At 39.0% G+C, this 72,089-nt stretch overlaps 4 protein-coding genes across 5 annotated transcripts in view; all 4 read left to right on the forward strand.

Moving 5' to 3' along the window:
* The first annotated feature begins 7,431 nt into the window (after positions 1–7,431).
* Positions 7,432–27,527, forward strand: pip4k2cb (phosphatidylinositol-5-phosphate 4-kinase, type II, gamma b). 2 transcript variants are annotated; one of them, XM_079857638.1, is made up of 10 exons: positions 7,439–7,720; positions 7,957–8,054; positions 9,101–9,197; positions 17,392–17,541; positions 19,704–19,850; positions 20,028–20,066; positions 20,333–20,446; positions 23,041–23,305; positions 24,894–24,997; positions 25,118–27,527. In XM_079857638.1, the coding sequence occupies exons 1-10, from the start codon at positions 7,574–7,576 to the stop codon at positions 25,199–25,201; spliced, it is 1,245 nt and encodes a 414-aa protein (XP_079713764.1). In that variant the 5' UTR covers positions 7,439–7,573; the 3' UTR covers positions 25,202–27,527. The 2 variants fall into 2 exon arrangements, with proteins under 2 accessions (XP_079713763.1, XP_079713764.1); XM_079857637.1 differs by lacking the exon at positions 17,392–17,541 and having other exon boundaries at positions 7,432–7,720.
* A 1,576-nt stretch (positions 27,528–29,103) lies between these two features.
* ube2v1 (ubiquitin-conjugating enzyme E2 variant 1) lies at positions 29,104–39,650 on the forward strand. Its single transcript, XM_079858111.1, has 4 exons — positions 29,104–29,362; positions 31,959–32,107; positions 35,128–35,253; positions 38,413–39,650. Exons 1-4 carry the CDS (start codon positions 29,341–29,343, stop codon positions 38,557–38,559), a joined length of 444 nt encoding a protein of 147 aa, XP_079714237.1. The 5' UTR covers positions 29,104–29,340; the 3' UTR covers positions 38,560–39,650.
* A 17,804-nt stretch (positions 39,651–57,454) lies between these two features.
* On the forward strand, positions 57,455–62,020 carry b3galt6 (UDP-Gal:betaGal beta 1,3-galactosyltransferase polypeptide 6). The gene is made up of 2 exons (XM_079858185.1): positions 57,455–57,766; positions 60,378–62,020. Exon 2 carries the CDS (start codon positions 60,385–60,387, stop codon positions 61,387–61,389), a length of 1,005 nt encoding a protein of 334 aa, XP_079714311.1. The 5' UTR covers positions 57,455–57,766; positions 60,378–60,384; the 3' UTR covers positions 61,390–62,020.
* An 8,716-nt stretch (positions 62,021–70,736) lies between these two features.
* The window catches only part of tmem167b (transmembrane protein 167B), a 4,245-nt gene continuing 2,892 nt past the window's right edge, over positions 70,737–72,089 (forward strand). The window contains exon 1 of the mRNA XM_079858186.1: positions 70,737–70,864. Coding sequence (XP_079714312.1) covers positions 70,855–70,864 — 10 coding nt within the window. The 5' untranslated portion in view covers positions 70,737–70,854. The remainder of the gene's footprint in view (positions 70,865–72,089) is intronic.

The following is a 72,089-nucleotide window of genomic DNA, read 5'->3' on the forward strand; positions in this document are numbered from 1 at the left end:
GTGATTTTAAATAATGTATATAAATGTTGCTCAAGATATTGTAACACTTTATTTTAATCAACAAAATGTTGAACACAATGCAACTCAGAACATGAAATGATTAACATGCAAGACAAAATTAACACTACCTTTAGACTGCAAGCAAATGTGGTCAAACTTTTCTTATATGTGTTTTTTCTGAACAGTCATGTTGACATTTATGCTGAGTTTTACATCCCTCATTCATCACTGTTCTGCGCTGCTGGGAGTCACTCCAAATATGTAACATATCGGTAGTTTTTCTGTGAATATTGAAGATAGTTGGGACGGTAGTCACGGGAGGGACTGTGAGGTGTTGGAACTTATAATTTTGGGTAACAGATACAAGCACAACTTGAGCGACTGTATTGTAAATAAATATAAAAAATGCTCTCTTTCTCCTTACTCTCGCCCTCATTATTGCCCGCTCATGAATTTGCTAGCTTTCACTGCACATCACCTTACATGTACAGTAAATGAACATGTAAACACTGACTTTAATACCCCAGCACTAGACATGGGGATGGAGTGGATTTTTCATTGGTCCAAAGGTTATTCTTATGAACAAACTCCCCTTTCATCCATACTGACTCTCACCCCGAGGTTCAGGTCAGGGCAACAATAAAACTCCTAAAGACCTCCAAATGAAGCTTGGTGATTTTCTGACCATAGCAACAGCAATAGCTGGAACAAAAAATGATAAATCTCCACACACTATATTATACAAAATCAACACAATATTTGCAAATTTACTATAAAGAAAAAAAAATACGAAAATATCGACAAATGAAGAGTTCAGATGCAAAGTGCCATCTGAAATTTTCTTCTAGAATGATCATTTTTATCAAGCTCGTATATTTCAGTTCAGTAATTTCACTTAAATGACAATTAATAGGTCATTTTCATTGCCATTTAAGTGAAATTACTGAACTTAAATATACGAGCTTGATAAAATTATCATTCTAGAAGAAAATTTCAGATGGCACTTTGTATCTGAACTCTTCAAATATTGACATAAGTATTCAACAGTACTTAGTTGAAGCAAATTTGGCACAGATTACAACCTCAAATATTTTGTGATGCAACAGACCTGGATTTTTCTGCCATCCTTCTCTGCAGATCATCTCAAGCTCTGTCTGTCACGGTTCATGAATGCATTGTTTCCTGCTTGTCTCGTGTTTATGTTGTTACATGTGTGTGGGTGTGTGTGAGTGGGCGTGACCGGCAATCATGATTATCTATCAACGAACAGCTGATCTCACTCACGGCGCCAGCTGCAGTTTATCCACTCATCTTTAAATACTCACCCATTTCTCATCTCCTTTGTCAGATCGTTGTTTGAGGTCCTCCGTGCTGCATGTCTGTTTCCGTTCCTGTTCCTGTTTAGCGTTTTCGAGTCTCGTGCTTCAGTGTTCCCGTTCAGTGTTTCCCTGTGGATTACTTCATCGTGTGGACTTCTCTCCGTCACTCACCAGCACACTCAACTCACCGTCTCTTCTGTCCAGCACTGACCATCGAAGTCCCTGCGCCACATGCCATCAGCCGGAGCTCTTATTTCTTTATTAACTTTCTCAATAAAGAGTTTACTTGCAATTGCTCCCTGTCTTTCATCATGACAGAACGATCTGACCCATCGATGGAAGCAGCGAGTAACCCATCTTCATCACTGGAGGAAATTCTCAACAGTAGCGTCCGTCGAATGGATTCTCAGGAGAAGAACCTCAACGACACGGGTCGCGCAGTACAGGCTTTGGTGGCGCAGGTGTCCGAGCTCACCCAGCAATTCCAACTACTGCGAGCTCCCACTGCGCCGCCCACGCTAGCCGTTCCCCCCACACCACCAGAGAGCCCCTCCCAGTCGGAGCCCCGCCTACCAGTTCCAGAGTCATATTCCGGTGAACCCAGTTACTGCAGAGCTTTTCTAACACGATGCTCCATGCATTTTTCTCTCCAACCTAGGACCTTCAACAGCGAACGAGCCAAGGTCACGTTTGTCTTGACGCTGCTGACTGGGAGGGCGGCACTATGGGGGACGGCGGTGTGGGAGAACCAAGATCCATGCTGCGCCTCGTTCCAGACACTCGCCGCTGAGATGAAACAAGTATTTGATCGAGCCGTCGCCGGGAGAGAGGCGGCCAGAATACTTGCGGATCTGAGACAAGGAGAGAGATCGGTTTCTGACTTTTCTATCGAATTCAGAACTTTAGCGGCTTAGTGCCAATGGAACGAGGAGGCGCCGTGGGACATGTTCCTGCATGGGTTGGCTGACCGCGTCCAGTGAGAGATCTACGCCCTGGATCTTCCGACATCCCTTAACGGACTGATTGAGTTGGCTCTGAGAGTAGATGCACGACTGTCCCGAGTTGAGCGACGGGCCCTGCCCAGTCGTACTCCTGGAGGAGAGGAGGGTCCACGAGCCAGCGGCGGGGACGCGGTCAGCCCCGTCTACGATCACGAGCCCATGCAGGTAGGGCGAGCTCGGCTTTCCCGGGAGGAGAAGGAAAGGCGGAGATCCCAGGGCCTTTGCCTCTACTGCGGTGGAGCAGGCCACTACGCTTACAACTCTCCAGTAAAAGGCAAAGCCCGATAGTAAGTATGAGGCTACTATCAGGTGGGATCTCCGCCAAGAAGACCTCATCCACATCTACGCTCCTCCCGGTAAGACTGAGACGGTCAGTACTCACCCACGACTGTCAGGCACTTTTGGACTCCGGGGGTGAAGGTAATTTCCTGGACCACTCACTAGCGCACAAACTTCATATTCCCCTCAAACCACTCACACACAAGATTGCTGTACACGCCCTCAACGGTCAAGAGCTTCCTACCATTTCGCTCACCACTGAAGATATCACCCTCATCACGTCAGGCAACCACTCCGAGATCATCTCCTTTTATATACTGGACTCTCCTCTTGCACCCATAGTTCTTGGACACCCCTGGCTCATCCGTCACAATCCTAAAGTGGACTGGCAACTGAGATCTGTTTTGGCCTGGAGCAATAAATGTCATGAGTCTTGTCTTGTGTCTGCCTGTCCGTTTGTTTCTGTGTCTGTGTTTCAGGAGGAAGCAGTGGATTTGTCTAACGTGCCCGCGGAGTACCTCGATCTGAAGGAAGTGTTCAGTAAGTCAAGTGCTGCTTCTCTTCCTCCGCATCGTCCCTATGACTGTGCCATAGATTTACTGCCAGGTAAGTCTCCGCCTAAGGGCAAGTTATATTCACTTTCTGCTCCAGAAAGGGAGGCTATGGAGAAATATATTTCTGATTCTCTAGCAACGGGGTTCATTCCTTCCTCTTCTCCAGCGGGGGCGGGGTTCTTTTTTGTGGGGAAGAAGGACGGATCTCTGCGACCTTGTATTGATTACCGGGGACTGAACAGCATCACGATAAAGAATACTTATCCTTTGCCGTTGATGTCTTCAGCCTTCGAGAGGTTGCAGGGAGTGTCGATCTTCACGAAATTGGATTTACGTAATGCTTATCATTTAATCCGCATTAGGGAGGAGGATGAATGGAAGACGCTTTTAACACCCCCAGGGGGCACTTTGAATATTTGGTCATGCCGTTCGGTTTGTCCAACTCCCCAGCGGCTTTCCAGGCACTCGTCAATGACGTGCTGCGAGATATGGTCGATCAGTTCATATATGTCTACCTGGATGACATATTGATTTTTTCCTCTTCTCTCCAGGAACATGTGCAGCACGTCCGACGAGTGCTTCAGAGGTTGCTAGAGAATGGGCTTTTTGTCAAGGCAGAGAAATGCGCTTTTCATGCACAGTCTGTTCCTTTTCTGGGGTACATCGTTTCGACTGAGGGAATGCGTATGGATCCTGAGAAGGTTAAGGCTGTGGTAGATTGCCCAAGTCCAGATTCCCTTAAGGCCCTACAGAGGTTTCTGGGATTCGCCAACTTCTACCGGCGTTTTATTCGCAACTTCAGCCAACTAGCCGCACCTCTGACCGCCTTGACCTCCCCCAGAACTACGTTCAGGTGGTCAGACACAGCCGAGGCTGTGTTTGCCAAACTGAAAGGTTGCTTTGTTTCAGCCCCCATTTTAATTGCCCCTGATCTATCACGTCAGTTCGTGGTGGAGGTCGATGCATCAGAGGTGGGGGTAGGTGCAGTTCTATCCCAACGTTCTCCCTCAGACGACAAGATGCACCCTTGCGCGTTTTTGTCTCATCGGTTATCTCCTGCTGAACGTAATTATGACATTGGTAACAGAGAGTTGTTGGCAGTCATTTAGCATTGGAGGAATGGCGCCACTGGTTAGAAGGCTCGGGGGTACCTTTTATCGTCTGGACTGATCACAAGAATCTGGAATACATTAGAACCGCCAAAAGATTGAACTCCAGGCAGGCTCGGTGGGCACTTTTTTTCGGTCGTTTTGATTTTACTCTCTCGTACCACCCGGGTTCCAAAAACATCAAACCCGATTCTTTATCGCGCATTTTTGACCGTTCCGAACGCCCGTCTACTCCCGAGTGCATTTTACCTGAGACCCTATTTGTCTCCACACTCACATGGGAGGTCGAATCGAAGGTCAAGACGGCCTTAGAAGGGGTAACGCCTCCGCCCAGTTGCCCACCGAATCGGTTATTTGTGCCGGAGGGATTACGATCCGACGTCATTCAGTGGGGGCATTGTTCCAATGTGGCTTGTCATCCAGGAGTCAATCGCACTAAATTTCTGGTCAAGCAACGATTCTGGTTGCCACTTATGGTTCGAGACATTCACAGTTTTGTTTTGGCTTGCTCAGTTTGTGCCACTGGTAAGACTTCCAATCAACCCCCAGATGGGTTACTTCAACCGCTGCCTGTCCCTTTGAGACCCTGGTCCCATATTGCGCTAGATTTTATTACCGCCCTCCCGCCCTCTCAGGGCAACGCAGTAGTTTTTCTCGAAGGTAGTCGATTGTCGAGTTCACGCGCATAGGTTTAGTACGTACGATCATGCGCCCGAACTCGACAATCGACTACTGTGGACTTCAACCGAAAACAGGATGTAAATACAGGTATGTGCGCTGGCTGAAATAACATCATTTTTATTCATATCTTGCACATCTACTGCAGTCAGATTCACTCACATGGCTGGGCACTTGTAATGACACATCAAGGATGTTAAGAGGCTAAAAGCAGGTTTAAAACTTACTCCATTTAAGTCAACAGGGTGCAAATTTTAAAAAGAGGATAACACGGTGTAGGCAACACCGATTTTTGACGTTGTTCTCTGTACTGACAGCACTCCAAATTTAACAAAAAATGAGCTCAATGTTAAAATTGACCGGAGTTCTCCTTTAAACACACCTTCCTGTCATTTTTACAGGTCACACAGGTCGAGAGCTGTCGTTCCAAACACACACCTTTGCGATTCTTTTTGCAAATGTTTGTAAGAACTATGGTTTTGGGAAACACCGACTCGTTGAACTGTGCTGATAACGATGGAACTTGCGACCATAGTTGGCTAATGATGATGTTGGGAAACACACCCCTGGTCAGTAAGCTTCTTTAGGAGGTCTGTCCTTTCCTGACGTCTGGCGTACAGCTGCTTCTTGAGTTCATGCTGGCAGAGGAAAAAATGGCTAGACGGTGCTCTAAGCGATGTCATGCGTTTTTTAGGCCAAAACATTTTTGTCACATACAGCAAACATCTCCTCACTATCCGCTGGCTGCCTGTCCCCTGAACACAGTGTAAAAAACCACAGTCTCTGTAGACAGCCCAGGCTCCACAAGCGGTAAGAAAAACAAACTGGCCCAGCCTGGACCACGAAACATGACAAACAGTGTTCCAGCCAATAACCGACAAGAATGATTTGGGTGTGGGGGGTGGGGGGTTAGTGCGCGTGCACATGAAGGGGGGAGGGGGGAGTGGGGAGTGAAGGAGAGAGAAGCATGTAGAGGGAAGTTAGCTAGAGGAGAGATGTCCTAGACAACGACAACGACTAACGTTAGAATTATTTTCTCTTGAATTTTGATATGGCCGACACACGACCAAAGAGACGATGTTCCGATGAACAAATAGCAAAGAAGAGGGGAAAAGGAGAAGGAACGCGCAAAGTCCCGGGGAGGGGACGGGATGAGGAGGAGGGAGGGTCGAGCTAGCCTCCGTTTTGTTTGACAATACCTAGAACGTCAATATCGCTTAAAGCACCTTTAAGTAGTCACCTTTCGCCCCGCTAGCAACTGCCCTGACTCACTTTACCCAGTATACAATAAACTTAGTATATACACAATCCACTCACGTAAAGTGATAATATATACTGTATATACTATAAAGCAAATCTCAACTGCTTGATTGTTTATATCATCACAAAATGCCAACTATATTATCGCCCAGCTCTAGGGCCAGATTTACTAACAGCTTACACCAGCGCAAACCCTCTTTTGGCGTTAAAAACGACTGTCAGGATTTACTAAAGACACGCAGTGAAAAAATATAACTGAAAAGGTTTAGGGTTATTTTTGCGGTTGACCTTATTGCATAAGCATTTGTAGGAGTTTCCCTGTCAGATGCTAAATTTATGGGAGGAGAGTATATAAAGGAATCATGCAAGGTGATTTATTAAGGTTTGTGCAATTTCATTTACTGGTATTTGCGCCATTATTTTATGCCCAAAAAAGTACATCTTAAACTAATTTGCGCTGCTCTTGGTAGATTGCGTTGGTCATTATGGAAATGTGCGCATCGTCAATAGATCACGCTCTGAACTTTCCACTCCCATCTGCATTTTTTTTTTATTGCACTCTCACTCTATATAGCCCCTTTCACACAGAGATTCCGGAAAATACACGGATAAAGTGACCCGGGATTTGACCCGGGTTCGTTTGATTTTGGTTCATTCACACTGCCAGTGATTTTCCGGAATCAGAGAGTGCGTTCACACACAACCCGTAAAAATCCCGTAAAGACACGTGACATCGATGTGACTTGTAATGTCTCAGCAGCTTCTTAAGTTTGCTTATGAGCTGCGATTTCTCTCTCGAGAAACCACGCTTGTGCATTTTTTTTTCTCTGATTCGATCATAAACTTGCGCATTACGTACCGTTTCACAGCTGGCGAACGATCCCGGCTTCAGCGTCTACAGAAAGTTTAAGATGTAAAAAGGCATAATAGGACCCCTTTAAATGTGTTGTTAAGCTAAACTCGGTCACTGCAGCAATGGCGAGCACACATTTGACTGTGTCAACACAACTAACCACCTCACCTCAGCACACACACATGCACAACAATGCATCTATTTTGCTCTTTCACCACTGAACTTATCAGAAAAGCTCTTATTAAAAAATTGCTAGACTTGGGAGGAGCTTTCATTTACAAGAAAAACTACACGCCTCCGACAGAAATGCTGATCAGGCATGTGACTGTTTTGGATCAAGTTATAACAAGTTTAATTCTCTCAAGCTATTTTGGAGCAAGTCAGCGGAGTAGTTTATCCTCTACTGTATAGGTTCATTGCAATTGTTAATGTCTCCAGGCATTTCAAGACATTCATCATCACAAGTGAGGAGGCAAGTTGTTGTTTTGGTCTAAGATTACCTGGGTTCATTTCTGCAATTATGTCTTCCCCTGGTAAAACAGGGGCTATTTCAAGAAGACTTTCACGAACAAAAAGCAAGAAAAAACATTTTGTGCATCAAAAAGTGGAGATATTCTGGGCCAGCGACCCCGTCCTGACTGTGTTTATGTGGGGCATCAATCACACGGTATGTTACTACTGAACTTTATTCTGAACCTTAAAAAACTATCTATTTAGTTTCCTGTAACGCCTAAATATTATATGTTGCCCTATTGCTAAAGTATGATGTATATATATTTTTTTTTTTTTGTTATGTGCTTGGGAGAATGGCTGTCATTAATGCATATAAAAAACAACATAAAACAATAAAAAAAATGTCAGTCTTCCTTTAACTTTTAACCTTCCTGCATTTAACCTTTACAGATAAATGACCTGTTTCAAGTGCCTATGCCAGTAATGCTACTTCCAGATGACTTCAAAGCCAACATAAAAATGAAAGTCAACAACCATTTATTCAACAAGTATGGTCTATCGAACACACTGTGCAACAAATACTTTCTGAACAATAAAACTCAAAAGAAAGATTTTTTGACTGACAGATGAAAGCCAATGTCAATTTTAGTACATTTGAATATTTGTACTTTATACAGTTTGAGAAGACATGATAAGGTACATGTATACCGTATATAAACATAAATATACATGTACAAATAAAGTGCTAATTTTCACCTCCTATCTAGACAATTCTATTTAACTTAAATTCCACTTCTTTTCAAAGAGATACAAGTGATACAAATATTGATATCTAGAAATACTTGTTCTCATTGTCACAGTTTTAGACTATTTTGTGCACAATGAACTGCACAAAGCTTTTGTAAAACTCATAATCCGCTGTGGTATGGAGACAGGGTTGTTTTTTGGTGTTGGTGGGGGTTTCTGGCAAACAGTCCAGACTTGTGACCTCAGTGAAATGCAACCTTAGACACAGTTCTTATGATTAAATGCAATCACCACAACTGTCAAGCAAAAACAAAACAAGAAAAAAATATTGTTTATTCGTACACAAATGCATGCACTCAAAGTATTTGCAATTATTTTTGATCTTGACAGTAATGTGAGTGTGTGGATTCTGCATTAAATATAACTTTAATTAGAATATTAAATGTGATAGAGTAATGAAATAATATAGCAATTATTATTATTATTATTACAGAGCAGAATGATCATTATCAAGTCTTTTTTATTTGTAGCAAATTTCTTTTCTTTTTTTAATCTACTAAAAGTTTAGGTAGTGAAGAGGAAAAACCTTAAAAGGAAGTCTGGAGGAGCTCTCCGACTCTAGCATTACAATTAATGCACATGATAAATATGATCCAGTTTTGTGTAATAAATCAATTAAGTTTTTAGTGTGTTAGTAAAGCAACGCTTGAGCTGTAAGGATAATGGTAAAATATATATTCATTAGTATTTCCTTGTTGTAGCTTTAGTTATTTAAGGAAAGAGAGTTTATTAAAGGTGCTCTTACACTGTTAAAATCCACAATGTTTATTTATGTTTAAATATTTAGGGAAAACCTCCCTGGACATTTTAAGTTTAAGGAGTACTGCCCACTTGTGTTCCGGAATCTGAGAGAGAGATTTGGAGTTGAACATCAAGATTATCAGGTATGAAACTTCTGTATAGTTTAAGACTGGAAGCATAAAAGGCTGAAAGCTCCCTGTGTCATTTATTGTAGAATAGTTCTCAACTGTACATTAAAAAGTTACATATCAGTCACAATCATGGTTAAACGTCACAACTGTTCCAGACAATATTTTGCGGCGAGCCTCTCGTTTTCATTATTTGCATAGATCAGGTCAGGCCTATTTGACGGAAGAGCACATGTGCTCAACTTCATTTGAATGGTGGCCATCATTTGCTTTTATGTTTGCATGAGGCTCTTGCCAATGTAGAATTCAGCATATGTGTGCTTTAAACCTTTAAAATATGCCAGTTCTTTACATGACAGTAGAGTTTTATGTCATGATGCACTTCGAGCACCTAGTGGCCCACATGGATCCTACAATTTGCCCATAGGTCATATTTTATAAATAGCCTCTATTTCAATCCTTAAGTCTTAAAGCTGCTCAAAGCGATGTTGGGTGACGTCACTTCTTGTTGACGTTCAAAGTATTGTCAAACAAAACAGAGGCTAGCTTGACCCCCCCCCCCCCCCCCCTCCCTCTCGTGCTTCCTGAAACAGTCATGAACCATTTAGAAAAACCAAGCTGGATTTACACACCTGTCCAGCAAAAACAGAGCCACCTGAATGTCGGATTGGAAGCGCTTCTGCCGGCGGAGTTCTCGCCACCTTTTGAACGCTTTTCCGATGTAAATTCGTGACTTTGCGCGTTCCTTCTCCTTTTCCCTATTCTTTGTTATTTGTTCATCAGAATGTCATCTTTTTAGTCGTGTGTCGGCCATATCAAAATTCTCAAGAATATACATTTTTAACGTAGTCGTTGTCGTTGTCTAGGACATCTCTCCTCTAGCTAACTTCCCTCTTCATGCTTCTCTCTCCTCCACTCCCCCCTTCATGTGCACGGGCACTAAGTTGAGTCAGGAGTTCTTTCTGTGTGAAGTTTGCATGTTCTCCTCTTGTCTGCATTCATGGTTTTTCTCTGGATGCGCTGGTTTCCCGCACAATCCAAAAACATGCAGCATTGATGATTTGTGTGTGAGGCCTGTGATGGACTGGAGTCCAGGGTGTTCCCCCGCCTGTGGCCCGAGACACTGGGATAGGTTCCTGCGACCTTATGGATGAAGTTATATAGGTAACCTCAGTGTTACGATTTCCTGATTGGTCTAGGGGAGGAAAGCAACAGTAGAAATGGATGTGCAACAGCATGAGGCCACCCCGTCTCCAGACCCAGAATTGTTTCCCAACAACCCAAATAACATTTCATGAAAGAAAGTAGTTTTTATTTACAAATTAAGCAAAAGAAAAAGAGGGGTATCAGATTCAGAAGGGGGTATTGCCAAAACAACAAACATAATCAGTCTAACTCCTTATTAACCAAACTACTTAAACTAAAAGAAAAGAAAACGAGACTACAGCAAAATATGCTAACTCCCTTGCTAACATGAACAGGAGAAAAGGTCAAGTTCAAAATAAAAGGCACCCACCTCCCTACTTACCCCACAAATAAAGAAATAAAATGATTAACTAGCAAACTTCAAGTAGCCTAAACCAAGAGAAAAAAAAATGAATAATCATTTAAGTTAACACTCACTTCTGCCTTTTAAGTCTCAATCATAGAGTGTGATCAAAAGAGACTAAGGAGAGAAAACTCTAATTCAATAAGTAGAACACAAATGAGGTAAAGATACACAACACCACCAACTACTTGCTTCAACACAACATCAAGTCTGGGGTTGAAGATGAGACCTTACAGCTGTTGCACACAGTCAAGCCACCAACACAGCTCTTCTTCTTCTTCTTCTTCTTTGGGTTTTGATGGCAACTTGCATCCTTGATGTTGCATTACTGCCATTTTCTGGCTCTAGTTATTTCCCATTTACTTCAGTCATCATATTCTTGTCATTAGTCCCGTTTTAGTCAGAAAGCAAATCAAATATTTCATTCCTCTTTCACTCCTACTGCAGTCCATTATACTCTTTACTCCATGTCTATTAGTCCTATTTTTTCCATGTCATTTATCATATCTATCCTCTGTAACTCATATGTTGAACCATTAATAAGCACATGTTCTAGTCTCAGGTATTTGGCACTTATCACAAAACCCAGTTGGATGTTTCCCCATTATTTGAAGAGTGTTATTTAATTTATTATGCCCTATTCTTAATCTGGTTACAATAGTCTCTTCTCCCCCTGTTTCCTCTCTTATTTTCCACAGTGTCAACTCTTTTTAATTGAGTATAAATGTCTTCCTTTTAATTCTTGGTCCCACCTTTGTTCCCCACACATACCTTTACCTTTAGGTATAGTTTCTATTGCTGCTAATAATATTCCTTGTTTTACTTCATTTTTCAATAACTCTATATCTATATAGTTATCAACTTTACTTAAATATTTATCACTTTCTGCTTGAAACTTTTCCCAATCAGCTTTTTCAAACACCCAATTTCCCCAACTTCCATCTATTTGTTCCACTACAGAGATATTGACTTTACATATAACCAGATAATGTTCACTCCCTATTGTCCCATCTGTATGTACTCTCCAATCACAAATTGATGCCAAATTATTTGATACCAAGGTAAGATCAAGCACTGATTCCTTTCCTGTCCTAATATCAATCTGTGTCTTATTTCCGTCATTTGGACACACTAAATCGCTTTCTTCCAGTAGCTCTTCTAATTTCTTCCAGTAGCTCTTCTAAAACTCATTATTATGAGTTTTTTCACATCCCCACAATTTGCTGTGTGCATTAAAATCCCCACACCATACAACACTGTTCTCACCCTGTCCCCCTATTTCTATAAGTTTGTTCATTTCAAGCTTTTTACATAGTCATTTATAATTGATCATTTTGATTTTCCTCCCCAAATCTCTATTCCCACATATTCTTGCTCACTTGCCAATCTTATAACTCTATAAGGAATTCCCTGCGTAACAAATGTAACACACCCTCCATCTCCATCATCTTTCCTGTAGTGTCTAATTATATATCCATTTAAAACAAATCTCCACTGTGTAAGAAAAGGCAATGAAGGAGTTGGAAAAACAGATTTAAAGGGTTAGTTCACCCAATAAAGAAAATTCTGTCAGTAAATACTCACCCTCATGTTGTTCCAACCCCGTAAGACTTTCGTTCATCTTCGGAACATAAATGAAGATATTTTTTATTAAATCTGAGCGCTGTCTCACTCCTCCATAGGCTTCTCTGTTATTGAAACTTGCCGGCCCAGAAAGTTAGCAAAGACAATGTTTAAAATAGTCCAAGTGACTACAGTGGCTCAGCCATAAGTTTATCAAGCAACAAGAATACTTTTTGTGCACAAAAAAAACTAACAAAAATAATGAATGTATTCAACTATTCATTTTCTTCTGTGTGGGCCTCTGACGAGAGTTCACGTAGTGTAACAGCGCAGCGCAACGTCAGAACGTAGGCTCACTGCAGCATCACACGCATCACACACATGACCAGCGTTGGCCAATAGTGAGCCTACGTTCTGATGTTGCGCTGCGCTGTTACACTCGCTATGGAGAGCCCCACAGATTCCCTATGCAATGAGCAAATGTAGCGTTCATCATCTCCCTTCTCCCCAGGTGTGCTTTAAAATGGGCCACCACCTCAAAGCATGTTATTCCCTGATCATTTCGCCATCCATAGAAGTGTTAACCATAACTTTAACTTTAACAACAGATAAATACACTTTCTGAGCCTCTGGTTTGTGAGGAAAGGGACACTACCAGACAGACTATGTTCTGAGTCTCCATCCAGAAGACAAATATTCATTTCAAGGTACATTCATCTGCATGTTCCAGATGGTTAGGACCCTCTCCGTGCTCCAGGATATCAGCATCCCATTTGTGTTCAAGGCTTGAAAGGGAATCCGGCTCCTTTTCCGACTGCATTGTTACCCAGCACAACCCAGGACCCCGGAACTACCATGTGTCATGTACCATGTGTGCCATCCTCAGGAAAAGAGGACAGGAGGCTATCTAGCTCCTCAAGGATATTGCCTAGTTTACCTGGTGAATGATAAATGACAATAAAATGAAATTTGGCAGTGTTAATAACAGTAATGGCAGACCTTTAGTCAAAGCCAAAAGGTTTTCACTAGCTGGCAAAGGCTGGGATGAAGTCTTTTCACAGATATGAATTTCATTAAGAACATAACTGTGAAAGTTGCAGTATCATTTTTACTGCGAGCAGCACATATTTTTTCAGCGTCCATGTTATCAAATAAGAGTCTCACCACAGAGGATTGTGCCCTTCGCAGAGTGTGAAAATCAGGCATTTATCTTAGTCTTTTAACAGGGTTGCTTGACTGTGGGGGTGGACTTCACATCCATCTACTATCCAAACTGGTTGTCCTAGGGTTTTGGTGATGTTGGATCATGTCCCAAAGTCTCAGGCCTGGCCATCCATCTCTTATCCAAGCTCTCTTGGACTTAACATACCTGGTGGTTTTGAGCAAGGATGATCAAATGAACGATTGTGTGTAGATTAGTTTTAACCCTTTAAGGTACTACTCAACCGTTTGGTAGACCCCACTTTAAGTCACTATATTTAATTGAAAAATGCATCAAGCTTAACTCAACCTGAATGAGTCATCTCTATTGTTTGGTGTAGTTGTGCAATGCTAAAAAAAATCCACTAGATGGCGCTGTGTCTGTGAGCAGCATGCCTTTTTATTGTTCCTTCAAACAGCATGTGACACAGCAAAAATTTACTCATCCTTTGATGACGCATATCGGCGGGACTTTTAAAGGTAAAACTATTTTGTTGACATATTATCGTTTCAGAGGAGATGTTAAACAGAATTATGTAACTTAATTAAACAAAAATAAGTCTTATAAGGGTCAAATAATTTTTTCAAAAAATGCTCTACCAAACGGTTGAGTAGTCCTTTTAGGGTAGAGAAGCTAGCTAATGTTGGTAAAATTATCTAATGTTGGTAAAATTAGCTAATGTTGGTAAAATTAGCTATTTACAATGAACAAAAGGGTTAGTGTTGGTAAAATGATACATTTAATATTATTAAATTACATATTTGATGAGAAATATTTGATCAATATAGTATCTCAAGATAGTATCTCATGGGCTCAAGATACTATCTCGTGGGCTCAAGAAAGTAACTCGTGGCCTCAAGATAGTAACTTGTGGGCTCAAGGTAGTAACTCGTGGCCTCAAGATAGTATCTCGTGGCCTCAAGATAGTAACTCGTGGGCTCAAGGTAGTAACTCGTGGGCTCAAGGTAGTAACTCGTGGCCTCAAGGTAGTAACTCGTGGCCTCAAGGTAGTAACTCGTGGCCTCAAGGTAGTAACTCGTGGCCTCAAGATACTAACTCGTAGTCTCAAGATAGTAACTCGTGTCCTCAAGATAGTAACTCGTGGGCTCAAGGTAGTAACTCGTGGCCTCAAGATACTATCTTGTGGCCTCAAGATAGTAACTCGTGGCCTCAAGATACTAACTCGTGGCCTCGAGATAGTAATTTGTGGCCTCGAGATAGTAATTTGTGGCCTCGAAATACTAATTAGTGGCCTCGAAATACTATCTCGTGGCCTCAAGATAGCAACTCGTGGCCTCAAGATAGCAACTCGTGGCCTCGAGATAGTAATTTGTGGCCTCGAGATAGTAATTTGTGGCCTCGAGATACTAATTTGTGGCCTCGAGATACTAATTCGTGGCCTCGAGATACTATCTCGTGGCCTCAAGATAGCAACTCGTGGCCTCAAGATAGCAACTTGTGGCCTCAAGATAGTAACTCGTGGCCTCAAGATAGTAACTCGTGGGCTCAAGGTAGTAACTCGTGGCCTCAAGATACTATCTCGTGGCCTCAAGATAGTAACTCGTGGGCTCAAGGTAGTAACTCGTGGGCTCAAGGTAGTAACTCGTGGCCTCAAGGTAGTAACTCGTGGCCTCAAGGTAGTAACTCGTGGCCTCAAGGTAGTAACTCGTGGCCTCAAGATACTAACTCGTAGTCTCAAGATAGTAACTCGTGTCCTCAAGATAGTAACTCGTGGGCTCAAGGTAGTAACTCGTGGCCTCAAGATACTATCTTGTGGCCTCAAGATAGTAACTCGTGGCCTCAAGATAGTAACTCGTGGGCTCAAGGTAGTAACTCGTGGCCTCAAGATACTATCTCGTGGCCTCAAGATAGTAACTCGTGGGCTCAAGGTAGTAACTCGTGGGCTCAAGGTAGTAACTCGTGGCCTCAAGGTAGTAACTCGTGGCCTCAAGGTAGTAACTCGTGGCCTCAAGGTAGTAACTCGTGGCCTCAAGATACTAACTCGTAGTCTCAAGATAGTAACTCGTGTCCTCAAGATAGTAACTCGTGGGCTCAAGGTAGTAACTCGTGGCCTCAAGATACTATCTTGTGGCCTCAAGATAGTAACTCGTGGCCTCAAGATACTAACTCGTGGCCTCGAGATAGTAATTTGTGGCCTCGAAATACTAATTCGTGGCCTCGAAATACTATCTCGTGGCCTCAAGATAGCAACTCGTGGCCTCAAGATAGCAACTCGTGGCCTCGAGATAGTAATTTGTGGCCTCGAGATAGTAATTTGTGGCCTCGAGATACTAATTTGTGGCCTCGAGATACTAATTTGTGGCCTCGAGATACTAATTCGTGGCCTCGAGATACTATCTCGTGGCCTCAAGATAGCAACTCGTGGCCTCAAGATAGCAACTTGTGGCCTCAAGATAGTAACTCGTGGCCTCAAGATAGTAACTCGTGGGCTCAAGGTAGTAACTCGTGGCCTCAAGATACTATCTTGTGGCCTCAAGATAGTAACTCGTGGCCTCAAGATACTAACTCGTGGCCTCGAGATAGTAATTTGTGGCCTCGAGATAGTAATTTGTGGCCTCGAGATACTAATTCGTGGCCTCGAGATACTATCTCGTGGCCTCAAGATAGCAACTCGTGGCCTCAAGATAGCAACTCGTGGCCTCGAGATAGTAATTTGTGGCCTCGAGATAGTAATTTGTGGCCTCGAGATACTAATTCGTGGCCTCAAGATACTAACTCGTGGCTTCAAGATACTAATTCGTGGCCTCAAGATACTAACTCGTGGCCTCAAGATACTAACTCGTGGCCTCAAGATACTATCTCGTGGCCTCAAGATAGCAACTCGTGGCCTCAAGATAGTAACTCGTGGCCTCAAGATAGTAACTCGTGGCCCTCAAGATAGTATTTCGTGGGCATGGCCTCAAGATAGTAACTCATGGCCTCAAGATAGTAACTTGTGGCCTCAAGATACTATCTTGTGGCCACAAGATAGCAACTCGTGGCCTCAAGATAGTAACTTGTGGTCTCAAGATAGTAACAAAATCTTGAGGCCACGAGTTACTATCCTGAGGCCACAAGATAGTTATAATAATTTTTTTTTGACAAAGTGGGACTTGGGGGGGCTCCGTACTAATCAAATCTTGGTTGAACTTTTGCACCAGCACACACACACACACGCACACACACACACACACACACACACACACACACACACACACACACACACACACACACACACACACACACACACACACACACACACACACACTCTTGATGTGTTTGGAGCCATCAATAGCAACCATCAGATTTTTTATTGGTCAAGAAATTGCACTTAATATGACTTGTTCTGAATGTTGTTCTTTTACTATGAACAGACATCTCAACCGTTTGGTAGAGCACTGTATCTAAAATACTGTAGGATCTAATTTTAAAAAAAATATTGATTGTTGTTATTGTTATCATAATTGAATAAAAAATGCAAAGAAATAATTTTTCCTTTGCTTTTTTCATGGTGCGTACCTTAAAGGGTTAAGACAATCATTTTAGAAAGTAAATCTGAGGTTCAAGTATATGTCATGGTTTGTGTTCTAAAAACTGCATGAATTCATGCTTATCTTTATAATAGCCCTTTTACTGGATTCTGCTTCCAGTATGGACTTTGAAATGCCATATAAAACACACACACACACACACACCCCTTGTTAACTCCCACTTACCCTACCTGTTTCCCTTTATCAGTTCTCATCTGCCCCGTTTCCCCCTCCCAGACCATTACCACATGATTTTGTATGGAATGACTTTGATATGTTATAGTAACTCTTTAGGTCACACCTGCTGGTAAGAGAGATTTAAAGTGGAATTTCCCAACATTTCCAAATTTCCATGTGTCCTTTTAGGTTTCTCTAACGCGTAGTCCTCCAGTTAAGGAATGCAAGAGTCAGGAAGCGGGATTGTTGCTGACATCATATGACTGCACATTAATTGTCAAGCAAATCTCCAGTGAGGAGGTGGAGGACATGCACAACATCCTTTCAGAATACCACCAGGTATAGAGCACTGTTTCATAAGTCAAGTTGTTCAATAACACGTACATTTAACCTTTGTAAAATGTAGTCTCCTGATTACACTTAAAGGATTAGTTCATTCAAACAAGGAAATTCTGCCATTATCTACCATATACAGTACTATGATACACTGAAAAGATCTAGTGAAAGAACTATTGGTTCACAAATTGGATATTGTTGCTTCTATCATGAGCTATCATGAACATCACAGAAAGCTAGCACAGATATCAAGTTAAATTTTAGTCTGTTCCTCACATACCCCTTTTCCACCAAGGCAGTGCTGGTGTCGGTTCGGAGTCGGTGCCTACTCGCGAACCAGTTCTTTGTGTTTCGACAGCCAAAGAACCGGTTCTCGGCCAGGAAAATTGGTTCCAAAGCGGCACCAACTCTTTGCTGGACTAGAACCGTTGTTTTACCACGTCATGCTTACGTCGGGGGCTGGGGGCGGGGTTATTGTCGAACTTCTTCTCGAATGTAACCTCCGTCTATAGTAATCCAGACGAACAGCACAAATGTGTTCTAAACGTCTTCTTCTGACCTCAATATAGGATCGCAAAGCCAGGAGAAACATTTGGAGAATGTAGTCCGCCATTGTAATTGTTATGCTTGAAGTTGGCGCAAGCGTTTCTGGGAAAGCTAAGACGTATGGCAACGTACACAGTGACGTAATGACGTCGTTTGCTGGGCTCTCTAGTCAGTGGAAAAACAAACAGGTTCTGAGAAGGTTCGCAAGTTGAACCAACATTGAACCAGCACCAGTTCCGAACCAGTTCTTTTTTGGTGGAAAAGGGGTAACAAAATGCTATCATATGGCTTCAGAAGACGTGCAGAAGTCTTTTATGGTGCTTGTTTCTCCGACGCACAAGGGGAAGTCATCTGGTCCACACTTATGTCTTCAATGCTCTGTATAGTTGTTCAGTTTTCTACTTGTTTGTTCCTATTCCTAATGCCGGCCCAGTCCAAGTGGGTTGGCTGGTCTTGGCTTTCTGTGAGGGGGAGGGAGTTCAACTGCCTCTCAACTGCTATCAGTTTTCTTCCATAAATCTAGTCCATATTTACATTTAGAAATTTAGTATACAATTTTATCAAGGCTGACTTCCTAATGAGGAACATAAGGAATTTCACTGCAGTCAACAATATCTGTACTATACAATGCCATGTTTATTACAAGGCGATATTAGGAAACAGATAGCATATTTGTATTTATATTGGAAGTACTGTAAGTGCCTTTGTTTAAGGTTGTGGAGTGATTAAGTGCTTGCGGATGAGTTGCTTGTTGAAATATGTGATGGTCTCAGCAGATCGAGTGAATGTTGGTAGCTCATTTCTTCAAAGAGGGGAAGGTTTTGGAGAGTGACTTTGAATCTCATTGTGGAGGAACAACAAGGTGCTGCTTGTTTATTGAATGCAACTGTTGTATTCCAGTGCCTGTCCTGATTCTGCCAGCTATTGGCAGTAATATCAGGAGAGGTCTTTGACTGATTGAAGACCAGATGCATTCTGGATAATATGTAGATGCTTTGTTGCACTGGCGGCTGGTAGGCTTCCCTGCTGAAAAATCCAGCATGTTGGTCCAGGCTGGTTTATGTTGGTTAGAGCTGGTTAGTGCTGGTCAAGCTGGTGGACTAGCATAGTCATGCTGTTCTCAAGCAATCTGAGCTGGTTTGCTGGTCCACCAGCTCTCCTGCTTACTTTGAATTATAAAATGACTTGCACTCTAACTGGTCTTAGCTGGTTTGAGATGGTCTCGCCTGGCCAAGCTGGTCTAGATGCGTAAACCAAGCAACTGCTATTGAGATGTGTTTGGATGGATAGATTTTCCTAGACAAACCAAGCATAAACTAGGCTTTATGTCTATTTTACTATTACCACAGAGGTAAACACTCACTTATATGTGTTTAGTCATTGATTTATTATTTAAAAGATGAGAACAAGTCTCTGTAACATTTGACTGCAATGCTATTTGAGTAAAATATAATAAATATAATATAGTAAAAAATAGTTTTAAAGATGTTTGTGCTGGTTTCATTGAGATGTAGCTTGATTGTTCAACTGACAAGCAACACTCACCTGGACCTAGAAAGGCTAGTTCTTTTTATTCCCTTTTCTATCAAACTAAAACATCTGCTTTTCTTTCCCCTCAGCACATTGTAACGTGCCATGGTAGCACACTACTTCCCCAATTCCTCGGCATGTACCGTGTCACTGTGGACAATGAAGACACGTATATTTTAGTCATGAGGAACATGTTCAGCCACCGACTAACTGTCCACAGAAAATATGACCTCAAGGTAGATAAATTTCATTCTTTAATCATTGTTTACGATTTCATGAATTTGTTATTGAGCCATAATGGTGAGGAACTAATGTTACAACTCGAGTTTAGTATGGTATTCAAAACAATAAGTGCAAAATAAGTAAAAGAAAAATGGAAAGATCTAAATTATCAGGAATATTTCATATTATAGGGCTCGTTGGTTTCTCGAGAAGCAAGTGATAAAGAAAAGGTAAGAGATGCAACCATGTTGAGTTTGTCCAAAACATTTACATTTATGAATCTTAAACATTTCTTCAAATTAAAGATTTGTATTGGTTATTTTTAGAATTGCTTTAGAACAGGTTCCTAAATCCTAAACATTTTCACTATATCTTTTCTTGTTTTCATTCTGATACAAAGGCATTCTTGTATGCTGTTCTTGAAAGATGTTTCAGTTTCTCAAAACTGAAAATTTGTTCTTGAAAATAAATGCTTAAAAGTAATTTGAAAACACAGGGAAAAGAGCTGCCTACCTTCAAGGATGTAGATTTCAGAAACAACATGCAGCGAGTCTACATCAGTGAAGAAGAGAAAGAAAAGCTATTGGATAAACTGAACAGGGATGTAGAGGTGAGACGATTTAATGACGAAATATTAGGGTCAAATGTAATTTGATTGATTGGTTGATTGATTTTACCCACTGCGAAATCGAGAAGTTTTCTTGGACCCAAACAACCTGGTTTTACTGAAACTAAGGCCCTGTTTGCACCTGGTATTAAGATGCGTTTTGGTCGATCGGATCACAAGTGGACGGCACTAAATACGAGACACCCCTCGCTGCAGCCTGTAGCACGATGACGTAGCTGGATGATCCAATACGTACTGGATGGAGGTGTGTTTGGGTTATAATTCGCATGCGCTGGTCTTAAGTGACGTGCTCAATATTGTATTGAGTTGATGGTCTAACCTGTGTAGTAGTAGTAGCCTAATGATAAATAGTAATATGTAATTATTGATGAATAAGCAATTATTTACATAAATGTGATGCTTTCCTAGTTTCTCTCTACATACATGCAAAATAGTTCATTTTACAACATTTTAAATCACATGATTTTAAACCTAAATGTGATGGATTTAATGCGTGTATATACAGAACATTTTAAAATAAAGCCATTTTATTTTATTCAGGTCATATTTGCTGTTGAGTGGAAGTCAAGTAATTGTCTCTACCTAGAGGTAGGCCTACAATACAATACGGTAAACAACTTAAAATACACATTCAAGGGAAAATGCAAAAATAATAACAGCATCAAGAAACTAAATCTTGTCAGAAAAAAAAGTGCTTAATGATATTTTGCCTGGTAAAAGTTCCTTCTTTAATGGCTATACTAATTTTTCCCCAGTGATCTGTACATAAGGTTCCTCTTGCCCCCCGTCCCTTAAAATACGGAATCGTCCCGTATCAAATCAATAAGGGACGGGATTTGTCCCGTATTTTTTATTAAGCCCACACATAGTTGAATAAAAACATAAGGATTTTGCAGTATGGATAATACTAATAGCAAATATAAAGAAATCAATTTCACAATAAGTAGTAGAGAAACTGATTGCATGATTGCATTTTAGCGTCTTTGCTTCTATAGCGACGGAGTCGACGGAGTTTTATGTACGTACATCATGCCATATGAATTTAAAAACCCTGAATTTAAATTTAATATACAAACTGATCACAGCAGTCAGATCACGCAGTTGTCACTCAAGTAATCATTTATATTTAACTTAAATTCAGGGTTTTTTAAAAAAAATTATTTGTACAGACCAAAACACACCACCGCGCATGCGTGTCCAGTACGTGTCGGATCTGATCCAGCTACGTCATTGTGCTACAGGCTGCAGCGAGGACCTCTTGCTAAATACAGGTGTAAACGGGGTGTAAAACATTTTTAGCTTGTCTACTTTCGACCACTTTCAGAGTGGAAAACGCATTTGACCGGATTGCTTCGAATGTGTTCGAACAGCCGCAAAAGACCTTCTTGTCTTCACTGACCTAATGCGCAGTGGTGGAAGGAGTACTAAAAAATTTACTTGAGTAAAAGTGTCTCTCAGTAGAGGGTATGTGCGTGACGTCACCGTCGGCCGGAGTGACTGCGGTCACACACACACTGAGTGGCAGAAACACTGAGCGGCAGCATTGGTTTTCAGCGTGAATGCTGCGAAAAACACAAATAACACATCTAAAATGGGGAAGAGCTGTGCGATTAGATTTGACAAGAAATCTGAAGTATATTTTTACTGACTGCCAAAAGCTAAAGAACAGAGAAGCAAATGGATCGCTGCAATATAGAAACAACTGGATCCAGGCAGAGAAAGGTGGATTTACAGTTATCATTTTGTGTCACTATGCTGAATTCATGGGTAAAATCATACCCTATATATTGTATTGACAACTCATCAATTAAATATTAACCATCGTATATTCTGCATAATTGGATGTTTTTAAATAAACACGGACAAAAAACTATACAAGTTTATGTATATGTTACGATATATATAACATTGACATAAGTGATCACATGGATTTAGACCTATATTGTATTTATATAAAGCGTTCACAGGCAAATTTGCTTTATGTTTTTCCCCGGCGTTGAAATCAGGCTCAAATAAATGTCAGGAAACACAATTCCTGGCTGCATGTCAATATCCATGACCACTGGATCTTTGGTAAGTTTTAAGGATCGAGTCCAACCTTTAGTGTAAACTGAAAATAGTTCTACGTCTAATCGCTTTACTCGCGTTTTCACAGTTTTCCGCAAAAGTCTGGTTTGAAGATGAAAAACGTACCAAGCACAGTCTCTCGCCATTCCTGATGTCTAACACACACTCAGTGTTCGGCTGGTCTTGTGGCTGTCAGAGCAGAAACGAAAGCTGCTGCTCTCCATGTGTTTTTCCGTCTCCGGTCGCGTTCATATGAAAATTGCGTGAGCTTATTTTGTACATTAGATCGAAAGATCTGAAAAAGCCCAAACATTTTTCCGCTCCCTGAGACTATCCCCTCGTAGAAATCAGGTTGAAAGTGGACAAAAGAGACGGTTTAAAACACCAGGTGTAAACGGGAATGTGTCTCCCTCGTCTATTTGTGATCCGATCGACCAAAGCGCATCTTAATACCAGGTGTAAACAGGGCCTAATACTCTGTTTTTGTATCTGTATGTGTTTGTGTGCAGTTTCTTGTGCGTTTGAGGATCATGGACTACAGCCTGCTGCTGGGCATTCATGATGTCGGGAGGGCAGAGCAAGAAGAAGAGGTAGAAATGAAAGACTCTGTAAGTGAAGAGGAGGAGGATTCAGAGAATGACCAGTGCCTTACAGCCGTGGGGTCTTTCGGCTCGTCCCCTGAGGGCATCGCAGGGTACATGAGCTCTTATAAACCTCTTGGTCCAGGAGAGTTTGACCCTTATGTTGATGTGTATGCCATCCAGAGCGCAGCTGGTGAGTCACAATTCAGTCTCATGTCAAACTCTACATGAAAACATTGAAATACATAATGGACAATTAATGCAAATGGAATAAAACTCAAATAAATGGTTAGCGTACCAGTACCCAACTTTTCTATAATCTTGAACCCATTGAGTAATCTTTTCATGAAGGTAATGGCTTTTGCATTTCTCTTAAAGGTACAATATGTAAAAAAAATTGCATTAAAATATCCCATAATTTCAAGGGCAGTGTTATATATTTTGTTAAGTTGATTACTTACAATATCCTAAATGTTTCCAACTATTTTTAAATCGTGAGAAAATTGCGATTTTTACCAAGGAAACGGGGCGTTAGAGCAGGGGGGAGCTGGGAGTCGCCAGTCAATTGCGTCATATCCGCGTTACCCTCGGTTTCCGCTCGTACTGCGTGGAGTCCTGGACAAAGGCGGAAGTTGTAGTTGTAGCGTCTATCAAGCAACAAACGTTAGCTTGTTTCTTGCAGTCGTTATGGAACACAATTATTCTTTACCGATTGCAGCTGGTTCTGTCGACGAAGCATGCTTAATTTTATATTTTCCAAATGTAGCATTCGGTAATAGTTATGTTTATGTAAGGGAAGTATTATTGCTTTAGGTTTGTGTTTAGTTTATTGACATTGTTTATCACGTCTGGTGTTTATGGCCATGTAAATAAATATAGCATGTGTTATACACAAAGATTAATCAGTATTTTGGCAAATGATGTGGGTATGTTCGAATGTACTTTTACAACAATTGTTTAGAACACGTAAAACTGCGCCGCGTTATCACAACAATGAATTCGACATATACAGTAACATCTATGATAACCAATTTAGTATTAAACCTTACTTTTCTTGCGGTTAATTCATTTTAATGAAATAAAAGTGTGATGAGGTTCAAGAGTCAGGAAGGAAGAAGACAGGGGTCGGCGTGACTGGGACTCGTACTTTATTAAAATAAAGCAAAACATACAAAAGTCGTGCACAACGCGCATTCACCGTGGCAACCACGACGGCACAAAACAGTTCAAAAATGAGAGCTCGGATCCACCGGTTTTCTTTCTCTGCGTCCAATTTTCTCTTCAGTCTCTCTCTCGTTCCAGCGCGCGGCTTATAAGCGGTCTCTCCACGCGGATCACAGCAATAAGACACAGGTGTTCGTCATATGCACTTGACCTACTTGCGTCCCGCTCGTCTCTTCTCTCTCCCATTACAGACCGCGCTGAACCAGAACCACGCCCCCCTCGCCACAAAAAGCATGTCATTATAAAAATATAACTTAGCCTCATCCATGAACATGATTTTTCGATTCCCGTCTGACTGATTTACATCCACGGTTGAGTTTAAAACGACAGTTCCCATCATTCCACGCTCCTTCACATCGTCATCAAGCTACGCCGTTGTTGTTGTTGTTTGGATGTAGCACCCTCTAGCGGCAAAAAATTCTTGCATATTGTACCTTTAAAATAATTGTCCATTACTCATTTTGTGTTACTCCTCTTACCTAATTTGTCTTTCAGATCAGGTCTTTAAATCCTTACATTTCATTTATGAGTCTTGTGTTTGTCTGTCCTTGATCTAGGTGCCCCACACAGACAAGTGTACTTCATGGGTCTTATAGACATTTTGACCCAGTATGATACCAAGAAGAAAGCAGCCCATGCAGCGAAAACAGTCAAGCATGGAGTAAGTGATACTTAATGAATCGACAACTGAGATTTGCTTTTTACGCATTTATTGTAAAAAGACTAAACTGAGCTGTAGCCTAAATATTCTACTATTTTTTATTATTTTTTTTATTTAAAGGCTGGGGCTGAGATCTCCACAGTTCACCCTGAACAATATGCCAAGCGGTTTCGAGAATTCATCGCAAACATATTTGCCTATTGAGAGCATTTTAAATCTAGTGGACAAAAAGAAGATCGATTGAGTGGTTTGTACGATTACCACATTATTAAATTATTTCAAAATCATTATTTAATTATTAAAATGTTAAATAAATTATAAATTATGGAAAATGTTATGAAATTGTGTTTTAGTGCTCTGATTTACAAGAGAATGGCTTTATTGCTTTTAAATGGATCCTTTAGTTTCTGGGTAAAATAAATGTGTAAAAAAAAATCATGTAAATTATAGTTATACTTTTTTTTTTTACAATAAAAACATCTAATATGGTACATGAATTGGATGTGCAGACATAACTGTGAAACATAATCATAAACATGTATATAATGTAATCAAAGTGTGAAATTGCTTTTCAAGCACTGTGTTAAAATAACAGTGTATTGAAGAAAAGTCAAAAGAGCTCCGTCTCACACACACAAACAAAGATCTGCTGCAAGAAGACGACGGTTCTGACGCCTGTACCAAACTGTAATGTAGCATGCTGTCTTTTTAGCATTGTCTCTTATGACATCATTGTCACGGGTGGCTGTAGTAAAGCCCATACGATGAAGGAGATGATTAACAAAAGTAGTTTTTAATAAATCCACAACAGAAACACTCAGGAGAAAACTTAAACACAACCACACAGACGATAGCAGACAAAGAACTGAACAAAACACAGGGCTTAAAGGCACACTATGCAAGATTTGTACCTTAATATAACAGCTTCAAAATCATTTAGATGGTAAACGAACTCTTAGTAGGGAGGGGGGGGGGACGCCGCTGGCAAAACCAGAAAACCAGGTTTGAGAGGTGGCGCCCCGACAAATCTCGCGAGAATCTCGACTTGCTTTACGGCACGACGTCTCATACATCAACAACATATGAAGCAGCCTCTATGGAAGATACTAGCACACATTTCAGACGTGAATCATGGCAGAGTTGACGAAGAAAGAGTGGTCGGAAGAGTCAAGGAAAAGAAAACGACGGCTCTGCGTGAGTGGTATTTACGACAGTAACGTTAAATACAAGTACTCCACAGCGACTCTAGGGTTCACTGTTTGGGAAAAACAGAAACTAGTGTGCCTTTAAAGGTGCTGTATGTAAGTTTTTGACTGTACTAAAGTATAAAAATACCATAATGAATTTCTTTCTTCTGCTGAACACAAAGTTAGATATTTAGAAGAATGTCAGTAACCAGCAGTTTCTGGTCTCATTGACATCCATAGTATATTTTTTTCCTACTATGGAAGTCAATGGGACCAGAAACTGTCTGGTTACTGATATTCTTCTAAATATCTTCCTTTCTGTTCAGCAGAAGAAAGAAATTCATACAGGTTTGAAACAACATGAGGGTGAGTATATGATGACAGAATTTTCATTTTAAAGTGGAGTATCCCTTTAAGAAAATGTCAAATCCTATAACACAAAGGCTTCGAGAACATGTTTCATCCTTGAGTCTGTTGTAAGGAGCCTTTCATTTTTTATGATGATAAAATGTTATATTGTGTTATTAGTGTAATTCTTATAATTCTTCACTTGTTACTCTTCACTGACTGTCCATATGCCCCCCTTACTTACTGTTGATATCAGAATCCTTTAAAAAAAAATAAAAAAAAAAAACATCTTATAGACTACACACATAATACACGTGCAATACACGTGAGTTTTATGTTGCAAAACGCATAAAAAGTTTTCAGTTTTTAGTTGAAAACGGTGTCGTGTAAACAGCCCCTATAAGGCAGGCAAAACAGGAACAGAACGAAGTGAAAACGAAACCAGAACATAATCGATACAATCATATCCTGTTTTTGGTTCATTTAGATTTCTGGATTGTGCTGCGTTCATATTTCAGTCGAACTGCACCAGGGTTTGTTTGGAAGCAGACCCATAGAAAATGTGATGTGTCTTAGTCCGCTTGTTCGGTGCGCACCCGGGGCCTCATTTATAAAATATGCTTACTATTTTATTCAGAGGCCCAAACTGAGCAAAAATAGCAATTTGGAGCAGTTATTATTTATATGGCCTAAAATGTCAATCAATGAGATCTATATAACAGTATAACAGACTACTTACATAAAATGCATTTACATATCTGTCAGTTCAGTTTTCATTTTCATGGAATTTTAGTTTGTTTGTCATTATTTCCTGTTGTCTTTGTTCATGTTTCCTGCCACTTGTTTGTTGGAGATTCATTGAATCATCACAGCTGTTCATATTTGAGTTTGTTCTCATTGTAGTTCCTGTGTTTCCTCATGTTCACTGTTACGTGCATGCTGTTATGCCTTGTGAATTATATGTATCCTATTTGATTTAATATTAAATACACTCATATCGGAACCTTTTGACTCTTCTTCATCTTTGGACCTTTATAGTTTTGTGATAGATTTATAGAGATAAATTGAGATGTATGCATCATAATAAACAACATGTTGCGATACAGATCACAATTAATTTGTTGTTTGCAGTTGTTGTAAATTATTTTATTGGATTTGCAGTCATACATTTTTATTTTTATTAATCAGATGGACAATTATACATTTGCCTGAACTTTAGCTACAAGTTTATTAAAAAATAACATTTTAATTTCACTGTCAGGTGGATAATTAAACATTTACCTGAACTTTAGCAACACGGTTATTAAACATTCACATTTTAATTTGACTGTCAAATAATTCTTATGTGAAATGAGTGCGTGTTCTCTAGTAAAGTGCAGATGTAATGTGTAGCAACGGCTCCACCATAACAAAGCAATGAGATTATCCATTTATAATCAATTTAAGATTGTTTAAAAGTAATTGGTTTTACAAATAATTGGAATGGAATTTAAAAAATATATTGATACGAATTTATAAAAATGAGTCTGGGCGTATCTAGCCAATTTAGACGTATATTTTTGTCCTGTGCTAGTTATCACCATGTCAATTTCTAGAATGAATTCTGCATTTATGTGTAGATGTCACTTCCAAAACTTCCAAAACAATACTTTTATGAAAGCGCGAAACAGCGTACACTTTACAATCACTAAAAATAACTAAAAAGCTATTTAAATCAATAATGTTGTCTTCATTACTGCATAATGAATATCTTACTTACATCGTGTCTTTCTTTGTTAATGAGAGGATTCGCGAGAGTGACCAAAACTCGTCACCGAACAAAAACTCAGGCGTTTTGAGCGGTGAGTGGATTCTACCTTAAACACCTCTGATTGGACATTGCGTTCAAGAGATCATCAAACATGTCTGTGATTGGCTACATTTCTCACCGCTGCAAAAACACGCTGCAAATAGGAACATTTCGCCATTTCTCCAGAACTCAAAAACAGAATGGGAGTGTTTGCCAACTCTGTTTCGCCAATATTATATTATTACAGTATTAACTGAGGGTGCTCTTGCTTTCGTTTCAGGGTGCTTAAAGTTGACTTTGTGATGTTTTATACCCATGTTTTATTTTTATTTTTTTTTAACAAAAAATTATTTGTGATCAAATATTAATTGGAGGACCCCCTACAGTACCGCCGCGGACCCCCGGTTGAAGACCCTTGGATTAGCAGTTTTGAGCATAAGAAAATAAATTAAATCACTTGTTCAAAGTTCTTCATATTTTACATCGGAACGGTGCAATGGATTTCTGATTTCCTCTGGCTATTTTAAACAATATTTTTTCATTTTTTTGTAAATTTATGTTTACACATAATAATATTATCTAATAATGTAATATGATTATTTCCTGGGGTTGAAGTTCAGCTCTCCTTTGAACCTTAGTTTTGGATCTGATGATGAACAAAGATCTTGACATACCAAAAAAGATTTGACGAGACCTTTTTAAACTACATTGATAGGCCTACTTGGCTACTTCTAAGCTCAGATGATGTAAACCTTTTTTTTTTTTTTTTTTTTTTTTTTTACAGTCTATTATGTAAACAAACTCTGCTGATTCACTGTATACATTACAAACAAAACCTACAATAAAATATACATTTCACATCAGCAATTATTTAAGAAATGTACTAGATTCAGGAGCATATGATGAGTAATGAACGCATCAGAGAGAACTTCAATATCCAGGTTCAGTGATTATTCACATGCATAATTCATGAGGCGATTGTTCACTGTTGGCGCGCGTCCCCGCTGCTGAGCAACAAGATGGCGGCCGCCGCCGGATCAGGTAAATTTATGAAAAACTGCTGTTGTATTAGATTATTTCTTTCTTTAGTATGCACGGCGAGTGTTATGATAAGGTAAAACGCGTAAAAAGTATACTTTCATTGAAGTATTCACTCGTGTTGCTGTGTTTAGGGTCTCAGCATTCATGTGGGTGTGTTTGCACAGCATTAGCCTGTCAAATCCGTAGCATTTGTCGCGTTTAATGTCGATGGAGTTTATGTTTTAGCCAGTTTTAAGTAGCTTAATATTCAGATACATGGTTATTAATGTATAGGGGTGAAAGTACAACAGGTTTTTAATGTAATCTGCCTTTTCTGTTGGTTAGCCATGTAGCTTATTCAACTGCAGCGTCATGATAGGGAAACAACACAATACACAGGCTGTGTCACAAAACCTGCTGAGCCGCCTAGCTAGACTGCAGTTCTGTGGATCATAGACGCTTTCCGAGTACGTTATTGAACTCCAGTGATGTTTTATAAGTGCTTTCTAGGTTGGCAGCTCGTTAGGTTTAAGAATATGTTTACCAAAGTGCGGTGTAGGTAGGCAGATCGTTCATTTGAGGCACAGCCATTGACTTCTGTGATCTTTACAGACGGGGAACCTAACATTGGAAACCTATCACTTCATTACCTCTTCCATTTAAGCGCAATATCTAACATTAATTATCCGCCTATATCATTTTTTTAATGTCCATTCAAATGTCAGTTGCTTTGCAGACCTCTGGTTGAAAACCTTTTCTCTATAATTATAATTTTCTCATTCGTCACACCCCTTAGCTCAGTGGTTTGTAGCACACAACTGACATTTTATATATATATATATATATATATATATATATATATATATATATATATATATATATATATACACATACATACATACATACATACATACATACAGACACACGCATACATACATACACATATGAGACATTTTTTGACACAGCATATGCACAATATGCTTGTTATTTTACTCTGTTTTGTTTTTTATTGGGAGTTAATAATATTATTTGTTTATGTGTTCAACTGCCATTCACTTTCTCCATAAGGGAATTACATAAAGATAAACCAATAAAGACAGACTAAGCCCCCAGGTTGTTAATCAATGATAAAATTGCAATGATTCTGCAAAAACAATCTCCACCAATTAGAGAACTACGTCAAGCAAATTACACTTACAACTTGCGCCTTTTTTAGCGCCTCCCACCCGCATAAAGCACTGCGAATGATGTAATAGTCTAATTATGCAGTCAAACTATTTAAATGTTTGTGTATATATACTTATACCTATACATACTGCAATCAATGTAAAACATTGTTCCTATGTACACGATCAACATATCTACATCAATAGTTCTATAGTTCTCTATCATTTTCTATTTGATTGTCATTTGCAGTGCTTCATGAGAGACTGTGGCCTTTTCTCTCACTAAAGCCACGTAAAGTACACAGTAATTGTTACTTTTTTTCTGATTTTCAAATTTTGTCTTCAAATCAAAGTTGTGGTTCTGGTTGCTTTGGTTCATCGTTGCTTATAGCTTTTTCACAAGCACTTTTTTGAAATTCCCTATGGGAAAAATAAATCGGAACACCACTGCTCTAGTTTTCCATTGTTTTTCAATGTAAACTCATGCCAGACGGACGTCTTTAACGGTTGCACTCGCGTCTTTTGCAGCGTCTCGCGCAGGACACGGCATTCAATTAAAAAAACGTGGCGCAGAGTTAAAAGTTGTTCAACTTTAAAAAAAACCGCATCTCTTGACCTTTTGTTCCACTGACCTGCGTCTCGTGTTTTTAACAGCATACATTTCAGGCTAAGTACCACCGTTGATCAAATCTGAGCATCTAACTACCACCTAGTCCTCACCAATCCTCTCTAGATACACTAACATTACTGGTTTGCAATCCAATTTAAGCACAAATATCACAACATAAAAGTGCTTTGGGACTGCACTTCCTGGTTTCATTATCGGTATCACGCTCAACTGAGTCTTTGTTCTTAATCCAGTGTTTGTTAGTCAAAATCAGGCCATTCTTTAAGCTCACCTTCAGGAAATCAAGCTCACTGACTTTAAGGGTAAACACAACTGTGCTTTACCTTTTGCCATGTGCCTTATGGTTTTATGACTCTCTGAACAATTGACAGAGAAAAGACCGTATAATTGGGAATTATCTTTTGCTTTGGCTGACTTAGAAAACTATTGCCTGGTTTCACAGACAAGACTTAATCCAGTCCCAGACTAAAATGCATGTTTGAGCTGTTTTAACCGAATGCATCTTGCATTGATATATCTTAAAATATATCAGTGTCATTGTTTTGTCTCATGATTCACACCAGTAATGTTTTTTCTAACCCATGTTTATAAAAGCGAGTCCTAATTGAACTAAGGGCTAATCCTGGTGTAATCTTAGCCCTGTCTGTGAAACCAGGCCTATTTGATATAAAAACTCTTCAAAAAGATTAGAAATGACATTTCCAGCCATATGTAGGCTAAAATATTCTGACCCGTAGAGTTTCTTTATCAGTTTCCCCTGCAGTATCTGTTTTGAACATTATTCCAGCAGCAGATGTTCATGTGATTGTGTGTGTTTTCACAGGCGTGAAAGTCCCCCGTAACTTTCGGCTGCTGGAGGAGCTCGAGGAGGGTCAGAAGGGTGTTGGAGATGGGACAGTGAGCTGGGGTCTGGAAGACGACGAGGACATGACCCTCACCCGCTGGAGAGGAATGATTATCGGACCCCCGAGGGTCAGTTCTACCAGCTTCCTGGGCTCTATTTAATTCAAATGTTTAGATGCATATTCTTGTGCATGAATAAGGCTATCATATTTTTATCATTTCACATCTTCCTACTCAAAAACAAGAGGTCTCTGTTTATTCTATTAGAAAATGCAATGTGCATGACTCTGAAAAGAACTGAATAGGGAAAAAAAGGCATATTACTCCACTTTGATGTAGGGGTGTGCGATATGTATCATCTATGATACATTATCATAGATGATACAATCGTAATTTTTGTTTTAACAATGTGCCAGCTGACATTATCAAGTATGTCACTTACTTTCTAAAAACCAAGCACGCCTTCAGAGTAGACGACTGCGAGCGTGCATTCAGAGCTCACACTTTCACTGCGTGATCTAGCTTGTGAGAATGGCCCAAAATTCATGATGCAAAATGCAAGATTGCTGTTTTTCTCGAATAGTAGCATGATTGCAAATGTGTATTGAATTGCTGTATGAATTCAAAATCACAAGAATTTAATATTAAAAGGGGTCATGAATTACACTTTTTAAAATGTTCTCTGAAGTCCACTTATAATTTAAGATTTTTGCATCAAAAACAGTCACAATTTAGAAATAAATGGCCATTTTCTTGCCTGTTTTGTTGACCGTCTGGTTTGAACACTTCGTTTAAATGGGGTGTGTCTCCTTTGTCCTTTTAAGACTTCAATGTAAACGCCCATTCCTATGATTGGGTAACATCATTTCATGTGAAATATGGTTTATACATGTGTAATTGTTGAAAGTTAGTTTGTTTAAATCATTTCAAATTTTTTCAACATCAGCTTTTTTAATCTACGTAAGCGCCACAGATGCTGACATGGCTTTAAATAAAACTATTCTGGTACTGATATACTTAATCTACGTAATATCTCTTCCATTCGACTACAGTATTTTCAAAACCCTGCATCCCGTTTGATCACTCGCACGGCTCAAGAGAAAGAATGAGCATATCACTTCGATTCTACATCACCTTCACTGGCGACTGGTTTCCTCATGTATCGACTTCAAGATACTAACCCTCTCTTACAAAGCACTTCATAACCTTGGTCCTTCATGTCTATGTGAATGACTTCAACCTTATCTCCCCTGTTCGCTCCTTAAGATCTAGTGCTGGATTGTTAATGGCCCAAATGTAGCTTTTCACTATGGGGCCTGGTCGTAAAAACCTTTTAAAAACACATTTATTCTCTGTATATTATCCTTCAGCTTTTGGTCCGTGAAATCTAACTTTGTAAAGCGACCTTGGGTTTTGGAAAAGTGCTATAAAATAAAATATTATTATTATTTTATTATTATTATGGTTACACTTTATTTTACAGTACATGCACTTACAGTGCACTTTCCTAAGAAAGTACTGGATAATATAGTTACCTTGTATGGGTTACATGGGTCAAGGTTAGGTTTAGGGGTAGGTTCTGGATTAGTACCTTGTTATTACACAGTTAATTACTGTAATAAGTACATACAGGGGGAACAGGTTAAAGTGCCACCATTATTATTATTATTATTATTATTATGGCAACTAACTATGGTGTCATCGCTACAACACACACTTCCTTGCATTTTCTCTGGCTCTTGTTGACCCAGACGCATTTCCGGATTAATCTTGGAAATGTTTCTCGAGTGTAAAGTTTTCTAGCGTTGTGGCTCTGGTTTGCATTCACACTGAAGGCTTTCTGCCAATTTTTATGACAATCAAATCGAAATTGTGAATGTAGCTCATGTCTGATGTCACGTTTGGCCAGTCTTATCTTCATATTGGTAGCAGTAGTTTATATTTTACAGACCGGGTGTGCAAGTGCATTATTATCAATGTTTTTTCTGTTTGATCATATACATTTAATCATTTAGCAGAAGCTATCAAATACAACTCAAAATAAACCAAGAACCCTGACTTTGGTTGTCTCAAAAACCCCAAGCATACACATTACAAAGTAATTACTTAGGATCCCATTTTGTTGTAATAAACGTGATACACTTTTTAAGGCATTAATAAAATACTAGTATTGTATTTAACTAATAATATAAATAATTAAATCATTCATAGAATTGTAGTGGGACTAGAATCATTAAATGTTTTATAATGCAGAGCAGTAGCATCCAACACACTCATCAATTGAAGAAGGCCCAAATATGCTTGACTTCTATGTAGTGTTCATGAAGTGCTCTAGAGCTTGTGTTTTAGTCTTTTGGGGCATCATGACCTTGGTGGAAATAAAATTAGACCTAATCCAGGGGTGTCCAATCCTGCTCCATTACAGGGCCAAACCTGGCATCTTCGTTGATCAACGTTTATTTCTTTGTTTTTTGTTTCTTTGTGTTCGCTAGACTGATGAAAGTCAGGCATCATTGTGATATCATTTTAGAACTTCTGCTGGTCTTAAAGTCATAAAACTAATCAGAAAATCTTAAATGCATAGTCATGGCATTAAATGTTGCATGCATCGGAAATTCCTCAGTATTTTTGTCCTGCTTTCCATGCAAATATGTAAAATTTTGAAAAGTCTTGAAAAATGTAACAAAATTAACTGAGTTTATATTTAAAACATGTACAAATATCTGCCAATGAGTTCCCTTTGAATTAAGCTGAGCACATTGGCAGATATCTGTTCTTGCTTTAATCATAAACTCACTTCATTTGAATCAATTTCACAAGACTTCATATTTTTAGCATTTTGCATCTCAAGTAAATTGATTTAAGGATTTCTACACAATTGCACTGGAAAACAAGACAAAACTACTGATGATCAGCAGTGTGTTCAGAAGGTATGGTAAAAGTTTGGGAGCAGAGCGATTCAAGCTACTTTTTTGTTAAATTAATTTAAAAAGTAATGGATATCTGTTGAAAATTGTATTTTTAGACTCATTGTGTTTCTCCCTATATTTAGAGAACATATATTGTGTTCCCTTCAATTTTCTTTACTTTAATTTCAAATGTACCTGCAGAACTCCTGTTATAATAATTATATTTGTTTATTCATGCAGACTATCTATGAGAACAGGATGTACAGCCTCAGAGTAGAATGTGGACCAAGATATCCAGAAACACCCCCTTTTGTTCGCTTTGTGACGAAGATCAACTTGAATGGAGTGCATAACTCAAATGGTGTGGTAAGTAAAACCGAGTACTGAATACTTCAGTTCTTCCTCATCTGCTACTCTTATCATATGTATTTTTATGTCTCAGTGGGACCTTCATAATGAATGCATTTTATTATTCCTTTATCATATTCTGCCATTCTGAGTTGGACATACCAAAATAAATGCCAAAAAATCCAATAGTTCATTTAGTCTAAAACTGACATTGTCAGGTTATTTCACAAAAATAATTTAGCATTTGACTAACAAATTCTATTTCAAAAACTACAATTATTACTCATTCCATATCAATATTTTATATCTTTAAAAACAGCATTGAAGAAATTAAGGAGGTTAGACAATTAACAATCACATACAAAAATTTTCCCAGCATGCTTTGATATGATGGAATTAAGTGTTTGTTGTGTGTTTTTGCTCAAAATTAATATAGTATGAGTTCTGTTGGCATTTCTGTTATAGCTTGGGTTGAAAGTGGTTATGTTGCCATTCAGGGCTATTACCATTGTGGTGAAGAGTAGAGCCTGTGGTTATAGGACATTAGACTTTATAAATTGCATGTTGCTTTATATTAATGTAATTTATGCATGTTAAATTACAGTTACGTAGAATATAAGATGGTAAATATTTTATTACAATACAATATATGAACTAGTGTTGTCAAAAAATACAGAAATGATTCCAATACTTCTCTCTGCAGTATCGATACACAGATACCAGCTGCGCTTTCTTGCTCTCCTCTCCGACAGCGAGTTGACACCAAGCAGCAACCTTCCTATTTCTCTTGAAATCAAAATGGAAGTGGCTTAAACTGCAATTCATCGACTGGCCACTAGAGACAGGCTGCAAAAGAGTCAATCCCATAGACGCCCATGTTAAAATGGCCATGTTTACAGCCTGATACAAAAAGTGTTTTTTGTTTCTATAGCTAATTTTGCCCTTCATGACGACTGTGAGGGGGGTGAATTGTTTTTATAACTCATCCATTTAAATTATATTAAGTCTTAAAGTTCTGCGTAATTAAGGGCGTGGCCACTTGAGTGACAGGTGGATTGCCACTGAAGTCACTACTAGCCGTTTGTCTGCTGTCTGTTAGCGTCACGTCACCTCAGCTAATCCGCCTCGGCCAAGATGGCGAGGGCCGGCTCCGCCCACTTTGGTCTTCAAAAACACTCTTCAGAAACCTACGGGTGACGTCACGGACACTATGTCCATTTTTATTTTTACCGTCTATGGTTGATGCGCACATGCCTCCTCTCATTCACTCCGGTTAAATAGTGTTGGTGTGACCGGTGTGGTGAACAAATGAGTCCTATTGAAGAGATGAGTCCGAGCTTAGGACCCCATTAGTATGCCGGTAGTATGCCTGATCTAAATCTGTTCTAGCGACAACTTGTAGCTAACGTGAGCTGTTTTAGTGTTATTATGTGGTAGCTTTATGTAGCATGCTAAATCCCGCTGCTATATGCAAGGTAAGATTAAATTAAATTGTATATTGTATATGTAAATTGTATATATTCTATAGCTAATATTTAAAATCTCAAATTGCGACAATAGCAGAGGAGAAAGACCGCAAAATTTAAAAATACTACTGTTATTGTGTCACGAAAGAGTTTCTCAGTCGAGAATGTAGTTGTTTGAAGCTCAAATATGTTGTTCATTTATAAAAAAAAAAAAACACTAACAACAAGAAATGTTTAATTTCACAATCTATAGCTTCGGTTAAATACTAGTATATGAAACATACAAGTTAAAATACATTAATGACTCGTTATAACGTTGTACAAACGTCTTCTATAATAAAGTGATTTTGTATGATTTGTAACCAGGCACTAAAGCGATTACCCATAAAACGTGCTTTGAACCAATCGGATTGCTTGGGTCCTAAGCTCGGACTCATCTCTTCAGTAGGACTCATTTGTTCACCACACCGGGTCTGAATTTCGGCGAGGGATTGCGCATAATTCTACTAATTTCCGCAGATTTCCTGCTCTTATCCGAAGCGCACACACATAATAAAGCCGCCTCTGACATACAAATGCCAAAATTAGCAGCTTATTTATGCTCAAATACACTCAAAAATAATGTCACGATGCACACATGCGACAATCGAATGCGAATGTCGTGTGCAGCGGAAAGGCGTCTTGAACCGCGACGCAATTAAAGGTATCTTTTCCAGAGTTTTTTTGGGTATCGAAGTCAGAAATTCCAGTATATCGTGACAACACTAATATGACACCAGGCCATTTGCTTCTCTGTTCTGTAGCTTTCGGCAGTCTGTAAAAAGATAGCTCAGATTTCTTGTTGAATCTACAAGTAAAGTCGATCGCACAGCTCTATCACATTGTTTTGTGTGTTTTTCGCTGCGTTTACACTGAACACCAGTGCTGCCACTCAGTGGGCGTAAACACTGTGACCCCGCCTACTGTGATGTCATGTGCATACCCTCTATAGATATTATGCAAAAACATCAGCAACTATAGAGGATAACTAATATTAACTTTTGATTACTACTATGGGTGTAACGATACCCTCATGTCACGATTCGATACATAACTCACGATACGATATTATTGCGATACTCCAAGACATATGATAAAAGGTTAACAAAAAATGCTAAATTTGGTATTACATTGTGTGTAAATGAACAGGCTTGGACCTGGTGCTGAAACCCAAAGCACAGGACAATAGAGACACCAGAATTACAATATTCATGATTCTGAAGCTGAAAATACAGGATTATTTTAGACGAATATGCTTGCACTGTCACTGACTAGATATATTTATAATAATGTAAGCCACATTTACTGGTAACATCAGACATTTGGCATCATCAGGACCCACAAATATTCCCCCGTTGCATTATTATACATTATATTCAACATTATAGTAGTTTAAGACACTAAAACTCTGTAAACTTGAATTTTTTTCCTCACACAGTAATTTTTATTTTGGGTGAACTATCCACAATATATATCGTCACTATCCACGATATATTGTGACACCACTAATTACTACTGTGCTCATTAATTACTAATGTGAGAGACTTCCTAGTGGAAAAACTGCCACTTCTAGAAATTTCCAGGGCTCTATGAATCGATTCTGCTTTATTTTTCCCGTCTCTCTTATTTTGTGCTGGTTAATGCATTGTGTAAATGTCTTTGGTTGGCTTAGGTTGATATGCGAGCTGTGTCCTCACTGGCCAAGTGGCAGAACTCCTACAGCATCCGTGTGGTCCTGCAGGAGCTGCGACGACTCATGATGTGCAAAGAAAACATGAAGCTGCCGCAGCCTCCCGAAGGACAGATCTACAGCAACTGAGTCGTCGTCTTCTCTACCTTCATCAGAACACATTCACACACGCAAGGCTGAGCATTCCTCCTCTTTTTTTTTTTGTTTTTTTTTTCTGGACTCATGAGAATTCCTCCCAGTCCCTGACCACTCCCCATGAGCTGCAGCAACCAATGAGCAGTCCCGCCTCGGGAGCTCCCATTGGACAGAATCCATGGATGTAGTGGTGTGCACAGCAGAATACTGTACATCATTCTAATCTTTTTTTTTTTTTAAATGTTTATTTGTTATACATGCAAAATGTAAAAATAACAAATGATCTTATTGAGTGTAATCTGTGTGCCCTCATTTGAGAATAGTTCTGCAAGTGAAAATGAATTTGTGCTATCATGTAACATGCTGTGTGGTGGGAATATTAAGATTTTCTTTTCTTTCTTTTTTCTTTTCTTCTTTTTCTAGTGATGATAGCATCAGAATCAGCAAGTCTTGCCTGTTTAATCAGAGGTTTCTGGCCTGACCGGTTAAAGTTGAATCTTGATCGGTGTCTCATTACTTTCTTCCTTCAGCCTCTCAGCTTTAGGTCACTTCATGGGTTTATTAAAAGTTTGTGCAAAAACAGAAGCTCAATGGTAGAAAATGTCTAACAACATCAAAGATGAAGTGTGCAATTTGTATTTGACGATAAATTCTGACTATCCTAGCTTCATATGCAGAGAAAAAGGTGTTTGTAGGTTGATGGCTGGTTATTTTTACTCATTATTTTGGTGCTGCATAGAGTACACACTTCAACTTTAACATGATTCGTTCCATTGAGCTGTTGAGAGCGTTGACACCATGAATAAATTTTGTGTTCGATATGTTATAGAAAAATTAGAAAAGTTGTGAATTAAGATAAATTGCACTCTGGGTTTTAAAGAAGAAAAAAAAAAATCAACAACTTGATTACTATTCAGTCGTGACTGAACAGTCTATAACAAAAACCCACACACTGTTGCTACATGTTGCTTCACCTTCAGCTGTGATTAATAAGTTTACACACCCCTTGCAGAATCTGCTCAATTTTAATAATTAAAAATGATCCTAAAAATTGCATTTTGATTATTTGGTACTGCTCTAAATAAGCTATTTCCATAACTGATGTTTATAGTCCGCAAAAAAAATGCATTCATACAAATGAACCAGTTCAAAAGTCTTGAAAAGTGTCGTTACCTGGATAATCTACTGTGTGAAAGCAACACGCTACATTAAAGGAATAGTTCACCCAAAATGAAAATTGTCATCTTTTATTCACCTTCGTGTTGTTCTAAGACCTGTATGAGTTTTTGAGAAGAATGTTGGTCCCCATTGACTTGCATAGTGTGGAAGAAAAATACAATGGAAGTCAATGGGGACCCGCAACTGTTTGCTTCCCAACATTCTTCAAATATCGTTTGTGTTCAGCAGAAGATAGAAACTCATATAGGTTTAGAATAACTTGAGGGTGAGTAAATGATGACAATTTTTATTTTTGGATGAACTATCCCTTTAAGTGCCAGGGGATACTGAAGTTTAAAAGCATTCAGTATTAAATTAAAATGAAAGATCTTTGAACAGGTCTTATGTAATTTAGCACTGCCCTTCAGAAGGCACATAAGTTACATGGTTTCCAGAGGACAAAATAATTTACACATCATTCTGTTCAAAACATTTACACACCCCGACTCTTAATGCGCATCTTCTTGAGTCGCTGAATTGTGTGAAAACTATCTCAACCATTTATAGCCACTGTTGGAAAGGGCTGAAATATGCAGATGATGCTGGAAATCCAAAGAGTGGAGCTGGAGGATCTTTCTGAAGAAACAGTGAGCAGTTTAACTGGTCAGGACAAACAAGAGACTCATGAACTAAAAACATACAGTAGTCGATCATACTCAGTATTAAGCATAGGCCTAAAGCATTTGTATTTTTGAACTAGTTAATTTGAGTAAATTATGTTATTTTGTCTTGTGGACAGCATCTAGTGTGTGTGAAACAGCCTGTTCAGGGTAGTGATATTGTAAGTATATTTTATTTTTTTGTCAGTTGACGTCTATATAAACTTGTGACCACAACTAAACACAACACCTTACAAAAGTAACTACAGGTTTTGTATTTTACTCACTGCTGAAAGTGTTCAAAGAGCAGACCTTCACTGGATCACTTGATGCACTAAATAAGTGACCACAATCAAGACTATATGAAAACTCAAAGGCTATATAAAGTTTCACACATAAGACATGACTTCAGGCTGATTGGGCCATCCTTTCACAACATTTTCATTTCAAAATGAGTCAAAAAGTGGACCAATGTATACTAGAATGCATAATGTATTATAATCAACTAAATATACTTCTCGCAGCACAACTGTGTTTACCCTGGTGGGGGAAAAAAATGCTAAGTATACTTGCAGCCAGACTAATTACCAGTATACTTCAAATGTGTTAATGATTAGTTAACTTTAAGTGTGCTATTTTGAAACAACTAATTTTGTACTAAGTATATCCTATTTTAGTTGTAATTAAATTGTAGTAAAACATAACTTTAAGTGTATTTAGTGTACTGAATTGGACCAACTTCAAGTATTTAAGTACATGCCTGTGTAGGGACTAATTACATGCTTGTTTTAGTGATATTAAAGTGTACTTTCTTTGTGTTACAAGTACATTAAAAATTCATTACGAGTGTCTTCGAAACATGTAAGCAATATACCATAAGTGTATTTATATATTTTTGCCGTTTTCGCCTTTTATTACGATAGGATAGTAGCTGGACAGGAAGTGAGGTGAGATGGGAAGTCCGGTTTTTTTCCGCGTACCGGTTCTTTCGGACAGTTCGAGAAATTCAAACAATAAATACGGTCTGGCGCTTGTGTATGTGACAGATCGCTGTAGAGCCTCGGTTCAAGCGGCAGGTGAACCGATCATCTTATACTCTATTACTAATTAATAGTATATAAACACGAATGAACAATAGGTAGGCAGGCCTATGTTGAAAGATACTTAAAAACTTACCAAAACGTATAACTTATGCCTCATACATAATATCGACTAATCAGTGGGAAACCTGGTCAATGAAACATGCTGGAGAACAATAGGTTATGTCACATATTTAACGTTATTACCTCAGGAAAGCCCTTTAATGAACATAGCACGTTAGTTAGCTAGAACAATTATCTATAGAGAGGAGTATTTGCTAAATTTGTGCACTATATTAAATATTTATTATAATTTTACGTTGTTATTACGTCCAAGTGATCTGATCTGAGGGCGCAGTATAGATATACACTAGATGTCGCCTTAAAGACATTCGTTCTAATGAACTGCCGTAGGCAAGGCGACATCTAGTGTATATATCTATGCACCAGTCTGCGTACACGTCACACACCAGGATGCGCGCGCGCCCTCAGATCACTTGGACGTGGCTGTGTACAAGAGCTAAAAACGATATAAATACTGTTTGTTTTCTCACACAAACTACTTGTTTCGTGTCTTAGGCCATCAATGTGTACTTACGATGGGGAATTGTTTAATTTGGACGATGGGGAATTGTTTTAATTTGGACTCTGTGCATGCTCTTTGAGACAGTGACCATAGACCTGCATTAAATGACTGACAGACAAGAACGGTTTGACCTAAAAATATCAAAATTGAAACTACTGCGGAAAAAAAGACACCTACATCTTGGATGCCCTTGAGGTAAGCTAAAACATACCAAAATTTAATTTCAAAGTGAACTATCCCTTTAATAATAATACCAGCTGACAGCTTTCTGCATGTTTACAGCATTAGGTGAGATTTTATTTCTTGAGAAAAAATAACATGTAGGCCTATATTTACTGTACGTAATATTTATCCAAATGAATCGATATTGAATCAAGATCGGAATCAAATCACAAGAATTGAATTGAAATCGTCAAACAATAATAACATCAAAAGCCTCACTGTACCATGTAAACATTGGATTGTTGTCACTTAATACAATTCTGTTTAGTTACCAAATGTTTTGACAATCACAACACACTTTTTTTTTACACAGTAAAAATAGTCATAGTAATTTCTTCCAAGCATTTAAAACTAAAAACATTGTTCATTTAATATTTTCTTTTGTTGTGAAACCTTTGGGAAGTCTTAATTTCAAATATATATATATATATTGTTGTTATAGTTTTTTTTCTATACTTTTGATTAAAACCTCCATACTGGTCATTTCCAGAAAAAATAAAGCAGTGCATGCCTAAAAAACATCCTAATGTGTGTCACTTCCCACAGTCAAGTCCCACAACCAGTCACCCAGGAACAAATACCGCCAAATACAGATGATTAGTACAGATCATCAATTCTAAAATCAATTAAATTTAATAAATAAATAATTAAAGACTATGGTGACCATTAAAGTAGGGCTATGCAGATTCGGGAATTTCTTCGCTGTATTCTCGCTTTTTGCTCGCAGGTTTCTCTATAGAGCTCCCCCTACAGCTTCGGAATAGATATTTGACAACACTGTCTTCAAAACTTGTTGGCGACTCTCAGATACCAGAGGCTATACACTCACCTAAAGGATTATTAGGAACACCATACTAATACTGTGTTTGACCCCCTTTCGCCTTCAGAACTGCCTTAATTCTACGTGGCATTGATTCAACAAGGTGCTGAATGCATTCTTTAGAAATGTTGGCCCACATTGATAGGATAGCATCTTGCAGTTGATGGAGATTTGTGGGATGCACATCCAGGGCACAAAGCTCCCGTTCCACCACATCCCAAAGATGCTCTATTGGGTTGAGATCTGGTGACTGTAGGGGCCATTTTAGTACAGTGAACTCATTGTCATGTTCAAGAAACCTATTTGAAATGATTCAAGCTTTGTGACATGGTGCATTACCCTCTTGGAAGTAGCCATCAGAGGATAGGTACATGGTGGTCATAAAGGGATGGACATGGTCAGAAACAATGCTCAGGTAGGCCGTGGCATTTAAACTATGCCCAATTGGCACTAAGGGGCCTAAAGTGTGCCAAGAAAACATCCCCCACACCATTACACCACCACCACCAGCCTGCACAGTGGTAACAAGGCATGATGGATCCATGTTCTCATTCTGTTTACGCCAAATTCTGACTCTACCATCTGAATGTCTCAACAGAAATCGAGACTCATCAGACCAGGCAACATTTTTCCAGTCTTCAACTGTCCAATTTTGGTGAGCTTGTGCAAATTGTAGCCTCTTTTTCCTATTTGTAGTGGAGATGAGTGGTACCCGGTGGGGTCTTCTGCTGTTGTAGCCCATCCGCCTCAAGGTTGTGCGTGTTGTGGCTTCACAAATGCTTTGCTGCATACCTCGGTTGTAACGAGTGGTTATTTCAGTCAAAGTTGCTCTTCTATCAGCTTGAATCAGTCGGCCCATTCTCCTCTGACCTCTAGCATCAACAAGGCATTTTCGCCCACAGGACTGCCGCATACTGGATGTTTTCCCTTTTCACACCATTATTTGTAAACCCTAGAAATGGTTGTGCGTGAAAATCCCAGTAACTGAGCAGATTGTGAAATACTCAGACCGGCCCATCTGGCACCAACAACCATGCCACGCTCAAAATTGCTTAAATCACCTTTCTTTCCCATTCTGACATTCAGTTTGGAGTTCAGGAGATTGTCTTGACCAGGACCACACCCCTAAATGCATTGAAGCAACTGCCATGTGATTGGTTGATTAGATAATTGCATTAATGAGAAATTGAACAGGTGTTCCTAATAATCCTTTAGGTGAGTTTAGATCAACGACATCAAAGCAGATGGGACATTCTTTAAAACGTCTTCTTCCCACCGGCCCAAAGTTGCAAGGGTGGTTTTTCGTCTCACAGGCGCTTGGGGGGTGCGAGACGACCACCATTCAACCCGAAAAAAGTCATATAACTATTCCAATGACACCGAAGCTGTTCGGTTAAGGTAAAAAAGTTACTTAGTTCACCTTTAAACCATTTCATTCTGCCAAGATACATGTCCCTCAGAGTTGAAATAAGAGCAGAATTAGTCTCGAACTGTGTAGGCCTCCCTTGCACCACGAAGTCCGGCAACAGTGGAAATGCTCTCCATGGATCCAGTAGTTGGGGCACTGGGATTCAGCCGCCTCTCTACTTCCATTAGCTTGAGAAGAAAGTTGTGCCGGATGCAAGCTGACAAAATAAGGCTGTTAATTTTGTCAGGGTGTATGTTGACCCAGCTATGCATAATCCTCCAGCGAGATGACAAAATCCCGAAGGCATTTTCTACTACATTGCGCGCTCGAGAAAATCTGTAGTTGAAGATGCGTTGTTGTGTAGATAAGTCCCGACCAGGGTGACGCCGCATCAGGTAGGTTTTTAATGGGAATGCAACAATGGTGAATGGCATGTTCCCCATGCTCCTGGAAGATGCTGATCATCTGGCACCTCCAGCTTCTTTGCATCTAGTGCCTGCCCTATGGCTGAGCCAGCAAACACACCCCCACCGCTTGACCGTCCATACTCTCCAATATGGACTAGGTGGAAGTGATATTCGGCATCAGCATATCGGCATATTTGTCATCAGGTGTGGTAAACTGGAAAAACTCCTTTTCAGAGGAGCATAGAAGGACCGACAGAACTCCCTATCTGATCTCTCGTTGCATTCAATGCAATTATATGTACAAAGACTGTGAAGGATACTGGATGTGGACAAAGAGGAAAACTTCAAGGGTTCTACTCTGAAAATGATTTTGCAGGATACTGCAGCATGGACTGTTTTATGCTGGAGGCATGATCTGATTTTCTATAGACAATATTAGTGCCAGAACACATAGATTGGGTTTGCATAAACCCTCACTGTGTTGCCCTTCAAATAAAAGATTTTGTGATGAGTGTGCTTGTAGTTAATTTGTCTCAAAGTGTCATAAGATGTGTTTGACAGCGGTGCATTTAGCTGTTCATTATGGTTGTCAAAAATGAATTGTCAGCACACCAGGCATATAATACGACATGAAAAGATGTTTAAAAATATTTATTTAAAAAAAAAAGGTTTTAGACAAAGCCCAATTCCAAAAGGATATATTAGTGCTTGCTCCACAGTCTAGTTGAGGTGGGACAAATAATTAAAAAAAACAATACATTGCAATGGCAATACATTATCAATACCTTGGCACTAATGCAGATTGCAGCTTGCTTTACTGTGTACAGACAAAACAAGCATTTTGAAGATGTCATCTCAGGGGTTTCTGTTCTTGAACAGCTAACAGTCAGTTTAATTAACTCGAGTATGTTCAGTTCATGTTAAACTCGTGCAAAAGCGATTCAAAAGCATACGGAACTGTTCTCTTATCGCTCTCGCGGTAATTTGGAAGTGGGCGAAACTTGAAGTCTTGTAGGGTGCAGACAGACTCTATTGCCAACAACAGCCAATAATAATAGAGATAATGTTTTTTTTTTGTTATTAAAATAAAGGCTGCCTGAATGTGGTGGTGCAAAGAGCAGGATGTGCTTCCCATCTATCGCTCCTATAGCCTGGTTAAAACCAGACCATTCTCAGTAGTAACTGAGTTATGGTCTGGCAAAGCTCCATAGACAAATCATTTCCAAAGGGGCGTCACCAACGGACGTCGCTCAAATGCCTCTGGGCGCAGTTGGATAGACCTAAAACCAATCAGAGCGATCGTCATCGTGTAAAGCCATATGCTGCGTCCCAATTCGCCTAAGTTACACTACGCCATAAAAGTATGTACTCTTTTTGTGAAGAAAAGGTATTTACTTTTGAATTTGTAGCAAAAAAGTAGGCAAGCTTTGGGACATACTACTTCATCATCTTTATCGGACGGATCTGTCGCGTGCATCCTGTCACTTAAACTGCCCTGTCAATCATCTTGTCACAGTTAAAATCCTCTATTAAATTTAATTTAATTTCCTACCGTTTCGGAGAGAAAGGTAGTAGCACGTTCATCTACCAGTGGGTCTTTCATGGAGACTGTCCTCATGTGTTTGCAATTTGAATATAATAATGCATTTAAAAGTTGAACAGACATTGCTCAAATGCCTCTGGGCGCAATTGGATAGACCAAAAACCAATCATAGTGATCGTCATTGTGTAAAGCCCGCCTCAACGTTTCTGATTGGTGCCGCGATTTCTAGGCCATGGAAATGGGCTTGAATGAGCTCTTTGCCAGACTACTTCTCGAGCAAATCTGAATTTGCCGGAAGTTGTCTTTGGTTTTCCCAGGCTATCGCTCCTATGCAGTTCGGAAAAATTTGAGGCAATATTCCTTCACTCCTGCTCAGTCGGTCTTACTAGGTGTGTATCCATCATCCGCCTGTTAATCGCTGCACATGTGTCCCTGATGGATTTAGCCACTGTGCTCTCCCCCATAAGGTAGTTAAAGGCAATCGTTCTTACTGGATTTCCTGTGGCCAGATGTCTGTAAAACATAAACATTAATATAAACATTAATTTCTCCCTCTTCACAGAAAATGAGTGCAGAATGAGATGGAAGTCCCTAAGAGACAACTACATCAAGTGGAAGAAAAGACAACAATTGCCAAGTGGCTCTGGAGCCGTGCGTCACAGGAGTGGAAATACACTTCTGCAATTTCCTCCCTGAATATCTTCCTACAAAATAGAAGGTAATATTTATAGTAATACACTTTGAATTAAATTTACAAGGGACTAAAGTATGATTTGAGTTAGACTTTTAACTGTAAAAAAAAACAACTGTGTATGCTCATGTTTGTCTCTCTTTCTTTTTCTCAGTACAATCAGTAACGTTGACTTCGACAACTATGTGGACGGGTCGACCCATGAAACACAAATGACTCCAGAAGAGGAAAGCCCAGTACCAGAGAGAGCAGGGGCCGAAAGTGAAGTTTCAGGATGACCACAGAGACGCAGGGAAAGAAAACGATACCAAAAAAGTCCAAATACACAAATGAATGAAAAGCTTAAGGACTTTTTTTAGCAACGCCAACAATGCCACCAAAACAACATGACGAAACCGAGTTTTTCCTTTTAAGTTTAGCACCTCAAATGAGGTCCTTGGGAAAAAGGGAACAAACACTGGCATAAATAGAGATGCTCTGTATCCTGGATGTTTGGTAGCTGGAATGCTCCAAATTAAAATATTGTGGCACCCTCAGCTTTCTCAACATACCATATTTATATAGTTCAATGAGATGTGACATTTGTTTGTTTGATTGGTTGATTGATTTGGGAATTGTCAGCCTAATCCTGTTTTATGTTAAATTACATATTGTTTTTTATTACTGTAGTGTGTGATGTTTGGGCCCACCCTTAATTAAATGTATGTGGAGGTCGGCTAGAGTGGTCAGCAATTATTATTATTAGAATTATCTATGTGTACATTACTGTGTCTGCAACTTAAAGGGATAGTTCAGCCAAAAATGATATTTAACCCATGATTTACTCACCCTCAAGCCGTTCGAGATGCATATGTCAATCTTTTTTCAGACGAACACATTTTCAGTTATTTTAGAAAATGTCTTAGATCTTTCAGTGGTTATAATGTGAAGTTATGGGGTCCACCTCCTTCAAGTCCCAAAATGTGCATGCATCCTTCACAAAAGTAATCCATCCGGCTCCAGGGGGATAAACGAAGGCCTTCTGAGGGTAATCCGTGCGGTTTTGTCGTAAAAATATACATATTTGAAACTTTATAAATGAAAATATCTTGCTTCCGGCAACGGTCGACGCGCGTTCACGGCAGATGGATGCCGGTGTATGACGAAGGACGTAGCGTAGGAAGCGTCGTGATGTAGAACGAAGTATAGCTAAATCAAACGCTACGTCCTTCGTCATACACCGGCATCCATCTGCCGTGAACGCTCATCGACCGTTGCCGGAAGCAAGATATTTTCATTTATAAAGTTTCAAATATGTATATTTTTACGACAAAACCGCACGGATTACCCTCAGAAGGCCTTCGTTTATCCCCCTGGAGCCGGATGGATTACTTTTGTGAAGGATGCATGCACATTTTGGGACTTGAAGGAGGTGGACCCCATAACTTCACATTATAACCACTGAAAGATCTAAGACATTTTCTAAAATAACTGAAAATGTGTTCGTCTGAAAAATGATTGACATATGCATCTCGAACGGCTTGAGGGTGAGTAAATCATGGGTTAAATATCATTTTTGGCCGAACTATCCCTTTAATGGTAAAATCCATTAAATGAATTATTGTTGTGAAAATAATGTCTTCATTCTTCCAACATCATAATAAATGTAAACTGTAAATCCGATATAAATCGGTTATATAGAAAATTGCTTACCGCAATGTTACTGCAAGTTTTTCTTTTGGCCCAATTGGTGTCCGGTAATTTACAGACATCCCTGTGATGTCAGGTCCAGTGTGATCCTCCATTCATTCTGAAGGACTGCAGGTGCTTTTCTGGACTTAAAGCAACAACACTAAGTAGGATTTTTTACCTTCAAATAATGTTTCCAAAATCGTTTCAGTGGTTCATCAAGTCGTGACAGGGTGAAAGGCACTTATGCCACCGCTTTGCGGTCCTTTATCTGGTATATCCACGCTATGAAAGATTGCCAGATCGGGTCGCGTTTCTGTAGTTCTAATGAGACATAAGAAAACTACAAATTTGACTTGCTTTATGGCAAGCGTTACAATAGATTCCAAAGCTGGTGCTAGGATGCGGTAGGCTAAATTAATTACGACAGCGGTAATGGACAATTCCGCTTCCAACCTGTAGGGCGACCGCAGAGGAAAAGTTCCTTGGTGTTGCTTTAAGTGCAGCTCCTGAACAAGGAGGTGGAAAGTGACAAATTGTTGCCTTTTTTCATTTAAAGGGTGTGTACCCAAATTCGATTGCCTCTATTTTTCACTCTGCGACGTAAAAGTAGCAGTGCAGCAGTCTTTTTGGTTCCACTTTATTTCAATAGTCCACTTTAGACAATCTACTATATATAAGTAACTTTGCAACTACATGTCAACTGTCATTAGAGTATTAGTAGACTGTCAGTAGATTGTTAGGTTAGGGTTAGGTGTTAGTAGAATAAATTGACTTGTAGTTGCCAAATTACTTATAGTCAGAAAAATTTCTGTTGGGGGAGCATCAAAATAAAGTGTTATATTAGCAGATATTAAGCATACAGTCTACTAATACTCTAATAACGGTTAGTTGACATGTAGTTTCAAAGTTACTTATTGTTAGTAGAATGTCTAAAGTGGACTATCGAAATAAAGTGTTACTGTTTTTCTTGTTGTCAGTCAAAATTGTATCTGTTTGGGAAGAATAGGAAAAACAAGGCATTCATACAAAAAAGCCTTCAAAGGTAAATACATATACGCATATTTAATTATGTCTGTTGAATAGTGCATAATTTAGAAGAGAATATTCATTAGAACTAAAAAGTATTAAAGAAAAACCATTATTAAACTAAAATATAGTACATTCATCATTCATTGAAAGTATGAGTGAGCCCTAAATGAATAGCACCAGATGGTGATACGTATCTTGTACATAACTGGTGCAATATATAACATTATGTTACAAAGAAGTAATATATCGCCAGTTACGTATAAGCAGAGGTGGACAGTTACAAAGTACATTTACTTGAGTACTGTACTTAAGTACGCTTTTCGAGTATCTGTACTTTTCTTGAGTATTATTTTTTCTGGAAACTTTTTACTTTAACTTCACTACATTTGAAAGACAAATATTGTACTTTTTACTCCACTACATTTCTGTCAAGGTCCTTGAGTAGAAAGTAATGTCAGTCAGGGGATGATTTTGGTTGCAGGGATTGCATTTTGGTTGGAAATGAAAGTCGGTTTGACGTCAGAAACCGACATCATATTGACGTCAGCATCCGACGTTGGATTTTGGTTGGAAATGAAAGTCGTTGTCATTGTTTTGGAGCACACTAGATAACAGTAAGGCTAACATATTCATACTAAAAGCCAAAAAACTTTAAATAGGGCACTCTTTGAGGGAACAGCCGTTTGGGTGTCCGAAACCACTGTGGATATGGGGTTCCATTTGTGCCAAAAATGAGTCGACTGCTTTGTGCTTTGTACTACACATTTGTCCTTGTCAACAGTCATTGTCTAGTTGTTCGAAAAAATTGGTATATGTTGATGTGCTTGTTCTCTGTTTATGTCGATTTGTTCTGTCGTCCTTAATGTATTGATCCTCCTTTTTCAGGAAAATTAGTATGTTGATGTGTATGTTCTTTGTTTATGTCGATTTGATCTATTGTCTTGTCTTCTTGTTCTGTCTTCCGTACTTGAACTGTAGTCCTAGCCTACTGTCGTCCTGTTCAGTCATATTAACTGTCGTCCTGTTCAGTCATATTAACTGTTGTCCTGTTCTGTCGTCCTGTTCTGTCGTCTTAACTGTTGTCCTGTTCTGTCGTCTTAACTGTCGTCCTGTTCAGTCATATTAACTGTCGTCCTGTTCTGTCGTCTTAACTGTCGTCTTGTTCTGTCGTCTTAACTGTCGTCCTGTTCTGTCGTCTTAACTGTCGTCTTGTTCTGTCGTCTTAACTGTCGTCCTGTTCTGTCGTCTTAACTGTCGTCCTGTTCTGTCGTCTTAACTGTCGTCTTGTTCTGTCGTCTTAACTGTCGTCCTGTTCTGTCGTCTTAACTGTCGTCCTGTTCTGTCGTCTTAACTGTCGTCCTGTTCTGTCGTCTTAACTGTCGTCTTGTTCTGTCGTCTTAACTGTCGTCCTGTTCTGTCGTCTTAACTGTCGTCCTGTTCTGTCGTCTTAACTGTCGTCTTGTTCTGTCGTCTTAACTGTCGTCTTGTTCTGTCGTCTTAACTGTCGTCCTGTTCTGTCGTCTTAACTGTCGTCTTGTTCTGTCGTCTTAACTGTCGTCTTGTTCTGTCGTCTTAACTGTCGTCCTGTTCTGTCGTCTTAACTGTCGTCTTGTTCTGTCGTCTTAACTGTCGTCCTGTTCTGTCGTCTTAACTGTCGTCCTGTTCTGTCGTCTTAACTGTCGTCCTGTTCTGTCGTCTTAACTGTCGTCTTGTTCTGTCGTCTTAACTGTCGTCCTGTTCTGTCGTCTTAACTGTCGTCTTGTTCAGTCATATTAACTGTCGTCCTGTTCAGTCATATTAACTGTCGTCCTGTTCTGTCGTCTTAACTGTCGTCTTGTTCTGTCGTCTTAACTGTCGTCCTGTTCTGTCGTCTTAACTGTCGTCTTGTTCAGTCATATTAACTGTCGTCCTGTTCAGTCATATTAACTGTCGTCTTGTTCTGTCGTCTTAACTGTCGTCCTGTTCTGTCGTCTTAACTGTCGTCCTGTTCAGTCATATTAACTGTCGTCCTGTTCAGTCATATTAACTGTCGTCCTGTTCTGTCGTCTTAACTGTCGTCCTGTTCTGTCGTCTTAACTGTCGTCCTGTTCTGTCGTCTTAACTGTCGTCTTGTTCTGTCGTCTTAACTGTCGTCTTGTTCTGTCGTCTTGTTCGAACAGATTAATAGCTCATGAGTTTTTACACTGTACACTGTACTGTCGCCAAATTCAGTTCACACATCACTGCTGTCATTTTGGTTATACTACAACACTTATTAAAAAAAAAAAAAAAAAAAAAAAAAAAAATTAAAAAATATATATAGGCCTATATATATTTAATTGTATAGACACTTGAAAATGTATAATTTTGATGATTTTTATTATGAAAAATATTCAATAACTTCACTGTAATTCACTGTATTGTTGCCAAATTCAGTTCACACATCACTGCTGTCCTGTTGGTTATATACAACACTTATTTTGGGAAAAATATATTTTTATTTCTATATACAATTTTAAATGTATAATTTTGATGAGTTTTATTATGAAAAATATTCAATAACTTCACTGTAATACACTGTACTGTGGCCAAATTCAGTTCACACATCACTGCTGTCCTTTTGGTTATACTTCGGTGACGCATTGCTGCCATATACATATTATTTTTTCCCCTCAATTATGTCGTAATAACGAGATCTTATGTCGTTAAAACGACATCTTTTTCTCATAATAACGAGATGTTATGTCGTTAAAACGACATATTTTCTTGGCCTAAGGACATCACGTACAAAATATGCCTTTATCCGCATAAAATTGATAGCCTATCACGCTTTTATCACACTTCTACGTTCAAAAAGCTTAAGCAAATAGTAGCAGCCCCCAATCAGGCAAAATTAATCAAGGAGGCCCTTTTTTTTCAAATATATTTTATATAGGCCTATAAGTTTTTTATATAGGCTAATATATTATATATAAGATTTATTTTTGTTAATAGGCTATCTTCATTACCTAGAGATATAATTAAACAAAAAGTAGTCAAAACACATCTAACAGAACATAGCCTAAGTTGTTTATTTTTTACAACATTGTGTTCTTATTTTGTTTAATTAACGAAATGTCAATCTTCGTCTTTATAACAGAAGATACAATACAAAAATCTTCAAGATACAGCCTACAATCTTCACATGTATAACAGATTGTCACCTTATAAACAGTCCTTTGTGTGGTGGAATAAGCATAAATATATATGGTTAGTATCTTAATTTAAACTATTTTATTATTTTATTAGTTCATGAACTAATTGCTAACTCAATAATTTAATGTAAAGAGCTGGATACTAATTAAATAATGTAAAATATTAAATGTAGGCTATTGATTAGAGTTGCCATATGATTTTTCAAGACTAGTCATTCAAGCGATTAGGATTAATCGCACGTTTCTATTCTATCCTGGGTGCATGTATTCCGCGCTCAAGCGCAAACATAAAACTTGCCGCAAAGCACCGGCAAAAGTAGGCTAATGATAATAAATGTGTCTAAAAAAAACCCGAAGCATTTGTTTATTAATAAACTATAGTCTTTTCTAAATCAGTGTAGGCTGCCTGCAAACATATCTCTATACATCTCCGCAGTAATGTAGCCATATGCGCCTTTCATACGAACAGGATTACATAATCAGATGGTAGGCTACCGTACGTATTTGCTTTCGATTGGATTTTTTTCATTGGTGGACATTTTTTTATAAGATTTATATAGATAGCTATATTTCTCATGTCTGTAAGGCTTGTACACTGTTTTTCAGTTCATTTTTGAGACGCGCTCAAATTCACAGAGATCATGAAAGCGCGCATGATTATTTGTTTATTTTATTGGCTACTTATATTTTTCATTTTTGTTTTGCATTGAATAGGCTACCATTTAAAGGATTTGCTGTGCACCGCAATGCCATCCTCCCATAGAAAGACACGTTAAGAGACACCTTTATTTTCTTTATAATAAAGGGTTTCTATAAAGGTGCTTTATTTTATTTCAAATGCTTTATTAATAAGGTGTGTACAGAATTTGATCTTTTAAAATTAATGTCCATTGGGGGCTGCTATTTCTTCAGCTTTTTGAAAGTAGATGTATGATAAAGACATGATTTGCTATCAATTTTATGTGGATAAAGGCATATTTTGTACATGACTACACATGTCCTTATAAGGCCAAGCAAATATGTCGTTTTAATGACATAACATCTCGTTATTATGAGAAAAAGATGTCGTTTTAACGACATAAGTATCTTTTTGCATCATTTTTATGATTTTTATTTATGAAAATGTATTTATTGTTGCCAAATTCAGTTCACACATCACTGCTGTCCTGTTTATCACTGCTGTCCTGTCCTGATAAATATATTTTTGCATAGTTTTTATGATTTTTATTTATCAAAAATATTCAATAACTTCACTGTAATTCACTGTAGAGCTTAGATCGGGCCCAAAAAAATCAAGTCCGACCCTACCCGAGCCCGTATGAGCCCGAGCCTGATTTAAACCATTTTTTAATACGTGGGCCATCATAACTTCAGGGGCGACGCCAGATATTTTTTTAACGCAGGTGCTGAGGGGGTGCTAGATATAGGCCTATTATACCGGTATATAAATACTATAAATAAATGAGCAACATTAGCCACTTAATATTTAATATTCAATTATTTTAATTATCACAATTAAAGTATTAATTTTATTAAATTGAACAAGCACAACATTCAACATTCAATCAAATATTGTTAAAGATTTATTATTAATAATAATGTTATTTCAACATAATATTTCGTTATTTCGACATAATATGTGTGCGTGCAGCAAGCAAGATGTGCATTTGTAAATCCGGTGACGCGTGCATTGATTTTTATTAATAAACTAGTGTTTTCTGTCAGTGTCGACTCAGCTGCAAAGATGAAGTTCACGATCGCCATTTCCGTAGTGAACGCGCCCATATGGAGAAATGCACATCATGGATTACATCATTATTGAGTAGCCTATTTCTTTTCGTTTTGAATTGTTTCCTTTAAAGACATTTCAAGCTTTCTTTAGATAAATTTATCATGTCTGTGAGGCATACACTGAGTCTCGGTTTATTTATGATGAGATGCGCTCCAGTTCAAGTGCAATGCAAGTGACCGCGGCGCGCCAGCGCCTCCATGTCATGATTACATGCTACATTTGTTTCTTATTTAATAAATACAGGCAATTGGTTGATGAAAAATTGATTAAAATAAAAATAAAATTCATACAAAACGAAATTCACTTTAAAGAAAGGCTTTCTTCAAAACAAAACTTAATGAAGTGGTCAAAATCATGACCCACTCGTCTCACGATATAGCGCATCCTATCTTACTCGGGCTGTTCACTTTTCATAATCAACATAGATGGGAAAAAATAACATTATATTTGAACAAATATGAAACTAAATGCGCTTATTTAACGGCTATAGCACATATTTGTTATAAGACAAATATGTATAACATTTGTTATAACAAATACGTATAACTCTATATATAGAGGCTATAGCCTCTATTTGTACAAATTGCTGCACATTCATTTAATTCTTAAGGACGAAATGTAAACACATGCGTTGTTTGTTTATTCAGAATGGAATGGATCGCAAATGGATCCGAATGAAGAAACGTGAATGACAATGATGTTCACAGAAAATGAACAAGAATGAACTTTGGAACTACTAGGCTACTCTAATATAATTCAACAAGGTTTTAGAATATAGAATATTTTTTTTAACAAAATAAATATTTGTAAAGCCTACTATCCCGGCCAGCGGGGTTTAATAAAAATCATAAAAGTTATGTAAAAATATATTTATCCAAAATAAGTGTTGTAGTAGGCCTACCATCAGGACAGCACTGATGTGTGAACTGAATTTGGCAACAATACAGTGAATTACAGTTTAGTTATTGAATATTTGTCATAAATAAAAATTATAAAAAATATGCAAAAATACATTTTCCCAAAATAAGTGTTGTAGTATAACCAACAGGAAAGCAGTGATGCGTGAACTGATTTTGGCAACAATACAGTGATTTACAGTAAAGTTATTGAATATTTTTCATAATAAAAATCATCAAAATGATATATTTACAATTGTCTATACAATTAATATATATATATATATATATATATATATATATATATATATATATATATATATATATATATATATAAATTTTTTTTTTTTTTTTTTTTTTTTTTTTAAATAAGTGTTTTAGTATAACCAAAAGGACAGCAGTGATGTGTGAACTGAATTTGGCGACAGTAAGTGTACAGTGTATAAACACTGTGTGTGAGTTATTAATCCGGGAAGTTCGAACGACAGTTAAGACGACTGAACAGGACGACAGTTAAGACGACAGAACAGGACGACAGTTAATATGACTGAACAGGACGACAGTTAAGAAGACAGAACAGGACGACAGTTAATATGACTGAACAGGACGACAGTTAAGACGACAGAACAGGACGACAGTTAATATGACTGAACAGGACGACAGTTAAGATGACAGAACAAGACGACAGTTAATATGACTGAACAGGACGACAGTTAAGACGACAGAACAGGACGACAGTTAAGACGACAGAACAGGACGACAGTTAAGACGACAGAACAGGACGACAGTTAATATGACTGAACAGGACGACAGTTAAGACGACAGAACAGGACGACAGTTAATATGACTGAACAGGACGACAGTTAAGACGACAGAACAGGACGACAGTTAATATGACTGAACAGGATGACAGTTAAGACGACAGAACAGGACGACAGTTAATATGACTGAACAGGACGACAGTTAAAGACGACAGAACAGGACGACAGTTAAGACGACAGAACAGGACGACAGTTAAGACGACAGAACAGGACGACAGTTAATATGACTGAACAGGATGACAGTTAAGATTACTGAACAGGACGACAGTTAATATGACTGAACAGGACGACAGTTAAGATGACAGAACAGGACGACAGTAGGCTATAGGACTAACTTACAGTTCAAGTACGGAAGACAAGATGACAGGACAACAGATCAAATCGACATAAACAAAGAACATACACATCAACATACTAATTTTTCTGAAAAAGGAGGATCAATACATTAAGGACGACAGAACAAATCGACATAAACAGAGAACACACACATCAACATATACCAATTTTTTCGAACAACTAGACAATGACTGTTGACAAGGACAAATGTGTAGTACAAAGCATAAAGCAGTCGACTCATTTTTGGCACAAATGGAACCCCATACTATTCGGCAACGGCTCAGGACCTTGTTTTAAAAAATGTGGGGGTTGAACTATACATTTAATGTTGTTGTTTTTTTTTAATTATAAATGTGGAAATATGAAATTATTTTTTAAATGAAATTAGAGAAATTATTTAAAATCCACAGATATTTTTATATAATTGTGATGTGATAAATTAAAACAACTTAATATGGTTTATATCTTTACAAATTGTGAGTTTAATGTTTTATAAAATGTTAAGATGTTGCGGACATGAAACCAATGATGTAAACGCAATCATCCCTTCCGGTAGGTGGCGCAGGTCGTCAACATAGATGTCTGAGCATTTCACTGTGCTGCTTGTGAACGGGAAGTGCAGTGTGTGTGTGTATGTGTGTGTGTGAGTGTATTTTGAGCTGACTGCTGAGATGAAGAGATAATGACTCTTCCACACTTTCCACTTTAGTCTGACCTTTTTAGTCGTTGCGGTAGATCTGTGCGTTTGCTGTGTGTAGATATTGTACGTGTTGTTTGGAGGGGCAGAAGAAGGACAGATGTGACACCTCCAGCACATCAGCTGCCACTGCACAACAAAACAGCCTCTCATAAAGATGCACACGAGGAGCCATAAACTCAGTAAATGATCACTTCGGCGGAAATCTACCAGGTAATTTGCATTGATGGGTGATCAATCTTAAGTGGCTTTATGTGCACTATGGTGTCTATGAGGTTGATTTGGCTTTCTAATCTGTTTCCACAAAATAACATAATTTTTTTAGTTGACATGCTATACTTAATATGATTATTTTTATGTTTATGATTATTTTCCATGCAGCTGTAATGGCCTTATTAGTTGAGGATATTTTGAAGAATAAAAAAATCCACAGTTTAGCATGACTGCATGGAATAATTGTGCTTTTAAAAATCAAAGCCAACTTAAATTAACTAGAGAACTAAAGAAACAAGGTGTACAAAAAATTAAACAACAAAAAAAAGTTTTAAAATGTTATTTTCATGTGCCTGTGTTCACACCAACACGAATGTTCAGCATGAAAATTCGTATGATTTTCGTATGTGATTTGTCTGTTTAGACAAATCATTCATGTCATTGAATCATTCATTCAGACCGATTCAACTAAATTAATTCAAAATTTTTAAATAGATTTTATACCATGGTCTGGGTGAATACTCGATTCTGATTGGCTGCAGGATGTCCATTAAAAATTAGAGGACCATTAGAGGACACCTAAATGGACACCTCGTCGGGCATTAACCCTTACTTATTAAATAGATTGCAGCAATTAACATCTCATCAGTACTTCTAGTAAATGACATGTCATTTCATGTCTATTCGGAATCATGGGAGAATCGTGATCTCTAAATAAAAATTTAGAAATTTAATAAAAAATTCTCAATTTATTCAGAATCGTGCAGCTCTAGTCTTCGGTCACATGACCAAATGCACAAATCCTATCGATTGACCAGTTTTACTCGCAGTGCAATGGAAAAGAGATTAGAGAGCCGCTCCATAACAAATCCGACGGCATGCGTTGAATGCTCATGTAAGTCTGAACAGACGCATCAACAGTGAAAATGTTTATCGCACAAAATTAGCGAACTGAACAATTCATCTTGCTGTGAATAGGCCTTAAAGGATAATTCCGGTATTTAGCACTTTGAGTCTCTTTTCTGGTTTGTTTTGGATGAACTAGAGTGGTGGACACAGAAATTTTGACAATGGGTCCTGTCTCGACTTTTTGACTGGTTTAGAATCGCCTTTGACCTTCAGCCTTCAGAGTGGCTGGCTACGGGCATGCACAAACATGTCCTTAAAACAACCCTTAACGTTCGTTTTCAAAACTGTGCAACTCACCGAGTGGTTAGTGCTGTTCGTTGATGATTAAAAACAAATATATCGGCGCAATGTATGATTTCAATCCGTGTTATTTGCTATAGTGGAACTATTTTTTCAGATACCTCACAACCGCGTATAAACTTCCGCTGGATATTTGAGCCTGAAGTGCAGTAATATCAACGAGCAATGAGTCCTCCAACAGAAATCAATGGGATTTTACAAAATGCCAAATAAAACACGACAGAAACGGTATTTCGCTACGCTACTTGTTTTTAATCATCAACGAACACCGCTAACCACTCGGTGAGTTGCAGTTTTGAAAACGAACGTTAAAGGGGGGGTGAAATGCTCATTTTCACTCAATCTCCTGTTAATCTTGAGTACCTATAGAGTAATATTGCATCCTTCATATCTCCAAAAAGTCTTTTGTTTTATTAAATTTTTAACAGAAAGATAGGCTGTACCGAGTCTTTCCGGAAAAAACCGAGCGGCTGGAGGCGGGCCGTGTGGGCGAAGCTTAGCTGTGCTAACGCGCCAAGCTAGTGACAACACACAGAGACATTTGTTCAACAAACAGTTTTACTCACCGTCCGGTTCCAACGCACGGCCGCGAACCTTTATCATTGTGACTGCTCGATCCTTAAGCATTAGACGATCTGCAAATCCGTCGATATGGGCTTTGTTCATAAAACAATCATCGTCGAAATGCAGGGAACAACAGTCTTACACAACTCCGTTTATGCTCAGGAAAACAAACTCCATCCACGGGTTCCTTAACGCTGGGTTCTTTGGGAATCTGTGCAGGGTTGTCTTGCCCTGGCAACCAAAAACACACTTCTTTGGTGACATTGACTTCCCAAAAGCCGGGCAGGGCGCTTTGATGGCGAACTGCTTTCACTCTCTTGCTCTGGTCTACGAGTGCGCGCGCGGCCGCGATCTTACCGGAGAAGTGCCCTTAGAACCCATATAAGGAAATTCCGCTCTATCTTACGTAAGACAGAGCCATACTCGAAAAAAACTTTACGAAACTTGTGACAAACCGGAAGGAGTATTTTTGGAACAAAAATACTCCTTCAAACGTACAACTTAGTTTTTGAAACTTTGTCCATGTTTAGCATGGGAATCCAACTCTTTACCAGTGTAAAAAACTCAGTATGCATGAAATAGCATTTCACCCCCCCTTTAAGGGTTGTTTTAAGGACATGTTTGTGCATGCCCGAAGCCAGCCACTCTGAAGCGGTCAAAGGCGATTCTAAACCAGTCAAAAAGTCGAGACAAGACCCATCGTCCACCACTCTAGTTCATCCAAAACGAACCAGAAAAGATACTCAAAGTGCTAAATACCGTAATTGTCCTTTAATGTTGCACACATTTTAGGTAAGGTTTGTTTTCAAAAGTGATACGATTTCCTTCTGTTCCTCAGTGACATCATGAATTTGGTCCGTCTTGTGTGTCGTCATAAGACAGCCCTGGCACTCTGTGTCCTCTTCCTCTTTGCCGTCGTCCTTTTGTTCCTCGCCAAATGTACGTCTGAGACGCTGAAGCCGGCTGAGTCCCCAGGGGTGGCGCCACGGGCCGAGTCCCGTCAGAAGCAGCCGGCAGGGCCTCCCCGTGCCAGAGAGCTCTCGGCGTTCCTGGTCGTCCTCATCACCACGGGGCCGAAGTACACCGAGCGCCGCAGTATTATCCGGAGCACCTGGCTGACCAAGCAGGATCCCGAAGTGCTCTACTGGTTTGTCATCGGCACAGAGGGTTTACCTGCCGAAGACCTCCAGAACATCGGGACCGAGCAGGTCCGTCACCACGACCTCCTCTTGCTCCCCGACCTCAGAGATTCGTACGAGAACCTCACGCAGAAACTGCTGCACATGTACTCGTGGTTGGACCAAAACGTGGACTTTAAGTTCGTCCTGAAGGCCGACGATGACACCTTTGCCCGCTTGGATCTCCTCAAAGAGGAGCTGAAGAGCAAGGAGCCCAGTCGGCTGTACTGGGGCTTCTTCTCTGGACGCGGGAGAGTGAAAACGGCCGGGAAATGGAAAGAAAGTACTTGGGATCTGTGCGACTACTACTTACCGTACGCTCTGGGTGGGGGCTATGTGCTCTCCGCCGACCTCGTGCACTACGTTCATCTCAACGTGGGGTTTCTAAAGATCTGGCAGAGTGAGGACGTATCCTTGGGCGCGTGGTTGGCCCCCGTGGACGTGAAGCGGCTTCACGATCCACGCTTTGACACGGAGTACAAGTCGCGCGGATGCAGCAATAAGTACCTGGTCACACACAAGCAGAGTTTAGAGGACATGTTGGAGAAACATCAGACACTACAGCGAGATGGGCACCTGTGCAAAGAGGAGGTCAAACTGAGGCTGTCCTATGTTTACGACTGGAGCGTCCCACCTTCCCAGTGTTGCCAGCGGAAGGATGGCATCCCCTGACTCTTTGACACCCGTGATCTTGTGCATTTTTTCCACTTGCTATTTATTTATTTATTTATTATCAGTGTCGACCTGAAATAGGTTACTTAAAGGCTTTTGAAATGAGAAAACTGCTCTTCTGGAAGTTGAATCAGTAAATGAGATGGTCTTCTGGAGTCAGTTTTCGCAGAGAGCCTGGGAAGTGATTAATGTTTTCTGCTGTATTCTCTCCATACACCTTCTGTACTTGATGTCCACTGATACAATTTTCCATGTGTAATCCTGAGAAGTTTAGAGTGTATATGTTGTAATAAATCGACATAAGAAATGTGAACCAGACAAACAGTTCATTAACAGGAAAGAAACTTGAAGATAAATTAACCTAAAGTATTTTTTCCCTTTGTGATAAAGAACCCAAGATGGTTTTCTTTGAGTTTTGCTCACAGATTTGCCATATGATGATAAAGCTGTCTTGAGGACTTGGCTGCCAGGTTTGGCCTATTGTTAGTATTTTATGTGATGTGACAGAGTTATAAATAATGTACCTCAAATTTTATTAAACATTTGTTTGTTCTGTTTTTACACCACATCTGTCGCCTTGTATGAAGTTTTTTTTATAAAAAAATAATAATAAAAACTGTTATGCAATCTCATATCCAAGCATTAGGATGCAGTCACATCACCTTTGAATGGCGAAATTCCCCTGACGAAATGAAGTCATCTCAATCAGAATCTGTAATTCCATGCATTTCGCATCAGAATCAAGTTTGTTAAACTTGGAATACACAAAAAGAGGATTGTGAATGGCAGTGAAGCCACGCAACCAATGCTGGTAGGTTACATGATAATGACAACATAGTACGTCCATATTACATCCATACTATATAGAACATACTTTTGTTGTGAAGGAATTACTTGTTCAAAATAAGTACCAAGAAAGTCTGTGATTTCGGACGCAGCCATTGGCAAAGAAATTCCCATTTAAGAGAAGCAAATTTTCATGATCAATTATAAGATTATTATCATTTTAATTTTTCACTACAAGACTAGTAATGTGCGTTAACAAAGTAAATGCAGTACAATGTAAAATTTTAAGTTTTAATCTTGTCTATAGAATGCAGTATTTTATTTTAAAATGTCTGAATTCTATTATAAATGCAATTAAAAAATTGACCAGTAAAAATATGACTGGTTATAAAAAAGTTATTGATACAAAATTGTCATTAGTGCACTTTGAAAGCCAAGGAGTGAAGGGTTGCACATGGACTAAAGGTGAGAGGGCACAGCACAAAATAAGTAAGGGATAATGTAGTACATTATCCCTTACTTATCTTGGTTGAATTTTAATGTAGAATGCGGTCTGTTATGTAAGGGATAATGTAGAGCGAGGCTGATGTATTGAGTCTATTGTCTTGAATCAGCCTGAAGGGGTTGTATTCGCTATAACAATCGCCTCGCTCTACATTATCCTGCTTATTACATGGCTACCTACCAAATAAATCAATAATTTGACACAAAATATTGATTTAAAAAGGAGTTTATTGATTGAAAAATGATTGTATTGCTTCCGCTAAAGAAAATAGTCCGTTCCGTCTCTACGGTTAGAATCCTGCGCGGCGGACGCTCTGTTTTTCATGGAAACCGTACTTCGCAGCGGTCTGTTATCAAGAAATAACGCACCGCATTCTACATTAGAATTCAACCAAGCCATGTAATAATTCTTGATAACAGACCGCAGCTAAGTATGGTGTGTTCACACCAAACGCGAAGTGTATATTCGCATCGCGTTACTCGCTCTAGATTACTCGCGGGACGTTTTTCTTGTTTTTCGCGTCACTCGCGAATAAAAACATCCCGCGAAAAGTAGTGTGTCATCATCATCAACAACAACACAATTTCTTTCTGCCATAATTTTTCCGTCATGTCTGAAATAAATGATATTGCTGCTCTGTAAACGCCGACGTGGGTTCACAGCACCATCCAGAGACGCACTCAACTCGGTGAATTTCACCGTCTTCACGCGAATTTTCCGCTCGAGTTGAATTTTTTCCATTTGCGCGGAAGACGCGATTGAGGCGATTATCGAGCTTTCGCGGCAAACGCGTCGCCCAATTCGCATCATTCGCGCCGCCCGGCGCGAATCTATTCGCGTCTTTGCATTGACTTGTATGTAATCTACTCGCGCAAATAATTAAATTCGCGTTTGGTGTGAACACGCCATAACATCCTTGCCATCAAAAACAGAGCGTATGGACGCAGGATTCTAACCGTAGAGACGGAACGGACTATTTTCTTTAGCGGAAGCAATACAATCGTTTTTAAATCAATAAACTCCCTTTTAAATCAATATTTTGTGTCAAATTATTGATTTATTTGGTAGGTAGATGTAATAAGCGGGATAATATAGAACGAGGCCGTTGTTATAGCGAATACAACATGTAATAATAATAAAAGTGAATAATATTCATGATAATGTTTGCTTCTGATAGAACAAGCAGTTCCTTGTGTAAGCATTTTGTTCTTCTGTTGTTGGTTCAATAGCCTGTGATGGTGATGTGTCTCAAGTTTTCCTCTGGCGTGTTTTGTATGTTTTCTCTGAGTCTCAGTAGAGAATTGAATCACAGGTCCAATCAATCTCCTAAACAGTAATAAAATAGAATTGAATTGAATATACTTTTACAAAAGGTTTTTATCATATTTCAGTGGTACACCAACGTTTTTTTTAATGTTTTGAAAGAACTTCTATCCTCATCAATGCTCTATTTATTTGTTACAGTAATTTATTAGATGCTTTAAAAACGAATTTATTAAATACTGTAATATACTTGTGAAATATTACAATTTTAAAAACCGTTAAAATATAACTGCTGAATTCTAAACTGTAATTTATTAATGTGATCAAAGCTGAATTTTTAGCACCATTACTTCAGTCTTCAGAGGCACATTGTCTTGTATGCATTTGCAAGGAGGCATTCATCGTCTCTATTTAGTTTATTGAAGAGCGCATGAACAATACTGTATTCAGCATGTTTACATAAGGAACGCCTTACTCTCTTGTCTCCCCCTAGTGGGCTGGACAGAACATCACAACTAAAGAAGTAATTTACAATACCCTGACACCTCCCCCTTTTAGTCAAATACTTCAGGTTACAATTCTGTTTACCTTATGATTATAACATCTTATACCATGGTCTGGGTGAATATTCGATTCTGATTGGCTGCAGGGTGTCCATTAAAAAGTGATAGAGGACCCCTGGTAAAGGAGCTATTAGGGAAACCAAGTTATTGTTTGTAAAAACTTTAGATTTCGATTGTAAAACTAATTCAAATATAAACTAATGTTTTAAAAATGTGTTATTTGGCAAGTGACCATGGTATAAGCGGGTTAATGCCCTTCGAGGTGTCCATTGTCAGGTATTAATGGACTTTGACAATGGACACCTCGTTGGGCATTAACCCTTATGTTTCAGTAACCTTACATAACAAAGATGACTATGTATTTAACTCTCGAATCTAGAACTCACTTACCAGAACATATTTTCTTTAAACACAACATTACTCTGTCTTTGCTATCACATGTCAGTTTCTTAATTCTTCACATCAAATGTCAGAATATTAATTATTATGTTCAGGTACTCAAGCCTGGCCATATAACACAAACACAATAAAGGCATTTGTTACCGACAGTATATTATCGCTGAGCAGGTTTACTCACTCTGCAGGATCTAGTGATAATATGTAGCCTGGAAATCCAGACCTAAATCTGAAAGATTAATGGTCTGGCGTCGACTAATGAAAATCGGCCAGCTCGAGGGGCGGCACCAAGCATGCATTTGAAAATCTCACTGCACGCAATTGGATAACATACGACCAATCACGACAAGCCCCATATGCTTAGCTACCAGCGGAGCTAACTGACTCTTGCCGTATCCGGTCGGCAAAACAGCAAAAACGTCCTTTTTGCAAAGGAGCGATTCGAGCGCCATCTTCTGTTCCTGTTTTAGATAAAAAGCCAAGTCTAACTCGTTCATTGTAGCGGCCAAAGCCGTTTCAAACAACTGGTGTTCATCCATAACCATCTTGCTATGTTTACTAATGACTTGGACGTCACAGCGCTGTTGTCATCTTTAGCTCGCCTCTGGCCCGCCTATATCAGATAACCCGATGTGATTGGTGCAGCTCGGATACAAGGGCATATTTAATGAGCATCATTACTCGACACCAGAGTAACTCGCTGAGCAAATTCAACTTGTGCTCTCGCGAGAACTCTGGATTTCCAGGGTAGATAATATGTTTCCCTGCAGATAAATCAGAGTCTCTCTGAAGTTGAACTTTCTGTGGTGACTGTTCTGAACTCTCCACTGTCTTTAAAGTGGTTCCCGGGACTCCGTCAGGCAGCAACTGAAGATGCCTGCGATTTCTCCGTTTCTCTCCCCCCTTTTCGTTGAAAACTTCATATGACCTTGGAGTAGTGCTCTCTGCCAGCACCGTAGCAGGTCCTTTCCATTTAGATTCATCATCCAGCTTTAACAATACTGAATTCCCTGGCCTGAGAACAGGTTAGTCCTTCGCACCATGTCGTCTGTTAAATTAGTATGCATGCTTTTCTTTTGCTGCTTGTCTTTCTCTCCCACACTTGATTTGTTTGGCCACTTTGGTCTCCGGTAAGGTGGGTAGAGTGGTACGGATTTTTCTTCCCTTAAGCAATTCTGCTGAGCTGACCCGTGTAGAGGAGGGGGGTATGGCTCGGAAACACATGAGTGCCATCAACGGGTCATCCTGTTTCAGAAAGCGCTTCGCTGTCTGAACGGCCCGTTCTGCATGTCCGTTACCTTGTGGATTGTGCGGACTCGATGTAATGTGCTGAATATCGTACACACCACAAAACCTTCTCCAGGCTTCACTGGAGAACTGCGGTCCATTGTCGGTAACAATTTGTTCTGGTACGCCGAATCTCGCAAATAACGCTTTGAGTCTCTGAATTACATGTTCAGATGTTGTGCCATGTAGAAGAAGAATTTCCAAGTAGCGCGAATAGTAGTCAGACACCACCAGATATTGTTTCAATTTATGCATACACAAGTCTGGTGTTGACTGGAGAGGTTCCTTGCGCGGCGCACGTTTATTTTCTATGCAAAACTTACATGTCTCTATCTTTCGCCTAAGATCCTCAGAAATTCCAGGCCACCACACAGTCTCTTGAGCGCGTGCCCTGCACTTTGACAAACCTCGGTGTCCGTCATGAATTCTGCTAAGCATCTCGTGTCTCATCACTTTTGGAATTACTATGCGATTCCCCGGCACACTCAGTCCCTCACTCACTGACAAAGAGTCTTTCCATTTGTACACTCTGTACACTATTAGGAACACTTTTAGCATATTCCGGCCATCCTTCTGTTACGAATCTCTCTACAGTTTGTAGCTGCTCATCCTTTTGTGTCTCCGTTTTTATTTCTGTGAGCTTACTCTGTGACACAGGCAGACATCTGATGATTGCATTCACGAGAAACCTCACATCTGCTGTCATGAATCATGAAGTCTTCCGTAGTTTCAATAGGCTTCGCGACAACCAAGCTTTTGCCAGGCGCATACTCCGCTTTCGTGTTAAACCGCATGAGTCTCATCAAAAGTCTCTAACATCTCACTGGCACAGTGTCCAAGTCTTTACTATTGATCAGCGGTATTAATGGCTTGTGATTGATCAATTTAAATGTGTCCATGCCCACTAAGTATTTCTGGAACCTTTCACATGCCCATTTGCCTGCAAGGCATTCCTCCTCAATCTGGGCGAATCTTGTTTCAGAATCAGTCAGTCTTCTAGAACAGTACGCGACCGGTTTCCAGCTGTCGTCATGTTTCTGCAGTAAAACACCGGCGATACCGTAACTGCTAGCATCCGCTGACACCACTGTTTCTTTTCCCAGATCATAGTTTGCCAGGACTGGAGCTTTTGTGAGTGAGCTTTTAAGTGTGTTGAATGTGCTTTTCTGCAGTTGATCCCATGTCAATTTTTGAGCAGCTCATACACTCTCAGAAAATAAAGTAGGCTACATAATTGTACCTTTAGGGGTACAATGGCTTGTCACTGGGGCTGTACCCTCAAGGGTACAATATTGTACCTTTCTTTAAAAGAAAAGGTACATATATGTACCTTTTAATGCTTTTTGACCCTCAAAAAGGTACATATATGTACCTTGAGGTCCAATAATAAGCCCTATGGGATACGTTAGTGTAGATTGTACCTTGGGGGACAGAAATTGACTCCTACTGTACCCCTATTTCTGACAGTGAAAGCATCTCCCTTCATTGCCAAGTCCGGGATGTATTTACCCATGTAGTTTATGAGGCCTAACGCCCTCCTCAACTCATTTACATTTTTCGGCTCTTGCAAGTCACTTATTGCACGCACCTTTTGAGGGTCTGCCCTGACACCCTGTGCATCCACGACATGACCCAGGAAGCTTAACTCTGCTTTCCTGGATACGCACTTATCTTTGAGGCCCACACTTTCCATCCTTTTCAGCACTTTTTCCAGGTGTTTGTCATGCTCTGCCCGATCCTTCCCGCACACGATCACATCGACCATGTATACAGCAACTCCTTCCATGTCCATTAGAAGCTGGTTAAATTTTCTTTGGAAGATTTCCGGAGCTATGCTGATTCCCAATGGGAGCCTCTTAAAGCAATAGCATCCCACCAGAGTGATGAATGTTGTCAGCGAGCTGCTCTCATTATATAACGGAATCTGCCAAAATCCTGACGCTGCGTCTAATGATGTAAAGACGCTCGCTCCTGCTAATTTAGCTAGAATCTCATCTGTTGTGGGAAGCATGTACCTCTCTCTTTTTATGTTGTCATTCAGTTTATTTAATCCCACACAAATTCTGACGGCTCCATTGGGCTTCATGACTGGTACCATGGGTGCACACCAATCTGTGTGACTCTTTCCACAACACCTTGTTCCTCCATTCTCAGTAGTTCTGCTGTAACTTTAGGAAGTGCAGTATGTACTGCGTATGGCTCCTCGCCTTCTTTCAGGTTTATTTTTACCGGCTCTGTTTTCATTGTACCGCTTCCTTCATCTTGGCCATCTGCTCTATTCTTTTGACTAGCCCCATCTCAGCTTTCTGTCGGCTTAGAAGGTTACTGACAGTTCCTCCCGCAACCACATACACGGTAATGGCATACTTTCTACCTCTATGCTCCACTTCTGCAGTGAACTGTCCGATGCAATTCAGTGATCCGCCTGGGCTGTCTAGTGCTGTGTTCGAATGAAGGAGCTGAGCTCTTGGGCAAAGCTTTTCATATGTCACAGTGTTCATTACGGTAACATCCGCTCCCGTATCGATCTTAAAACTAACTGGAGTATCACCTATCTTGAGCAACACAATCCATTTAGCTTCTTCGGACTCATTTTTATTACTCACTGTGCCCAGGTAAAAGCTCTCTTCACTCACTTCTTTCGCCATCACTTGTCTCACAGTTTTCGATGTGCACATTCTCGCCCAGTGCCCTTTTCTTTTGCATTTTCTGCGTTCAGTATCTGCTGCTGGGCATTTTCTGATGTCTTTGTGTCCAATGCCCAATGGTCAGCGCAGCGCGAGCTCTGTAACAACGCGCCGTTTCGTCCCACTTTCGATGTATTTGGCTTCCCATAATGAACAAGTCGAAGGCTTTTCCAATGTAAATTTGCGTGTTCCTTCTCCTTTTCCCTATTCTTTGCTATTTGTTCATCGGAACGTTGTCTCTTTGGTCGTGTGTCGGCCATATAAAAATTCAAGAGAATATAATTAACCCCCCAACCCCCACCCCCACCCACACCCACAAATCATTCTTGTTGGTTATTGGCTGGAACGCTGTTTGTTATGTTTCGTGGTCCAGGCTGGGCCAGTTTGTTTTTGTTGCCGTTTGTGGAGCCTGGGCTGTCTACAGAGACCGTGTTTTTTTACAGTGTGTTCAGGGGACAGGCATCTAGCGGATAGTGAGGAGATGTTACAGTGGCGGTTGGTGCTAAACAAACTGAATTATTAATGCAGGACTGAATGTAGGCTAATTGTTAAATAACCATTTAACAGTGATAATAATGTAACATTAGCCTACTGCTTAGCTAAAAATGGAAAATTCAGCATTTAATGCATGCCATAATTTAAAGCAATAGCCAATTGCCAAAGAAATCAGAATTTTTGGGCTAAATGGCGATGTATGTAATCTCAGTATTTACATTTTTTTCTATTTGAATAAAAAAAAAAAAGTTATTTCATATCCTGATCAATATTGTCCTACAAACAATGTTCATATAGTGAAGGCTATGAAAACAAACATAGTGAGTGGAACCTTGCAGTCTATCTAAGCAGTCTATCCAAAAAAGGGGTCAAATCACATTACATTCTAACATTGCAACATTACAATCTAAAAACAAAAAAAGTTTTTTAAAAGAAGTAGGTAAATTTACTAAACTAAATGAAAATAAATAAAAACAAAACTGATATCATAAAAAATACACTTGTAGGTTTGAAATTCTTTAGCACATTTATGTTCTCCAACAACAACAAATATTCAACAACAAATATTTTAGCAAAATTTATTTATAATTTATTGTTAATGTATATTTTAGTCAGAAATATTGCGCTCCGTTTGTTCGGCGCTCGTTCACGGAAGTTTAGTCTGCAGAAGGCTCGTCGTCATGACAGCAAAATGGAAATATTTGCTTGACTTGACAACTCTGTTGAATGCGAATGTGATTGAAAAAGTCCCATTCAGACTTTGGTGGTGCGTTGCCCAATCGCCCTAATGAAGAAACCGCCCCTGGGATCATGTTCATATCATCAGCAGGCACACTTGACGTGGTCTGTTATTAACGATTATGAAGACAACCGCTCTTTTCACAATTTTGCTAAATTTAAAAATAGTTTGAGAGTTTTACTTACTTAGAGATAACAATCATTTGATTTACAATAAATTAATTTAAAAACCTTATCAAATCTATTTATTTTTATCTTATTGTTTTATCAGTGTTTATTTTAATCATTATTAATCATAATTATTATTAATAATAAAAGGTATATTTTAGTATAGAATTATGTATATATTAATAATGTTAATAATAATAATAATAATAATAAAGCTACAAAAAGTATGTATACTATAAAATTACACAACATTATATACAAAATACTGTCATTATTATTATGTAAACTAAAACAAATATATAATATAACATCATACATAAAATATAATACATATACAAGATACATTTTTATAACATTATATACGAATATTTGATTATTATTACACTCCCGTAATGACCAAAAAAAAAAAAAAAAGAGCGATAGAAGCTTTTAATCTGTATGGTGATTTCCCATAATTCCGTGTAACCGGAAGCGTTCGGGAAGCCTGTGCTGTCGATGCGGAACTGATGAAGACAGTAAATAAAAAAGCTTTGGGAACTTGCGCTTCATCTCAACACGGGGTTTAAAATCTGCAAAAATGACAAACGGTATGTTAATAAACTCGTGTTCTGAGGTGAACTATCTGGTGCTCTTTTATACGTCAGAGAGCGATGAATGCTGTCAGTCAGCTGAGCTGTGTGTGTGTGTGTGTGTGTGTGTGTGTGTGTGTGGACGTGGCTCTTATAGGGTGGCTGCTGGTTTAACATTTAACATCACTGCAAGCTTTTATTAAGTCACGAGCATGATATATTAATGGCGTCTAAATCAAAATGCCTTTATAAATATTATCGTTGAACGGAAGCAAGTGTCATGGTGATAGACTGTTGGTAGCTTGCAAGCTGAGCTCAACTTTAACAGTTTTAGTCATACAGGCGTATTTTTTTCTGTGTAAACATCATTAATCATGTCATTACATTAATCTCAATAGATGTCAAATGTTCACATACTCAATCTGTTGTTAAAATATCAGCCGTCATGTCATACACTAATGTGAGTGAAAATGAAACTCACTTTGCTAGTAAGTTATCACTACAAACATGCATTAAACGCTATGTTGAGGATCCCCGTTTCCATGCCTTGCGCTATTATTTTGTTCCCATGAAAAATGGGAATGTGTTTTAACATTTGTTAGAGAGTAGATTTAATTTTCCAACAGTAATTGTGTAAATCTTTAATAAAGAAATGTGTTTGTTGCCTAGAAGAAACGTTTTGTGATAGTGGAATAGCAGTTAATGTAGCCTGTATACAGTGTGTGTGTGTGTGTGTATACATACATTCATACCTATATATATATATATATATATATATATATATATATATATATATATATATATATAGGGCCCTATAAAATCCGTTTTATTTTTTCCCAAATTCCGTTTTATTTTTTCCCAAATTCCGTTTTTTCCGTTTTAATTTTTGCAAATTCCGTTTTTCCCGTTTTAATTTTTGGGAATTCAGTTTTTTTTTTACCCTTTACTGTTATTTTAGTCGTAAAAAGAGTGTTTTTAATGTTAATGATTAAAATGTACACAAATAAAATAGGAATGACCCTAAATTTATTGAGGTAACAAACAAAATTCTCATTTTAAGAGGTGTTAAATGTGGTTTGGTTTGTTTACATTAGTGAATGTATGAGGCTAACTAACATGAACCACGAGCAATATATTTGTTACTGTATCTTTGTTAATCTTAGTTAACCCTAACCCTGTATTTTTAATGTTACTTCACACAGTGCATTAAGCTAACTAATGTTAACAAATACAACTTTTCATT

This window comes from Squalius cephalus (genome assembly GCF_949319135.1).
Source record: "Squalius cephalus genome assembly, chromosome: 22".
NCBI lineage: Eukaryota > Metazoa > Chordata > Actinopteri > Cypriniformes > Leuciscidae > Squalius > Squalius cephalus.

Bases quoted from the DNA above. Each gene is read 5' to 3' on its own strand.
- pip4k2cb (XM_079857638.1), top strand. From the start codon at position 7,574: ATGTCTTCCCCTGGTAAAACAGGGGCTATTTCAAGAAGACTTTCACGA. The intron at 17,542-19,703 runs GTATAGAGCACT...CTTTCCCCTCAG, and splicing joins TCCTTTCAGAATACCACCAG to CACATTGTAACGTGCCATGG. The intron at 19,851-20,027 runs GTAGATAAATTT...TTCATATTATAG, and splicing joins ACAGAAAATATGACCTCAAG to GGCTCGTTGGTTTCTCGAGA.
- ube2v1 (XM_079858111.1), top strand. From the start codon at position 29,341: ATGGCGGCCGCCGCCGGATCAG. The intron at 29,363-31,958 runs GTAAATTTATGA...GTGTTTTCACAG, and splicing joins GGCGGCCGCCGCCGGATCAG to GCGTGAAAGTCCCCCGTAAC. The intron at 35,254-38,412 runs GTAAGTAAAACC...TGGTTGGCTTAG, and splicing joins TGCATAACTCAAATGGTGTG to GTTGATATGCGAGCTGTGTC.
- b3galt6 (XM_079858185.1), top strand. From the start codon at position 60,385: ATGAATTTGGTCCGTCTTGTGTGTCGTCATAAGACAGCCCTGGCACTC.